The 70,257-nt window shown below is 52.6% G+C and overlaps 2 protein-coding genes across 2 annotated transcripts in view; one reads left to right on the top strand and one right to left on the bottom strand.

Annotated features, from left to right (window-relative positions):
- The window catches only part of MLLT6 (MLLT6, PHD finger containing), a gene marked incomplete at its 3' end in the record, with an annotated part of 43,311 nt that extends 18,757 nt beyond the window's left edge, over positions 1-24,554 (bottom strand). Inside the window, exons 1-8 of the mRNA XM_082010785.1 lie at positions 23,791-24,554; positions 20,286-20,365; positions 15,296-15,350; positions 13,602-13,711; positions 13,036-13,139; positions 12,230-12,323; positions 10,875-10,982; positions 1,607-1,705 (exon numbers count right to left, since the gene is read on the bottom strand). Of these exons, the coding sequence (XP_081866911.1) occupies positions 1,607-1,705; positions 10,875-10,982; positions 12,230-12,323; positions 13,036-13,139; positions 13,602-13,711; positions 15,296-15,350; positions 20,286-20,365; positions 23,791-23,899 (759 nt within the window). The 5' untranslated portion in view covers positions 23,900-24,554. The remainder of the gene's footprint in view (positions 1-1,606; positions 1,706-10,874; positions 10,983-12,229; positions 12,324-13,035; positions 13,140-13,601; positions 13,712-15,295; positions 15,351-20,285; positions 20,366-23,790) is intronic.
- Positions 24,555-41,575: 17,021 nt separating this feature from the next.
- On the top strand, positions 41,576-46,567 carry EPOP (elongin BC and polycomb repressive complex 2 associated protein; the record flags this gene model as incomplete). Its single annotated transcript, XM_082010758.1, has 1 exon — positions 41,576-46,567. Exon 1 carries the CDS (start codon positions 44,384-44,386, stop codon positions 46,565-46,567), a length of 2,184 nt encoding a protein of 727 aa, XP_081866884.1. The 5' UTR covers positions 41,576-44,383.
- Between the last annotated feature and the right edge of the window lie 23,690 nt (positions 46,568-70,257).

The raw sequence follows: 70,257 nt of genomic DNA, 5'->3' as shown, positions 1-70,257 counted from the left end.
CAGCTCTTAGATTTGATCCAAAGTGGGTACCTTTGGCAACAGAGAGTTTGAACAATGCTTTAGGATCGATACACAAAAAAGCACGGGAAACACACTCTCTGTTATGAGGATTAATAATAAGTCCCTAGGGAAACACTAAAACCCTGTCACTCAAACACAGCTACAGTAATTAGGATTTCCTGAATTTTAGCTTACAAAGAGTTGAAAGCTGCCTGTAAAACTGAATTGCACCCTTCCCTCCTTATTTATAAAGGTCTGGCAGGGCTTTGGAGGAGACAGTGGGTAATTGTCTAACAACCACTCTAGCTGGCCAAGAGTCAGGTTTTGGATTTCAGTTCAGCTTGAAAATAATCTTCTTAGGCCATCAGTTCCTGACAGCTCTGTTAACTGGGTGAATCTGCTGTTCCCAAAAGGCAGAGTTGGGCTGCCCTAACATGAGTACATGTAAATCAAGAGTGATTGCAGCTCAGAGGCTGTTCCTCCACTCTGTCCCACTGTAACTTTCTGCTTCTCCCAGCCTGAGACCCATGAGACCAGCTTTGCCATTTTAGCTCTGACCTACATCTCCTCCTTGCTTCCAGGCTTTGCCTCACACAGAACACACAAAATCCTCTTCAGTCCTAACCCAAAGCAACACTGTGCTGACTGGCAGGAGCTTTCGCTCTTCCAGACTGCCCCTGCAGTTCTTCTCACATATGCACACACTGCTAGCCTGTGAATTTTCATTTTCACGAGGCAGTCCTGCCACGTAAAGGACACCCAAGCCTTTCCAAGTAGCATTTCTGTACACAAAAGGACATTCCTGGGACATGTTGTTTATTTGTTCTAGCAGGAGCTTGGCCCTAGTCCTACTCTCACACCAGAACAGCGCTGCTACGGAGCTGCATTAATTTACATTCCCACTACAGAGAGGAGAGTACAACTCCAAAGGTCCAGGTGCTGGAGTAACCTCACTTGTTCCCTGACCCTGAACAACTGCAAACTTGGCCTTCACCTTGTTGCATGCAAGCTCAAGGCAAGTTCCAGTGCACTTATTCCGCACTACTGGAGTTTGGGGCTGGCACGAATTACAGAAAGCTCAGTTACCCCGATTTACAGCCAGGTGCAAGAGCCCATATCAGCAGCATGAATTCAGCAGTGAGTAGCAGAAATCAGCTATATCAGTTTGTCTAATAAAGGCTAACACCTCCTCCCACAAGCCTTGCCTTGCTTATCCACCTGCCTGAGGTGTTTACAATGCGGCAACAGAAAAGGCCAAAGCATGGATATTTATCTACGCTGCGAAGAGCTTCAACTCTGAACATCTGCTGCAAAACAGGCTGGCACTTACAGCTCAATCACTTGGGAGTTTAGCTCCATGATTGTGTCGTCAGTGCTGACAGAAATCAAGACAGCTGCCGTGTTAAATTCCCAAGGTGGGTGTCGAGGTGGGGAGTAAGGCAGAGAGCACAAGAATGTGACAAATCAAGAATCAAAATAAATGGACAAAAGCCCTTTCTCTGCTCTTCTGCCCTGCCCTCCGCGCTTCCTAGAAAAGCCAGTGTCAGTGGCTTCCCCCTCCCTCCCCACCTTGCATTCACACGCTTGCGTCTGGTGGATTTGGTACCTTCTCTGCAGCGACGGGCACCGAGGATGGGGTAAGGCTGGTGGGAGACTCCGGACGTTTTTTGTGCTTCTGTTTAGGTCTTTCCTTGTCCTTCCGACTCTGCAAAAGAAATCAGAGAGTACTGGAAGGCTAGCTTTTCCTCTGCTGAGAATAGCAGTTGTAAGGGAAAAGAAAGGAGGGTGTGTAGGGGTGGATTTACAACCATACATTCATATTCCTCTTTCCTTCTCCACCCATCCACACGAGCCCAGTATCCCTTCCCCCATCTCCCAGCTTCTGGCTGGGAGTGTCCCACTATCTCTACCCCAGCTGCAGCCAACATCTGGAGTGCAGAATATCAACAGAAGCCCCCAAATCAGTTTACAGTAAGATGATAGGGAAGGCCTTAACAAGCCCTTACTGATTTCAAGAAACCTGAGCCCTCCTCCTGCTATTTCCCCAAGGGGACTCTGTGCCCCCTGACGCTTGCTCTCTACCTACTTCTAGGGTTTCTCAGATCCACCTTGTACAGCCAGTGGGAGAATCTTGATTTCAGTACATGTCACACGTGCACAGAGAAAGAGATCAGTCAATGGAGATCTCAGAACCTAGGCTTGAACCTAGCCTAGAGATCCCCCGCATCTCCCCTCCCAACAGAGACAGCTGGTCTGGGTCCATCTCTGCTAACAGGAGACAGACTATTCAGTCTGATTTCTTCATCCTGTTTTTTCCCCGCAATAAAACCCCAGAAAAATGGGATTCTTCAAACTGCAAAGCAAGGAAGAATCATGGCCTGAGAAACAGAGTCCTGCCCACCCTGATTGTGTATTCTCTTGAGGAATGGACCACAACTGAGGCGGCTATTCTTATATAGTGCTATCTGGATGTATATGCTAAAACTGAGAGGTTTTCAGTGAAAGGCCTGAAAACGTAGGCCTGCGTGACCTCAAGTCAGTGGGGCTTGAGGATGTCCAGGCCGGCTGGCATACAGGATGGACAGATAGAAGAGCATGCTCCATCACACACTCCTGCTTCCTCCCTGTCTTAGCTGCACGCTCCCATGGGGACACACTCAGCTGACTACAGGAGCTTTTCCATGCTACCAATGTCAGCTGAAGATGTGGCCTTCTTCACTGAAGCTGCAGAAACTTTTGTGCTCAGTTCCGAACTTCACAGTGTGGTCACTGGAGTGTGGGCCAAGAGACCTGCTGTCAGATAAACACCTGCATGAGAAGCAGGGCTTAGAAAAATCCATCCTCTTGTCTCCGAGACCTTTTTGCGGAAAAGGATGCCTGTTCTGGTACAACTCCCTCACATGGGCGTTTTATTCTAGAAGGTGAAGTCCTCAGTCTGGAATGAAGGTGCATCCAGAACAGAAGAGTGACATCAAAAATCATTGACTGCCCAGAAAGATGCTGATTGCTCCCTCATGCAGGCAAAGCCCTGGGGCTACAGCTGCCAGCACGTGCCAAAGATGGGATGCTGTCAGGGGAAGATGCAGTTGCAGCAAATACATGAGCTCCACTGTGTGTTTTTGGGAGAGAGAAAAGAGAGTGGAATAATTAGCTTAGGAATCAATACACTAAAATGGGGGGGAAAACAGGGGCTGGAGGAGGGAGAGGGCAGGAGGAAAAGGCTGGAGAAGGCAGGCGTGAAGTGAAGCAGAGGTGAAGCAAAAGTGCTACAGAGATCAGCACCTTCTGGTGTGGGTTTGGCTGAATTGTCAATGCACTTGAAAAGGAGGCCCATGCTGCAGCCACCAGTGATCCTGCCATGACGCCACGGGAGCTTTCACTGGGATGAGCTGGTGAAAAAAGGAGGCAAACCTCGCCTAGAGCTTCACTGCACTTGCTCAGCGCCCAGCCAACACTGCCAATATCCATAATTTTATCACAAGACTCCTGGCGTTTGGCATATCTGTCACAGCCTCTGTTCCTAGAGCTACAGTATTTTAAAAGAATCTCTGTTTTCTTTTTTTCCCTTTCTCTAATATACAGCTCTAGCTTTGGCAGTGAACAAGGAAAGCTTGAAAATGTGATCTCTACAGACTAAGTGCCAAAAGACAAATTAAAATTAAATCTTTACTATATCTCAATGTTTTAAACACTTGGGAGCTTCTCGTGCTATAAGCTCTGTGTAAGTCTCATGGGTCTTCTAGGACAGGAAGATGGAGAAACTGTGGCCCAATTAGTTAAGCAGTTTGTCACAGACCATGTGTACATCAGTGTTCATTATTCCAGTAGTAGTAACAATTTGCACTCAATAGCATGCAGCAGAGAGTTTCAACGAGCTGAAGAGAAGTTTTTAATATCTACATCTCATTTTACAAATGGGGAAACCATTGTAAGATGAGAGAACTTGCTAAGATTTCTCTGAAAGTCACTCAAAAATTCAGAAAGAAAAGTCAGGGACCCCCACTCCACCTGGACACAGGCTCGCCTACTTGCAGATGCTGCCAGTGCCACTCACAGAAGCCACAAATGGAAAACAGGAGCCAGACACCTCATTGCAATACATTTCACCAAATAACTGCACAGACCCTGATCCTTAAACTTTCTGAATACCACAAAGCTTATTCTCTCATTTTCAGACCCCGAATCCCAAACGCATTTCAATCATGAAGTTGCAACAGGAGGGAATAAGACGCAACGCTGCAAGCGCCAATGAGACAGCACTGTAATGATTTAGTTTCACGTATCACGGTCAAGATGAGACCAGGCAGAACCAAGCCATTTTGGTTAATGACAATGAACTACACACCTACATACACACACAATCACACGTGCATATGCGTGGGAAAAAGCAGAAATGTCCGGACTGTCACCACAGTGAACCATAAAACCTCCCACAGTTTCATTGTGATGGCAACCACCAAACTCACATCCTCCAGCTTCAAAATCCTGGCTGTCTCCTGTCTGAAAAATCTCTCTTTGCTGCCGGCAGCGCAGAGTCCACAACAGCTAGCTGAGCAGTCCCCTGGTTATATGTAGGAGTGTGTACATATGTACATATTCAGCAAGAATCCAGCCTGCACAATAGGGACCAGATTTCTGGAATGCCTCAGCTCCTATTTAGATGCTTGAATAAATGGTCAGGTTTTCCAAAAAGCTAAACGCGGGGTATTGAGCTCTTTTGAAGATCTGGCCCTGACTACATGTGCTGAGCAACTGCACTCAAACTATTTAGAAAATCTGTCCCACAGAGACCAGACTTCGTGCTCCACTCAAAGGACTGCATGGAAACAAGAACCACCACAGCCTGCTGAGGAGCTCAACGCAGCCCTTCTCCTGGGCGTCCCTGCACGCAGCCCCAGGCCATGCCCACAGGCACACCTTGCTCCTCCCGTGCTCACCAAGCACTTCTCCCTCTCCCACACCACCTCCTCTCCAGGCTCCCTGCGTCACTCCTGCTCAGGCAGAGCAGAAACACACAGGAGCAGGTACCCAGGAGCTCTCTGGGCCGCAGCCAGCAGCCCTAAAGCTTTGCAGAGTTGGGCTTTGCACTGCCTTTGCACACCCAGTAGCACCCATCTGCCACCCTCCAGTTACTCTCCGATACTTTTGGTACTCAGAAGGGCAACCGGATCTGATACCTTCTTCAATATTACTGGAGAAATGCAGTGCCCTGTGTTAAATGGGCAGGACAATGAGCTCTGTTACCCCATGGACATTCTGCAGACGGGCCGGGCTGCCCCCAGACCAAGGCACTGGTGGGAAGGTGACTTCGGGGGCCCGCAGAGACCACGGCACTGAGACGGTCAGGGCGCTCCATCACTCCTGGCTATCTTGCCTGTGTTGGCAGGCCCTCAGGCAACCCGGGGTGTTCCCCAGCTTGCACCAGAGACTTTTAAACGTGTGGGTTCTCTCCAGGAACCGGAAGGCTCCAAATGCTTCCTGCAAGAGCCGCAGGGCGCAAAGGGAAGGGAGGGCAAGGGGACGGGGGGAAGCAGCACTCTCTCCTGCCCCTCAAGTGCCCTCTCCCCACCTGGCTTTTCTCTGTCCAGCACCTCACCTCCCTGGCACGCAGGCACTCTCCTCTGCAAACCCTGCTTCCAGGAAAGTTCACAGACAATGCCGCCACTGCCAACAGCCCAGCCTGCCCACAGAGACCTGCCTGGCTCTGCTGTGAAGCAAGAGTCGGGAAGGAGAAGGAGGAGGAGGAGGAGGAGGAGGAGGAGAAGGGAGGATGGATGCACTGTGAGAGCAGGAAACCATTCAACACCCCCATCCCATCTTTGCAAGCAAAAGCCGAGCCCTACCTCGCAGCCGCTCGGCGCTCCCTGCAGCAGGCTGGCTGGCTGGGCGAGCTGCAGTCTGCAGGGAACGTGAACCTGCCCCCAGCAACAAACTTCATGGAAAAAAAACTCTCCCCATGCAGGGCTGAGCAGCTGGGGCTTGGCATGTGGGCACAGAGCAGGCCAGGCCTGCGGCGGGGGGAGCGCGGCTGCATCGGGGGGCGTGCCGGCGACACAATCTCCCTTCGAGCTCCCCAGAGCAGGAGGAACGAAACAGGATCTCTCGCTGCCAAAAAGGGTTGTGCAGAGCTCCTCTTGCTCCCCCCACCGCCGTCTCCCCTTCCCCGAGCCCCCTCTTCTAATCTGCTGGACACCAGCAATTGGATCATTAAAAGTAGATTGGGCAGGGGAAGGAGGGAGGGAAGAGCTGGGAAGAGCCAAGCGGGCTCCGCCGCTCCCTCTCTCTTTCCCAGGCTCCCTGAACTCCCTCACCCGGAGGAGGAGGCCTGGCTCTGGGCTGCAGCCATGGCAGCTGCAGCCAGGAGCAAAGCAGCACCAGGCAGACGGACACTAAGCCCCGGCCTGCAGCCTGGCTTGCACCAGGGCCGTGCTGGGGTTTTCACAGGTTTGCCTTGAGACACGCTCTGAGTGCACGAGTTTTTTTACACAAGGACTCACGGCCAGCCCTCGCTGGGCTTTGTGTGCTCTCAGGGAATTGCTGCACCCCTGCTAATGGAAGGATTTGCTGGGGGCGGTTAAACACCCACGTAACAAGAGGTCACAGAAAGCTAGTCAAGGATGCTGTAAAACAAGGCTTCTATAGCTAGATCAGAGTAGATTTAGATTCAATACTCCTTCCCAAAAAACCTGTGCTGGTCTTGCAAGCAGCCACCTGCATCCCACTTGAAAAAAAATGTCCACTTTGCCCCTTGGTACCTGTGTGGACACAAAACTCCACAAGGCAGACCTCCGTCACCAACTCAAACGCAAACACAAAGCCTCTCACAGACCCGCTGAATTTAGATTTCAGCCCAGTACAACTTCTCCAGTGTGCTAAATCTGCCAGGCCAAGCCTTGGCTCGTTTCTTCCACTGGCATCAGGTCTAGACAGACAGGCAACGGGAGCGGGAAGGCAGGCTCTGCCGTGCATCTGCTCAGACGCCGTGGGACCGGGGGACTCATGCACTGCTCTGGCTGGTGCTAAAGGGATAAGGGGAACAGGACAAAGACAGTCCCTGTACCCCCATAAAGTGCCCTCCGCTGTGGCTAGGGAAGGAGTTCAGAAGGTAAAAGGTGTGTTATCATCGTGGAGAACTGGCTCTGTACCCAGACCTGAGGAACAACTGCAGGTAGGCTTATTTACTCCGAGAGCCTGCCTCTCTTTCCTATGTCACTGGGCAGGGACCGATCCCCTCATAACAATATCCCGTACCCAAATTAAAAGTCCCCTGATTTTGCTTACGGGTTCCAGGTGTTCGCTAAGAATAACACGGGACGAGTGCCTCCCTCCATGGGTATATGCCTAAAAATGTTGTACCCTATGTGCTCCCGTCTGCTCCTGGAGTGACAAATTTCATTCCGTGGAGCATGGTAATTTTTGTCTGTGCGTTTCATGCAGACAATATAGGTGACAGAACATCTGTACTTCATTCAACCCCTGTGCGTCATCCAGCATTTTCTTGGTATTTAGCTATTGTTTTCTTTCTTCTTTCTTTTTTTAAACAAACCAACCCTGCAAAGGCTCCCACAGGGTACAGCACACACAATACCAACCCCAAAGAAATAAGCGGGGCTGGTTTTGCTAAGGCCTGGTATGTTCTGAGGAAAACCCAAAGCCTGGAGCTTTCCCATTTTCAGGACAGCACAGAAGGAAATGCTTGGGCTGGTATCATTTGCGCCTGCAAGAGGCGGAGGGATGCCGACGCTGGCTTGCAGTCCCACGTCACAATTGTGCCTTGTTCCGCAGAGAACAAGACTCTTCACAAATGCTGAACTGTTCTACAGCACGGCTTAGGAGTCCAAATCCCAAGTCTTTGCTGTCTTACTGAAGGCACTGGGTTAAATCCTGTGCCCCTCACTTAGTCATTGACTCAGCCCGAGTTTTCTTCCATAAAGCCTAAGCAAACAGCTACAGCCCAGCACTGGAAGGGAGCTCTCTGGCACCAAGCTCCTTCTGGAGCAGAGAGCCATGAGCAACCTGCAGCCCAGGCACTCACACAGCCGCTCCGGTCTGCTGCCGAGTGATCAGCTCCCCGGCGACGCCTCCAGCTCCGGGAGGAAGGGACCAGCCGGCGGCACAGCTGGACAGGCTCAAGAAAAAGCTGTTCTACTTCAGGCCAAGCAGCACGCCCAGTTCCCCTGAAACATGTGCAATTAGATCACGCACTGCTAGTCACGTACTCCAAAACCATGTGGGAACTAATGATTCAACCCCCTCTTCGGGTACCCCTTTGAAAGGTCTCTGTTCCCACACCACCTCACACCCAAGTCTTTCCTCCCTGCACTTCACAACCACTCCCAGACCTATAAACTACCAAACATGCCTGGAAGCAGAGAGTGCCTTCCTTACCCTGCCCATCTCAGCTGCTTCGCACACCTCGTCCCCCTTTCCGTGCTGACTCCCCCTCTCCAAGCAGGAGTTGATTTTGCACTTGCGCTGCGGCCGTGCCAAGCAATCCCGGCCCTGGAAGGGGCCTCCATGGGATCTGCTGCTCCCAGACCCAACGAGGAGGGGAAGGGTGGCGAGGCAGCAGCGAGACGGAGTCTCCGCACGTTTGTGAGGAACCCAGAGGCTAACAATAGTGGCAAGCGCCACTGAGAAGCCTATAAATAAATCCGTATTCCTCCTGTTTTCGCTCTCCCCCTGGCGCTGACCCGCTTTCCAAGCAAAGCCGGGAAGCAGCACCTCCCCTGCTCCTACCTGCCAGGCACGTGAGCGCGCTCCCGCCCCCAGAAGCTGTGCAAACACAGAAACCCTCGGCTGCTGCCCAGCCTCGGCCGCGCACGCTCTGTCAGTTATAATTACAGCCGAGCTCTCCAAAGCTGCCGTCAATCACCCCGATCCTGCCCTCTCCTCCACCCCCTCCGCCTTCTTGCTGGCTAAAAATAGCACGTTCCAGTACAGCCCTTCACCTTGTGCCAAGCGCTCGCTCCCCGGCCGTGCCACAGATGCTCCTTCTCCCTCCCGCCTCCTCCTCGCCCCGCAGCAGCTGAACACACAAGAGGAGTAAATACTCCCCATACGCTTTAGCCTTGGCGGCGGGAGGAAATGTACTGTCTCGGTGTCGGCCGCGGGGTAAGCGCCGCTCTGTACGCGGGGCTTGCCTTGTTTGCCCACCTCTCGGGTACGGTTTGGGCAAGCTTCCCAAACACGTAATGGACACGGTGGGCAGCGCTTCAAACTGGATATTGTGGGATAACCTCTGTAAATAAAGGAGGAGATGGCTTTCCTGCCCACACAGTTTATGGACTCTCAGACGGACATGCCAGGAGGGTGTCAGTCAGTATTAACCGATGGCCATACTGCTTTTGAAAGCCTGGATGCCCTTGTGCCCCGGAGACTGGGCTGAGATCCATCAGACCTGGGCCACATAACCCACTGGAGGGTCATCGGGTTGTTTCTGGATGTGGGTCACTATCATTACCATTCAAAATCATTTACGCATGGTGAGGATGCCTACTGCAACAAGACAAAAACAAACAAAAAAAAGAGGTAAACAGCCAGACACCCATGGCAAGACTTAAAAAGATTCACGCTGCAATTTGCAGGGGTATCATCAATTGTGTTTATACAACAAGGTAAATTTGGCTTTTGACGATAGTGGAAAATAGCCAGAGGTTGCTTGGTAGAGTAATTCTGGATTTCTGCTAACAAAACCCAGGATATGACCCATAAAGTATTAAAAACTATCTGACCATGCTGACAGTATCCCTGTGTAAGTTATTTCTGCTTCAGATCCTACCCCACTGCTTTGGGTAGATGGGGTGCAAAGGAGGGTGGCAAGTACTAAATTGCAGATTCTTGATTTGCAAAAGCTGTATCAAGGGGTAGGGAACATTTCTTATTCTGTTGCCTCTTCCCTTGGAACCTGAATCCTCCAAAAACGCATGTTCTGCCTCTTCGGGCTATTTACTGTTATAAATAACAAACACCTCACAAGCCTCTGGCCTCCTCATTTCGTTTGGTACAGACGCTTCCACACTGGAACCTGCATCCCTGTCAGAACCCAGGAGTCTGCTGGGATTCTGCCTTACACATTCGCTGCTGCTTCTCCTTGAAATATGAGCATTTGTCACGTGAGTCGGTCGGTTAATTATGAACCTTGGTGCGCTGTTAACATGTGCTGTAACACCACAGCAGTTTTGATGAGTATGTCTTAACCATCAGAGTTGGATAAATAACTATCATACCAGTCAGATCTGGCATAAATAATTGTTTAACGAAGATAATCTATTTTCACAGGTAGACTTGAAGCAGGTAGAATCCCTGTGGCTGGTATATCTGACTAACAAAGTACTACCTAGTTTATACTAATTATTGTTCTTGCCTACAATTAACCTGCCGGCCACAATGCAAATTACTAATCAGTATCTTTTTGTCCTTTAAAACTTGGACTCTGGGATCTGAGGACAACAACCTCCAGTTTATGTTCTCAAGCTGCTGCATTTAAAACCACAGGCCAAACTACTTCCACACAGATCAACTCAGTAGCTGTAAATCATAGCACAACATCATCCTCAAAGTGGACCTGCCACAAGATAGAAAGGGGAAATCTGTGTATCTCATAGGCATGTTCTCCCAGGACCCCTCTGGCATACTCTGAACATGCAAACTTGGCCTCACGTTCCCCATGGCTGCGCTGCTCTATTTGCATACACATTTCTAGAGGCCTCTTTAAAAACACAGCCACTATTCAGATCTCTGACTCTGAAACTCTTTACGGAGTCAGGGCTCAACTGAGAAGCCATCGGTGCTCTCTGCACACTCCTCCCCTTCTCACCTCCATCCCACGTGACTCTGCCTCTCTGAATTGACAAACTCTGTGCAGATCTTACCTTCTTTGGCCTTTCATGGTGGGATACATGTTTCTCTTGAGCAGGGGACGTGGATCGACTCCTTCTTCCAGCAATGAAGGAGCTACCTCCAGAGTGACGTGAGGTCTTCTGAGGTAAGTGGGGTAGGGGAGAGGAGGTGGAGAACAGGAGCAAAGAGAGAGAGAGGGGAAACAGTGTTATAGAGTCCAGCTTTCACTGTTACAGTGAGCAATATTACAGCAAATGGCTTGTCTACCACATGCAGGACCAAATTCTAATTGTACCAGATGCCCAAGTCTAGTTCCTAACACAGGGGCAACAGTGGATACCTAACTAGTGGTTTTACAAACAGCATGTAGATCTAACTCCCCAGATCTTTGGTTCCTGGTGGCCCATGCACACTGACACTTGTAAGAAGAGAGGCACAGCTCCTAAGAGACCATTTAACGGCAGGATAAATGGTAGCAGCAATGCTGCTTAGACAAGCCAGTCCTCCTGAAAAGCAGTGTCCAGCTTTCAGCCTTGAGTGGGGCGTGGGGGTGTGTGTGGAAGGATCCCCTGTTCTCAGACTCCAGGCACTAGCAGAAGTCCTGCTATCTATCTCAGCATCAGTAAACTTGGTACAGGGCTAGACTTGTGTCAGATACTGAGGGTACCTGAAAGACAGGGAAGGTGTCCTCCAGTTTGACTTTGAGGGGAAGCTCAAGACGTCAGTCACTGTATGTGACAGCACTGATAAGCAGGAAGGAAAGTGGGAAAGGCCAGCAACAAAGGAGCCACTGAGAGATAAAGCTGTAGTGAGAGGATCAAGTTTCCTTTTTGCTGCAGGGGGGAGAGCAGGTGTCTACTAATTATGCAGAACAGGAAAAGGGTTTCTCTCTTTCCTCTCTGTACTGTAATTAATAGGGGGGAGGTCCTTTGCCCCAGATACCCCTCAAACAGTGAATGACTCCATGGCTCTTCTGGGCTGTCTCTGTCCTCAGGCAGAAGTTTTGACTGTTCTGTGTTACAGCCTCCTGCTCAGGGTACTTGAGCTATACCCCTAACGCCCTGGAGCCTCAAACAGCTGCTCTCCTTTCTTGGGACTTACCTTTCAGCTTTACAGAGTGGGTAAGCGAAGCCAAAATAGATGGGAAGAATTCAATCCCTAGTTTTGAAAATGGGTTTAAAGAGGCTATAGAAATGCAAAACATAAATTAATCTTTATTCCTAAGTGACTCTGAATGGCTGAAAAGGGAATCAGCCTGCAGACTTTGTTTATGTGTTCTTGGCATTTCTTACTGCTCTGAGCACAGATACAACCTAGGATGAAGACAATGAAGACAATGCCTTATACGTGACAAAAAAACCTCCACTGCAAGGATGAAGAAACTCACCATTTTATTGAAGTGGTACTTGCAGTAGCCACAATATTTGACATTGTCGACTTCTAGGACTTCCTCTTCGCATAAGAGGCCAGCCATCTGGGCACTGAAATACACACAGTTAGGAGGAGGGTAAAGCAAATTGTACGACCAGATCACATATCCCATCAAAGGGCAAAGAACAGTTCAAGATACCCAGGCAGGGTCTTGAAGTTTCCTGTTCTGCTTGGCAAATGGTATGCAAGGAGGAGGAAAAAAGTTCAGGTGATTTTTAATTCATGTTAAGATCTTCAAAATTGTCAGTACTTTGCTACCAGATTGTCTTGTAATTTTTGTTTTTCTTAAGGGAGGCCTGGGAACCAGTAACAATTCCAACAAAAGACATAAAATGAGCAAGGAATCCACGTAAAGCTGGGAATCTCCCTGTTCTGCTGATAGGCAATGTTGTTTTCAGTCTGGGAGGGTACATGAGGATATCAGCCCTTAAAATCGCATCATCTAGATGATACTCTTGCATATGCTTTGCTGGAGAAGGAACATTCCTGGGTTGTGACTCATCTCTTCTCCTCTCGGATTCCACACAGTCTTAGGGAAATCCCCAGCCTTCGTTCTCAGCAGGGAAGGCTCACTGGTGAAACCTCAGCCTTCTTGGGGAAGTTCCCCTCACAAACTGAGCAAGGCTGAGATACCCCTTGCACAAAATAAACCCAGGGTGATTAACCCAACTCCCCACACCACCCATTTGGTGCAGCCTCTAAGCCACAGCAGCAAAACCAATAGCTGGGGCTATTCTTGGGGTGATGCTGTGGGGAACTCACCAGGTGACATGGAAAGCTTGCCGGCAGCCGTGTCGGTTACAGGCCATGCATGCTCCAGAGGCTGCTTTGCTCTCCCTGCCCTGCTCTTCACAGATGTAGCAGGTCTGCCAAAGAAAAGGAAAAGTGCTCACTCAAAGAGGCAGACGAAGTGTCTACTTCGCTCTCACTGTTCACCAGAAGCCAAAGCCTGCAAGAACTTGTAACTCTGTGTCCAGCCATCTCACTCCTATGACAACAGCTCTGTCTTATTTCTCAGTGGCATGCACTAAACTCATGCATCTTCTTTTTCTCCCCAAATAACAACCGTGTCAGATCAAAACGTGGAGTAACTAACATGCAACTCCAAAGTGGAGATTGCTCAAGTTGCAGGGAGTTGGGGAAGAGAGGAATGGAGGACCAGAAAGTTATTTGCAGGAACGGAGATTTACTTTGTTAGTTATTTGAAAGGAATCTGAGTACCTGGAAATGAAAATAAATTGGACAGGAGATGTGGTAGAATAACATGACCCCAACAATCCAAGGCGGGCAAGTACACTTGGGGCAGCAGGAGAAAAAGATGGCCTTACCTTGTTGAAGCGGTCGTGGGGTACATACTGCAGGACAATTGGCTCCATGGTGAGCACGTTGGCAAACTGCACCTCTGGGATGTACAAAGCACAGACGACGTGGGCCCATCCTGGGGAAGCAAACAAGACAGAGAACAGAGACTCACATGGGGCAACCCAGAAGAGTCTTAAACTCAGACACGGCTGCAGACAAGCATGGGAGGGAGAGAAGGAAGAGAGTGTAGGAAGGCAGCCAACTTAAGTTAGATGTTAGATTTGAAATACTGCTTGTTGTAACTTGGTTAGGAATCAAATTTGTGGATGAAAGACAGACGGATACCACCTCCAGATTAAATAAGAAAGCAGAGATTTCTTTGGGAAAAGAAAGGTACAACACTCATCGTTCTCAAAAGCACCCCCTCAGGACTTGAAACCCAGACTTGAAGACCTAACCAAACCCAGGAAAAGCATCCAAGCAGTAAATGATGCTGATGGGACAGGTTTGATGTGTAGTCCCATGCTACTGCAAACAAAGCTCCCTTTATTGGCTGTTATCAATGGCTAGAGAAGGCTCTTTTTCAGCAAGCCAAGACAGATTAAAATCTAAATCCACCAAGACACTTCCCAAATCAGATGTGTAAGTTGAAATTACATCTGGTCAGGACAGAACTGAGAAAGTTTGAAGGTTAGTAGCCTTTGGGGTCTGATCCATACTGGCATGGCTACTGCACTGGAAGGATTTAGCTAGAATTAGGATGGATTCGCCTGGGCAGGCGGAACCAAACTCCATGCTTACAGAATCACGCAGCACAGTAAGTACTTGGACTATATAATTCTGTACAGTGACATGGTTGTAACACTGCTTGTGCCTGTCTACACAGACCTGACCAAACCATGTAATAACATGTTTGGAAGAAGACGCTATGTTATTATAAAACAATCCCCCAACATGATACTTGTGCTGTTGCAGTAAAGCTCTTGGCGCTTATGACCAGCTCTGGCAGATGCTTCTACAAAATATCCTGGACTTAGCGCTTCTTCTTTAAATATGGGATCTATCAGAATAAAGACCTCCTTGCCTAATTTAACTCTTTGTATGTTAAGGTAAGTGGCAGGTAGGTACAGAAGCCTTTCTGAAAAATAAGATTTTGAGAAAATTAAGTTTGATCTGTACAGATCAATAGCTGCAAGTTCTGACAACTGAAATCAGACTCCACAGTTCTTCACAGCACCAGAGGCTGAGAATCATCAATGATGAGCAGGTAAATCCTGCAGAGAAAAACATCTTTACTGCGTCCTGGTCCCTGCTCTCAGATGGGGACTCAAGGCTGAGGCTCTGTTAACCTGAGGATCGCACTGCTGCTGTGCAAGCGTGCGGCAAATAACTCGGCAACTTCCACATTTCTGTAAACAATGCCAGATTGTGCACCGACTCCTGTGAGGTTGAACTCAAGAAACTGCACATTTCAGGGGCTGTGCTTCAATGCCAGACAGAGGTAAGGCAGGTTCCCCCCCAGGGAAAGGTGTTCTCGCCATGGAGGCTTCAGAAAGTGAAGTTTTGTAAGAAAAAGGCAGAGTGTTTTCATTCCTCTGGAGCCTCCAGCCTTCCCTTTCTGGTCACATAGGCTCAGAAATTAATTGTTTTGCGCCCAGGACAGCTGCCGGGTCCCCGGAGGCTCTGCACGACGCACCCGGCTCTGCGCAGAGGTACTCACCCCCATTGTCGGTCCGTTTCAGGGCTCCATCTTTGTGAGGACACAGTTCACATCTCTTGAAATTAAGCAGAAACAACAAGTTTAATCTAACTCCCAGGGGCACAGGGCCAGAAAAGAGATGATTCATTTACAACATCGTTATGAAAGAGGGGGCTGCTTTCAAAGAGAGGAAGTGGAAGAAGGGCAGAGAACAGTTTGGGTGCAAAAAGATACTCTGACACAGCTTGATATCGTCCTGTCTGACAGGGACGTATTTAAAGCCTCAGCCCAAGAGCCACAGGGCTACAAGCGAACCTTGACTTTCACGGGGCGTTTTAAAAAAAGAGTTTTAGTCTTTGCGGTTGGGGAGTAAAATTGAAAACCATGACTCAGAGAGCAGAAGGCAAATAAAAAGAAACCATTATCTATCTTTGCCTCTTTCCTTCCTTCCTTCTCTCTTTCTCTTGCGATATTTTTTCCAGTCTCATGAGAGGCGGGTGAGGCTGTCGTGACATTTTTGCTGGAGGGGTGTGGGGGTCCATGGCGAGCCTGGCGGGTGGGCACCCTGCTTCCCCCCACATCCAGCCCCGGGGGTGGCTGAGGTGGGACGGCGAGCATGTGAGGGGAGCATCGGCATCAGAGAGTCCCTGCCACCCGTGAGGGTGGAGGAAGCTCCCTCAGCGCCGCCATGCCGGGTGGGAGCCTGCAGGCCCAGCGCCATGATGGGCCGTGAGGATGGGAACGGCTCTGCGCCCAGCTCCGTGCCCAGTCACTAATGGCTGCTTTCAGGGAAGGCTGTGAGGGAGGGGAGACACGCTGCCTCCTCCACTGGGGGCCAGCAGCCATGGAGCGGTCGGAGATGAGCCCACTCCGCTCAGGGGGTGCCGCCTCACACCAGGCCCCGGGGGCAGGGAGGCCTCCAAGGCCAGCAGCAGCCCCCAACCCACCGAAGGGTTTCCCTCACGGCCAGGGTGAGGACAGGCCTCACCCCCCCACCACGCACACCCGGCGAGGGGGAGGCGAGGAGATGGGGATGGTCCAGCCAGGCAGGATGGCTAGAGCCAGGGAACCCCAGCGCCATGGCCCTGGGTGCCATTCCTCGCCTCACAGCGGATGCCGAGGCCCTACACCTGTTCCTCCTCCCTCACCGATTTCAGCCCGGCCGCCACCGGCCTCCACATTGGCTGATCGTTACATGAGGGCTCTCCCCCGGCCGGCCATAACGCCCTTCCGAAGCATCGGTGGGAGATGGGGCGATTTCAGGGCACGTTGCCATGCATGGGGGAACACGCTCCCAGCCCTGAGCGCTCCTCCCAGGCTGAGCCGCCTGAAAATGGTCGTTGTTTTTGTTTTGTTTGACTTTAAAAAAGGCCTGAGAACCTGCAAGGTGCAACCCTTTTCCTTCCTTAGTGGAAACTTCTGATTTGTTAAAAAAACAAAACAAAAGAAAAAAAACAAACCTGCTTTTCTGTGAAAAAATGTGCTTCATCAGAAAGTTCCGAAATGAGGTGTCAAAGCGAGACGTCGGGCTGTGCCGCTGTGCGTGTGCGGGACCCGGCGCTCTCGCCTGCCTGCGCTTCGCTGCGCTCGCTCGGCTCTGGCCAGCGTAACGGGGCAGATGCTCCACGCCCCGAAAAACACCAACGTACTGCGCAAGAATCGTCCGCAAGCAAAAGCCTCTGCCTCGAGTGGTCCCTGAGGGCCTTTCAAAAAGGTGGGTTTCCTCAAGCAAGCTCAAGATTTCATCTGCTGAAGTTTTACCTCCCGGACAGATGGGCGCAATAAATAGGATTGCGGTGCTATGGGAGGCTCAGCCCGACCCTCTCGCGCTTTCGTGGGAGTCGAGCGTGCGGGGCTGTTGAGCAGGCACCTTTGGCAAGCACGAAATCCCTGTGATTATGTATAAATAAGAGACGAGAGGACAAAGACCAGCGCCCGTCGTCGGCAACCCGTCTCGCTTTCCCTGCAACTTCGCCTGAAACATGGACGGGCGACCGCAGGAAGCATTTCTCACTGCTGCTGGTCAGGTCCGGGCTGCCGGAGGGCTGGAGAGCTGCTCTCACAATTACTATGGAAAGCCCAGCAGAGCCGAGACAGAAAAAGAACTGGGTTAAACTGAGACACTGTAATAAGAAATTTGCACTTGAAAAGGCCCCTCCGCTCTCCCCTCCACCCCTCAGATCAAAGCGGCTCTCCCACCACGCGATTAGCAAAGCTCTGATTGTAACAAGAGGGGTTAACAGCTCCATCGGCCCCACACAAGACTTTTAATAGCCCTGCCTCTAAATGACAGCTAAAGCCTTCACATGATCCTCACATGAGTGCCCTCCGGCCATTGCACTCACCGGGCTTCCTAGACAATTCGATTACAAAGTGGATGGGCTTTCAGTTGCTTACTGTAAGCACAATAGCACGCCCAGCATCCCTCAGGGACCCGAGGGGATGAGGAGGGCTACGAGCAGGGATTAGCGGTACCTCTTCCATTTATTCAACCTGCATAGGCCAAGGCAGACTCCGGGGTTTTTATTCCAACTCTGGGAAAAGAGCAGAGTTTGGCTGATTTAAACCAGGTTGTGATGGGTAAGGTTAGAGCTCCTGATCCCCTTGGGGCTTCTAGCTGCGGGATCTACCACCAAGCGACTACGCCCGCCGACTGTGAAGTTAGGGCTCCGGAGCTCTCTTTCCAAAGCTGAAGAGGGGACGGAGTCCATCTCTCCGAAGGAGAGAGACAGAAATCAGGAGACCTATGTTTTAGAAAACTCACTAAGGAGTGCAATATTCTCCATGCCTCCGAATCTCATTTTCAAAGCAAAACTATCAATATTTAGCCAATAAATATGTTTGTTATGGACAAAGCCTGTAAACTGCTTTAAGATTCTTCTATGAAGGCAGATGTGGGAAGAAAAATGTTGTTTTTCAAAGGAGTTTGCCACACAGTCATTATGAAAGAAATACAAGTATCAATTCACCCTGCTGCTGTCGTCAGTGTATTTAGCGCCCAGATAGCATCACCTCTCCTTCAAGACCCTCAAGGCAGCGTCCGCAGGCTGATAATGCCCCTTCGCCAGCTGGAGAAAGCCAGGCACAGAGAGGTGCAGCGAAACCATCACACCCTCCAGCCTCACTGGACCACGGAGCACAAATTCAAAGTGTTTTAGTAACAGAGCCACGCACAGATCTCGTAAGACCTGACTCATTTCCCTTACTCTGATCATGCTGTTCTCTACATCAAAGAACCAGATTCTTTTAAAGTATTTACCCATCTGTGTGTCTGTTGCTATGACTGCTGGTGTTTAACTGAAAAGGTGAGGGATTTAGATAGGAAATCATCCCCAGCTCTGCTTAGGAAGGAAGATTATCACTGGACAGTTATTATAGTAGCAGGGCTGAATGCCACAGGACTGAAGGGCATGACAGAAGCGCACCACGCATTGTCTAACAGATTTCACCGAGGGCGACTTAAATAAGGAGCCACCTGCGGGGGTATTGTTTTCTTGATACCTTGGAGGCAGTTTGAAGCTTATAATGTGCAAGTGAAAAGTTACAGTCCTGGCAATGAGCACAGGTGAGGAGGACTTGTGTGCACATGTATTACTACAGCTTACGTTCAATTGTAGCTAACGCTGAAGCGCTTCTCTGCCTGCACGGCTGGGAGAGCAGGGGGAAGGAGGCCCATGAAATCCAAATTCCTTTCTTTGCTGTGAAACTATCTGCAGGATGTAAACCCACTCAAAGATACATTTGATCTTCTTTACTGCAGTGCACATAAAAGCAGCATCTTACAATGGGAAAAGAGCTCAGGTCCGAAAGTCTGGTCTTGTTTACACTCCCACTTCCAATGAGGAATGAGTTAATGCAATGTAGAAAGCATGGTACAGATACCCAATTCCCCCATTCACTCATCTTTGCCAAGTTCTTTGCCCATCTGTGAAACAGATTAAACTTCTGTACTGCAGCAAGCAAAGAGCCCAGCAGAGATGGAGCACAGCTCCGCAGATTCAGAGGTCACCTACCTCGGCTTCGCTAGGTGTGTGCTTTAGAAAAGATTTAGCTAAACCCGTTCAGAAGCTGGTGCAGGCATTAATAAATGTTGTTTGTGCTGAGTAAGGCCTCTGTATTTAAGAAAAGCCAAAGCTTAGCGAAGTGGGGAAGCTATCTTGGATTTACTGTGTGGCAAAAACAGCATTCGTGGCATAACTAGCATGTTAAAGATCTACACCCCGGCGCCTCGGCAGTTGGTTGGTGCAGCCGTATCTGATAAGGGCTCACGTGGGAAGTTACTGCAGAGTAGCTGGCGTGCTATAAACTCACAGCCTAGTTTACTGCACAAATAACTTTGCCACATAGACAGACCTACGAGGCAGTTCTGGCCTGATTGTTTCCACTTTCCTGCCTCACCGGGAAATGCCAGAATTAATTAAGAACATTTGTAAAGTGCTCTATCCTGCAAAATTGCTACTTAGACAGAAACTAAACCCTGACCCAGCTTCCTGTCATTTTCTCTGCTGTTTTACAAACTCAGAAGACTTTATGCAGAAGACTGTTGCCGCGAGATATGAATGCCAACCCATCCTGCCAGTCCGTATGGTAACTCTGACAGTATAGCAGCATCGCAGGTGATGCCAACTTCCCTCCACTCCAAAACTTCCTGAGGAGTTGAATAGAAAAAAAAAAGAGCAGGGAAACCACCTTTTAGAAGAATGCCATTATTTTTTTAGAAGATTGAGGTCTCTAGACTCAAAAATTTTCTCATTGATAACTTGCTTAAAAGCACCTCTGGCAGTATCTTCATCAAAACGGCTAATGGCATTGTATAAAATTATTTGATACAATTATTCCTATTGTATGAACAAGATAAGCAGGTTACAGGCAGAGCTGGGACAACAATCACAGCAGTGCTGAAATGCCAGGCTCTATCACTTTTGCCAGGAGACCACACTGCTTCCAGCACAGACACAAAGGGCATCGAACAAACCTACTTAGCGTAAGTACAAGTGTGCTCCGTACTCACCACCCTGGCGGCTCTCTCCTGAGATTCACATTTCCGACAGAACCATGGTCCAGTAGGGACCTGGACAATTCCATAGCAAGCTGGGAAAAAAAGCAAAGAGAGTTCATTAGACCATCTTTAAATCAACTGTTTAATTTCTCAGGTGCATATAAAAGTTTGCCAGAGCTGTCACCAGTCAGAGCTGGATGACAAAACCAAAAGTTACATCTACCCAGCATTGTATTCCCCCTTCCAGTTTGCATATCCAGCAACAGCAAACAGCCTTTTGCAGGAAGTCCAGTGTTACACTTTTATTCAAGTTTTCAAACAAGCTCATGCCCAGTATGAAAAATTCCTATGAAAATCTGTCCTAAGTGGGAATCGAGTGCTTTGTAAACTGTGTCTACTTCTGGTCTAACAAACACAAACGGAGCAACTTCTTATCCCTTAATTTTTCAAGTGTCACTAGTGATCTAAATATAAAATTGTGAAACAGATGGCTATGAAGCACCTTAACCATAATTAGGACTAAGATAAAATCTCAGCATCGTGAAGGAAATCTTCTCAGTGATAATTCAGACAGACACCAAGCGAAACTCCCATTCATCCTGCACACCCTCAAGTCTGTAAGTCACATCCAGCGGCAGCCTTTCACTGCATGCTTCCAAGATCACTGAATTCAGGCTTTTTAGGACTACTCCCAGGAACAGGTTCTGCGTTAATACAAGTCTCCAGCTGATAAGCCAACAAAACTGCTGCTTTTTTCCAGCCATACCACACGTTGCTTTTGCTTTCTACATCACTACTGATGCTCTCAGGGTCTCCCTCTGCAAGCTGCAGCTCCCACTTCTTTCAAATTAGCTCCCTTCTCTGATGGGCCAATGTTGCTTGAAGACTGTTCACCTTCTTTGGCGATCTTCTCCCTCTAACCATCCAAAGATGGTCTTTCTGATTCCCAAAGGAAGCGTTTCTGACCCTGAAAGGGCTCTTAGCCACTGCGCAGGTGGGTTTAAAGCAACAGAGGCTGGTAAAGATAGCGATAAGAAGGAAGGCTCTGCATCTCAGATGAGGGTATAAGAGTCTCCTAGGAAAGAACAAATTATATCTTCCTTATTCCACCTTCAAATGCGAGCTGGCAGTTAGAATGGAATTCCAGTCACCTGAGACATTTGAAACTAGGTTGGACAAAGCATCTGAAAATATCCTGCTGGAAGCAATCCTGCGATGTTCCCCGGGGGATGGACCAGACGGGACCCGCAATAGGTTCTCTCCATCTCTTTAATGTCTATTATTCCACATCAGCCAGGAAAACAAACGCAATTGTAGAGTTAAACCAAAAGAGCTGATTGCAAGATGAGCCAAGGCATACGCATAAGAAAATAGAAACTACATGAAAGCAATGACAGAAGAGTCTGCCTTAGGTCCATCTTTAGCAGTGGGCTTAGGGCCAAAAGCAAGCACTCAGCTGGAGCCAGTGCGAACTCCTGTGCCCACTGCTTCAGAAAGGAAGAAAACAAGGAACAATGCAGAACATGAGTAAGGCAGAGTTGAAAATATGATTTGTAAATGTTCTTAACCATCTTATTAGAGTCTTCATTTCCAATCAGATGTTTTTGTTAACTTTTTTATTTTTTTTACTGGAAAGATAAGCTTTCTAACCATTGTCACAGAAAGGGTACTGATATTTTTAAGAATCAGCGCTAATGTGTAGCTATAATGTAATTTTAAAAAAAATACAGGGTTCTTTATTTAACTGTACAATCATTTCAAAAGGTAACTTTGGTTTTGCGGATATGCAAGCAGTACAAAGAGATACCAAACCCACTGTGCGATTGCACGGAATGAGACTGGATGACCCAGATGATCCCCTACAGTGGTTTGTTTCTACTTAAGAAATAAAAGCCTACCAAAACACCACGCTACTGCTAGGTTTATGAGCAGGCTTTACAAAGAGGGTTGAAGAACATCCACTACACACTGCCACGCTCCTTATGAATTTTTATATCCTGAAGGACTCTTACAAGACCTAAACAGACAGTTGTGTTTTCTGTGCCCTCTCTGAGACTTTTCTAACATCTTCCAGCTCTACCAAGCTGACGCTACGCACCCGCTCCCCTGCTGCCACAGCAAACAGCAAAGACATCCCGTCTCTGTACCTGTGCGGACCTAGAAACAGGCACCCTGAAAAAATAAAAGCATCGCACATTTGAAACTGTTCTCGCACATTTGAAACTGTTCTTGCCAGCAAACAAAAGTGTTTATATCAATCTTGGGAGCAAGTATAAGGATGCCGATGCCCTTTATCTTCCTCCAAAAAAGAGCGCAATGAGCAAACCTATTCTGTAGCATGTGGTTTCATAAATAATGGGAAGAATGGAAGACTTACAGCAGCAAAATTAAAAGAGAAAGAAGTGTCTGTCCAGAGAGACCCTTGTCCTGCCGGCTCACTCGGAGGCACCCTGGAGAGGCTGCCTGATGCCAGGAGACACCCAAGCATCACCTCCGAATGATGAGAAATCCCCTGCGAGCTTCGCTTCCTCATTTTAACTCCCCTTTAGTCCTCTGGTTGTAAGCAACTTCTTACTAAAGCCGTGAGCACAAATACACCAAACGTACGAAAAGCAAAACCAAGCCCAACCTACAGACCCAGAGACCTGTGCCTGACAGGCGGGCAGAGCAGGACGCGTTCGCAGCTGGAGACGGGAGCGTGCACCAAGACACCGAGGGAGAGATTATACAGCAAGAGGCTGGAGATGTGCTGGTAGATGGATAGGATAATAATAGATGGAAAAACAGACGTGCCAGATGTGACCAGAAACCTTCGTGTTATTCAAAACAAACCAACCAGGATAATCACCATGCCTTTCTGCTGGATTTGAACCAAAGCAAATACTTTTTTTTTTTTTTTTTTTCCTCCTTCGGAGACCTGAGGACAAACTTTCCGGTCCGACACCGTGTGTAAGGGGCGTGCTCCAAGTCATTTAAAATGCAAATAGCCCCTATCTCTAGGAGGAGGCGGGCTGTCTCCCCCCCTGCCCTTGGAGGAGGCAGTCCCGGGCCCCGCGGCCGCCCCCGGGGGGTTACCCGGGGCCATGTGCAGCAGCGGGCCGAGGGGGGGGCACCGGAGCCCCGGGGGCGGCTGCGGCGCTGCCCCCCGCCCGGCCCAGGGCTCGGCAGCCCGCCCTTCCCGGGCCACCGGCGCGGGGGGCCGCGGCTCCGCCGCCCCGGGCGACCCCCCCACCCCCACGGAAGGAAGCGGCCGCCGGCTCCCGGTAACGAGCAACCCCCGAGCCCCGGGAGGTGCGTGCCGCCCCCCGCCCCGGGGCGCAGCTGGTGGCCAACTCCGCTCCCCCCCTCCCCCGCCGCCTCCGCCGAGCCAGGCCAGCGGCGACACCGCTATTTTGAACAATAGGGATAAAACAAAGCCCCCCCGCCCCCGCACCCCCCCGGCCTCCCCGGGGCGCCCGGCGGGGGAGGCGGCGGCGGCGCGGCCCCGCGCTGCCCGGTGCGGGCGGCCGGCGCTTACCTTGGTGCACCGCCACATTGCAGCCGTGCCCGTCGCAGTACACCAGCGGGTTCTCCGCCCAGCCCCGCTCATCAGAACAGACACAGCAGCCTCCCACCATCTCCTTCATACTTCCATGAGGGTTTCCTTCCCCCCCGCCTCCCTCTACGCGCACACTCCTCCTCCTCCTCCTCCTCCTCCTCCTCCTCCTCCCTCCTCCTCCTCCTCCGCCGCGCTCCCCCCTCCCCGCTCGCCGCCTGCCTTTCACACGGTCGCCCCGCGAGGGGCGCGGGGTGCCCGACCCCCCGTGGCGGCGGCGCGGAGCCGGGGGGCGACCCGGGGGCGGCGCGCCCCCGCGCCCCACGCCCACACACACACACACACACACACACGCACACCCCGCCTATACAATCATGGCTGCGCCGCCCGCATGCTCGTGTAAAATTTGCGGTTCAGGGACTGCAGGCTAGCTGCTGGGTCGGGCGCATTTCTTTGCGTGCCTCTGCGCGTGTCGGATTAATTTTATTTTAATTTTTTTTTAACCCCACCCTCCGGCCGCTTTATGCCGCTTCTTTCTTTACGTTTTTTTTGTTCGCCGCGCCCCCCCCGCCTCACACCCCCCCCGAGCAAACCGAGCAGGAATCCGAGTGTGCACCCGTGTGTGCAAACCGCTGGATGCGTGCCCGAGCCAGCCAACATGGATCGCTCCGGAGGGATGAGCTGGGACCGTTCCGCAAATCCCATTATCTCTGCAATTCCCCTCTGACAGATCGGGGCTCCGCGAGCGCCACCGCCTGTCCTGCTCGCGGAGGTTTTAACCCCTTGGCACCTGTTTCGTTATCTTTGCCTGGAAGGGGAAAAATGCCCCCTTGGAGGTTTTTGTCCAGCAGGACAAGCGTCATAAATCAGCTGGAAACCAGGAAAAAGAAATAATCCTAAAGTATTGTGAGTAATGCTGTATGGGATTGCACCTGCAGGTCCCATAAATCCACAGCGTATCATGAGATCCCTGGTATATCGTGAGAAACAGCCCCTGCCTTGGACACGTCACCCAGAACGGACAAGGAGAAATGAGGAAAACGCAAGCACAGGGCACAAAAATAGTTAAATCTTAGAAAAGAGGCCTAGAATTCATTCAAAAGAACATGAAGAATTCATGTAATGTGTTCCTTCGGCTCCAGCTCTACCTGAAATCATCTGCCTAAGGACACAGAGTAGCTCCGAGGGAACAGAGCCCAGGTCTCATGCTCTCGTGTAGGTCCTCATCCAGCAACCACGCTGTCCTCATGAAAAAAAGGAAGTGCCTGGTGCCAGACTGGGCGAAGAAACAATAGAAAATGTAAAAGTGAACAATTTTTTGCCTGCATTCATAAAGAAAAAGATGTCCTCTTAAGCTGCTATACTGTATAGTTCTGTTCTAGCACGGCTTTTTGTAGGGCTGATGGAGGAACGGTATGCAGGAACTTCATAAATAAAACCTTCACCAATAAAAAGGTGCATATAAAGGTGCCTGATTTTTATTACTACTTTTTAATTCTGTTCCTGTAAACCCCTGGTATTTTAAAAAAGAAGTGTTGTAAATGAGATCAAAAGGAGAGTATTGTATCTTGCTTAGGAAATGTATGGCGTTCACGGAATCACTGAGCTACCTGAAATCTTTTTTCCCTATTCTTCATGGGTTGTGAGCGCTGAAGAGAGATGGCCGTGGTAGTGAAGGAAACATCAAGAAAAGAAATCAAGAGCTGCTTTCTCTGCTTCCAGGAGTAGGCACTTAAAATTATTTTCAGATGCTGGCATGTATGTGAGTAGCCGGGAGCTCGTACCTTTACTCGAAAGTCAGTCTTCAAAGCCCTCTGTTTCTGCAGAATGATGCCCTCCCTGGAACACCCCCTCAGCACCCTCTCCTGCCTGCAAGCGCATCGCTGCGGTGACTCCACGCGAACTACTCCTGATTTACAGCAGCTTAAATAAGACCAGAAACAGTGTCAATGTCTCTTAGACTGGTGACCCTCTTCTTGCTCAAAGCATTTCCCTTGCGACAGGTAGTCTTCGAAAGGTCGGCGTAGCCCATCACATAGTTTCTTTAAAAAAAAACCCTTCTCATCAGAGAGCAGAGAGGAAACCCATTCCAACAGCCCCAATAATCACCAGTTTAGCATCCTTTATATTGCACCTGTTCAAGCGTTACATCAAGGGGCTGGAAGGCAGACGGCTCCCCAAGAAGCTGCCTGCTGGGTTGCTGTCTTCCTTTTATTACATTCCTTTGAGAGTCGCAGGGGCAGACAATACGTTCACCACATTGCTGGAAATTCACCCAGCCTTAGCTCACTTTTCTGGGAGGGTTTCCCCTCCTCTCCCCCTCTTTTTTTTCTTTTATCTATTGTGTTATGAACTTGTTTAAAAGAAAAGGGGGAAAAATCTGGCTGGTCGCCTTTGTAACCTGAAGGAGATCCTTGCGGTTTAAGATTGTCTTAGACTACAGGACAAAACGCTAAACATCCGCCATCCCCTGGTCTTGGTTCCAGTTGGCCATGCTAGCAGGCACTTGGACTTGAACTGCAAATTTGCCTTTAGGGGATTAAGTTCCAATTTACATAACTAATCCCTGTGGTGAGGAAAGGCTAGGCCAGAGAGGAAAGGGCACGGCGGTTTCTTGAGAAAAATTTGGGGGAAAGTTACAACTGTGAAAACTGAGACAAGGAGCGATTTAGTTTATATTGTTCATTTGTTATTTTATCAGTCAGTGTTTTTAAAATGTGGCCATATGTAGGAAGCAGGCAAAATTGAAGCGACATGTACTGACTCATGGGAACCACTCTCCTTGTGTATCTCAGTCGTAACTGCAGACTTCGGTTACAGAAGTTGTTACTAAACTTAGTTGTTTACTACTATATCTAGAAAACTGTGGATACGGAAACTGGCTTCTCCACAGGCTCGTACATCACGAACAGAGCTGTTAGCCTTATCTCTGTCTGCAGAGTCTTTGTTACAGGTGATCTTCCATTTTCAGGGGGATCCATCGCATTTACTTGATTAATACTTAAAAAGAACATAAAGTTATCATCTAAGTGCCTGACATGGAAATTCTTGAGATATAATAAATAAAATACTCTTACTACATTATAAGGCCACATGATTGCATTTTCCAGATTATTCATACTTCAGCTATTTTAGCTATAAAATACATACATCCTACACTAAAGAAAAGGATAGAAAAAAGGCAAGAAAATCTTTCTTATGACAACTCCACGTGCTCTTAGGAAATTTAAAGATCGATCTATATTAGAGGAGCGCTTATGGCCTAGCTTAAACAAAGGGCCGATGCAAGGAAACACTAAGATGTACACACTTAATGGCTTGCCGTGATAGATTGCCTCTCTGCGCAGTATCCCAGCGTTTTCCAGCAGTTTCTCCTGGGAATGAAGACTCTTCCTTCCCTCATTTATGGGGAAACTGTCACCGGAGATTATCAGGAGTAAGGACACTATAATTTGTCTGGGTCCAAGTAGGGCTAAAACTTGCCAGTTTGTTGACAGGCAAATCTGTGCCCCTGTTTAACAAACCTGTTTATCAGAGTTTATCTTATTCCTCTTGGGCAAGTTGGAGGAAGAGGGAATTGTGCAGATAAGAGCAGTAATCCCCACCAGGCAGCCAAATTCCTTCGAGTCGCTAGGAAAAACTGCTAGTTTAAAGTACAAATCTCTCCATTGGAACTGCGGGATCAGTTCCACACATAGCAGCAGCAGCAAAGTCTCATTCTCTCTTAGCAGCAGCCACCAGGGACAACATGACATAATCAGAGAAGTCTCCAAATCGTCTCTTTTAGAAAGTTGTTTTCTCATTTTAGACCAAACTTTTCCTCCTCACCGATGCATATACGGTGAGCTCCTTCATCTCTCTATAAACGCTTACTAGCACAACAAGACAACTACACACATTATTTATATACATTATTTAAACAAAATAATTTCGTTCGCCTTTCTTTACAGCTTTGCTTGTGATGTTTTTGTCTGTATCCTTTGTTTTGGATACCTCAGTGTCTCAAAACATGGGGAAAGATCATGCTAGCTGCCAAATCGCAATGAAAACAAGCGTCCCTCCTTGAAGAGGCAAATAATCTATGGCAGAGAATTCTTCTGCAAATCTGGAAAGATGGGCTCCAGCTCTGCCACTGACCTGTTGCAAGACTTTAGGTAAATTATCTTGCTTTTCCCTTCTTCTCCGTTTGGATTATTAGACCTTCGAGGAGGGAACGCCATCTTATCACATCTTCTGCACTATTCCAGCATCAGTAGGGTCCTGATGGTACTCAGAGTCTCCACGTGTTCCACCATCATAATTAACAGTCATTGTAATAGGAACAAAAATGAGAATGCTGGTAATGATAGCGACAAGTCAGCAAATGTGAGTCAGTGGTATACGCAAAACTTTCCCCAAATTTATTTTTTGCCTCTCCCACTGGATCTGGATAGTTCTGGAGTTTTGCTACCTTTGTGGTGGGTTTATAAAGGACATAAACTTTTTCCCTTTCTCTACACCAAATACTGATCTTATTATCTAGCAACAAAAGGTCCATATTCACAGGCTGGTAGGAACAAGGGATCAATATCTCGATACTTCTCTACACCGTAGATGGGGAAATCTCAGTTGCAATCAGCGCATTTTCTTCCAGTTTATGGGGCCTCTTAACAATCTTTTCCCTTCATCGGACAAGGAGAAATCCCACTGAGGTCTGCGGAGGCTTCCCGTAGCCTGCAGGACTGAAAGCTGGGAGTCGGGACTGCGACCTGCCAAGGCAAAGTCTCTGTTTAAACAGGAGCTCCGGCTGCCTCCGCAGCGGGTCGTTCCCGGGGGAGAGAACGGGAGACCTTTGGCCCTGCTCTTCATTAGCCACGTCCACCAAAACCCCCGCGCCCTTCGTCTCTTTTCTGCCCCGCTCGTACCCTCACGAAACGCGTTTCATCGAGGTACCTTTTCTCAAGAAACCCCTCTGTTTAGTGAAGATGTTTGTGAAAGAAAAAGAAAGCAACCAGCTTTCAGAACAGATTGTTGAATCGGCGCTTCCAGTTTATTAAATGGGTCACTTTGTGCTTGCTCCATTGTGGGCTAAAGGCTGCATTTCTAATACACGCACACCCACAGAAAGCTTCAGAGAGTCAAGAAAGCCAAGAGCCAAGCACACGCACTCCCAGCTTTGCTTCGTCAGTAACTTTCTGGCCTTGGACAAGTCACTTCCTCCCTTTGTGCCTCATTTTCCCTCTTTGTCTGACCAATTCCCTACTGCAGAGCACTTTGGGGTTGTTTGTCTGAAAAAGCACTATATAAGTGCAAGTTATTATTCATTAAACAATGTAATTAAGGACTTCGAAAGGAAACAATGATGTCATTAACAACTTTGAAAGGAAATAGTGCCATTAATGACTTATAAAGGAAAAAAGTAGCAATTGAAATATCTTCTATGCCTGTCTTTTTTTTTCCTCTAGCAGCTTAAATAAAACAGGACAGTGGATCGTATTTGTCTTCATGGTTTTGATGCGTTCAAAACAGTAAAATTGATTAATACAGTAGGTCATTGTACAGGAAGATGACAAATTTGCTTTTGGTACTAAATTACTCTTTTATGAGTGGAAATATTTTGAAGGGATTGTTAGAATCGCTCTGTCTTTTCACCCTAAAAGCCAAAACTCCCACGCTTTTGTGACATACCCTTATTTATGACCACTTTCCAGCCCACTTACCTTACTGTCCTCTCCCACTGGCGTAACAGGGATTCCTATGAGTCATGTATTTAAAGCAGTTTATCTGTTTATTCACTTCTTCCTGCAAAAGAGAGAATGTGCTACAGACCATGTAGTTGAGGAACATCTCTAAAACAAGTCCGGTTTAACAAACCCAATGGGATAGTCATTAAATCACATAAACATTGCTTTGGAAGGAACTTCAAGAGACCAATTAGGCTAATTCCCTATGGGGAGGCAGAACCAAGGACTTATTAGGGTTATATTATTTTTATTATTACTATTATTATTTACCTTAGGCAGTGAAAGTACACAGCAATTACCAGAGAAGCAAGTGATGTGGTCTATGTCCAGAAACCAAGAGTATTTTTAAGGAGCCTGTGCTTAGGCTTTCAAGTTCGTTTTTAGGAACCTAAACAGATGCCCTGGCTTTAAAACCAAAGCAAGCTGTGGAGCTGCTCCCATCTCTCGGAGTGCCCAAACCTCTGCTGGTGCGCACGGAGCAGGACCAAGGCGTTTGAGAGCATTTAAACTCTCTGGGGGTGCTTTGGCATGGCAGAGTATTAGGTACTTCATAGATTCAGGCCCCCACTCTTCAGCCTAGATCCCGATGTGAAAGGGGGGATTAATAATCGCAAACAGATTTTTTTTAATGGGAGTTAGGCACCTGTTTCCCTTTGTGCCTTGGGACTTTTTCCTCACATTCCTCCATTTTTAGTGCCTTTAAAAAATACTTGGCAGTAATTAAAGCTTCACCTATACCCACTAGTTGCTCTCATTTAATTGGTTTACAAACCAGTTTAATTAAATGCTCTGTTCTGACATCCTTGCATTGGTTTAGAGCATTGCATCAGCTCAGCTTGCAATTGCAATTGTATGTTCAGTTCTTGGCTGCACTGTCGGAAACTGCCTTTGAGACAGGAAACCCGAGGTAAGAGCCTGAAGGTAACAGCCCTGCAGTGACTGCACGAAACCGAGTCGTCATTCCAGGCCAAAGCCATCTTCCCAGGGCTGAAAATATCCCGAGCCGGGCAGGCTCCGTGGCACGGCGAGGTGTGGGGCAGCCAGTGGGTGCAGGCTGTCACCCTTCACCACCCCGCTGCCGAGCTGACAACGGCCCAGGGTGCTAAACCTGCGCGGGGCCAGGCTTTCTTCCCCCTTCCTCCCAAATCACCTATATATACACTTTTATATACATGTATATAATGACTTCTCAAGCTGGTTTCCAGTATGGAAAGGAATCTGTTGCAGAGCTCTGCAGAAAAAGTCACGCACGGAGCTGCACAAGCTGCGCAAACTCTACACTCACCGTAGAGCACCAGGGCTGGGGAGGGGTGTCAGTTCTCACCCCAATCTCCCTAAGATTTCTGGAAAAAAACATCTTTACTGACAGCCCAGAGGGTGTGCTGGGTGCTGCAGACTCAGGGCTGCCGGGACCCTGCCCGGGTCTGCGGCGCTGGGACCCGCCGGGGCTGAGAAAGCCCCATGAATGTTGACAGGAAACGATCGGTGGCTTTTTTGGTCGCGAGCTGCAGCGCTGAGGTTCAGGCAACGGCACCCCACGCAGGAAGCCGGGGCCACAGGGGGGTGAGAGCAGACTGCGACCGGGCATCTCTGAGCACGGGCGTCCCTGTGCCGCCCCTCGCCCACCCTACAGACAGCAGAGGCGATGCACCTCTCTGGAGCACGTCTGTCCCTCCATCCATCCCTGCATCCCTCCCTCCATCCCTGCATACCTCCCTTCATCCCTCCCTCCGCATCTATCCATCATCTACCCATCAAGAGCAGCCCTGCCCAGAAGGACTTGGGGGTCCTGGGGGGTGAAAAGCTGGACAGGAGCCGGCAATGTGCGCTCGCAGCCCAGAAGCCAACCGTGTCCCGGGCTGCCCCCAAAGCCGCATGGCCAGTAGGGCGAGGGAGGGGATTCTGCCCCTCTGCCCCGCTCTGGGGAGACCCCCCTGCAGGGCTGCGTCCAGCTCTGGAGCCCTCGGCACGGGAGAGACACGGACCTGCTGGAGCGGGGCCAGAGGCGGCCCCAGCAACGCTCCGAGGGCTGGAACAGCTCTGCTGGGAGGACAGACTGGGAGAGCTGGGGGGGCTCAGCCTGGAGCAGAGAAGGCTCCGGGGAGACCTTCCTGCAGCTGCCGGGGCTGAGAGGGGCTGAGGAGAAAGAGAAGGGCTTTTTAACAAGGCCTGTAGTGACAAGACAAGGGGCAACGGTTTTAAACTGAAAGCAGGTAGGTTTGGATTGGACTTAAGACTTTTTTTTACAATGAGGGTGGTGAACCCCTGGCCCAGGTTGCCCAGAGAGGTGGTCGATGCCCCATCCCTGGAAACATCCCAGGTCAGGATGGACAGGGCTCCGAGCAGCCTGCTCTGGTTGAAGATGTCCGGGCTCAAGGCAGGGGGTTGGATTAGATGGCCTTGAGAGGTCCCTTCCCACCCAAACTATTCTATGATTCTATAATCTCTCCACGCTCAAAGCTACAAAACCTACAACGCCCTTTCAGCCCGCAGCAAAAGCCCCATGGGGCCGGTGGGGTTGGGAACAGGGAGTGCCCGGTGTGGCACAGGGTGGCTGCGAGCCCATGGGGCTGGGGCAGCTGCAGGCTGCACTTCACACGTTTACCCACCAGTGAGTGGCTGTGGTTCTTAGTAAGAGCTGCAGGGACGGAAAAGAAAACATCATCAAACCTTTAGCCCTTCGTTACTGCTCGGGAGATTTGCATGGACTGTTCCGAGATGCCTGTTTACTATAAATGTCCTAATTATTTGTCAGAGGAGGCAACTGTTTCCTTTACTGATAATTTCAGTGATTTATCATGGACTCTGCCAATCTGCCTTGCTGTTAGGATCATCCTTTTAATCATGTGTCTCTTTAGTGACTTACAGAATGGGTTAGATGATCCGACTTACAGAATGGGTCAGATGATCTTGCACACCCTATTACTCATCAGAAATTTTGAGGCTATAACCTGTTACTTAGTCACTGGTGAGTCATAGCTTGTCCCTTGGGAAAGAAGACATGGCCAAATTCTGACATCCTTGAGGCTTACCCCGAAAATAGTCTGTAAAGTCATCGGCACCACTTCTGTGCAATGCTTCCTAGTAAGACCTAGGGGATCAAAATTAGGCTGATGGTTTCAGCCTAATTCATGAATAATATTTGGAATAAATCAGTTTAGCCGTGAATCATATCTATCTATCTTGATGCTCAAATATTTTTGCACTCGACTTGAGAGACCCGGGAAGGGGAATAATTTCTAAAACGGTCAAAAATCGGTACATAAAGCTCTCTGAGGGCAAGGCCATCACAGGGGGCTTTAGAGCAAGTCTGTAGATGGATGGTGTTGTGCTGACTGGACTATGCTGAGGAATTTCACAGGTGCAAAACCTATTCAGGTGCACTAGGTCAGCTTTAATTAAGACTTAGATTAATTTAATTCAATCTGTTTAATTGCTAAATGAACATAACCTGTCATAAGCACAGTATAAAGTAGTAGTGGGTCTACATGAGAGGTTTGCACAAACACAGTGGTGTATTTAGAGTGACTTCCTAATATAGACAAACCCACTCTGTTCTCTTTCTTTCTTTCTCTCTGTTTTGGCTCATTGACAGTGGGATTACAAAAATAGTGAGAAGACCTGAAATTGAAAATGTGACTCGGTTTACAGAACTGTGCCACTTGGGAGGCAGAAAGAGTTGGGCTGATGTGATTTTCCAAATGGCAGCTCTGACACGGCAGGTTTTAGCGGTGTTTTCCCTACAGGCCCCTTTCTGCAGGGGAATTGTGGTGCTGGGGTGGGCGGATGCCCCGGGGGTCGCGAGGGGAATTACGGCGTTGCCGGGTGGGTGCGGGCAGCGGCACCGGGCCGCTGCTGGTGGGAAGGCAGCCGGGGACCTCTGCTGGACGAAACCGAAAAATGCCCTTTTTTCCCCAAACGCGGAGGGGGGCTGGCGGTGGGAGGCCTCCGGGGGGCGCCAGCATCTCGCCTGTCCCCGCCGGGCCGGGCCCCCCAACCTGCCCCGGGCGGGGGGGGAGCTGAGCCCGGCGCCGGGCGATCCCCGGGCCCCCAAAGCCGCACCCGACGGCGACTAGTCCCGGGCAGGCGAGGAGCTGGGGGCTCACGGCTGGGGCCGGCCGCAGGGGAAGTGTCGGCTCCTCCGGGGGTGTGAAACCTTCCAGAAACGGGAATGGCCCAAGAGACTGAAGTCTTCCCCCGCCGCCAGCCCGTCCGTCCGTCCTCTGCTCGGGTCCCGTCTCCCGAGCCAGCCCCCGCGCTCCCGGCCCCATCCCGGTCTCTCTCCATCGCGGCAGCAGAAGCCGAGCCGAGCTTCCCCCGGAGTGTCCAGCTTAGCAGAGAAAAACTGCGCCGGGATCTCGCTCTTCCTCAGGAGGATCCTCGGGGGTGCGAGCCCAGATCCCCGGGAAGGGGGCCCAGGAGGTGCGGGAGAACAAACCAACCCACCTCCCACCCCAAAGCAAAGCGGGCCCCGACCCCCCCCGGGGAAGGGGCAGGCGAGGGGCTCCTCGGATTTCTTTCTTTCTTTTTTTTTTCTTTTTGGCGAAAGCTGCCGGCGAGGCTGAGCTCGGGAGCCGGGGCCGAGGGGTGCGGGGGCGAGGAGGGGCTGGGGCAGGGGGGTGGTTCCCGGGGGGTGGCAGCAGGGGCGCTGGGATGAAGGGATGGAGCCGGGGCACGGGGCCCGCCGCTGTCACCGCTTTGCCGTGCCCGGCTGCGGCAACGGCGGGGGCTGCGGCACCCAGAGCCCCGCGGCCGGCACCCTCCTGCCAGGGTGTTTAGAGCAACCCGCGGGGGGGTGTGTGTGTTTTTATGGGTCCCCTCTGACAAGCACTGAAGGGAAAGTTCAGTGGAAGGAGGCGGAATAGCCGGGGCAGAGCCGGATCCCGGGACGCCCCGGATAGAGCAGCACCCCCGGCCGCCGGGCACCCCCAGTCTGAGGCCGGGCAGCCCCCCTCCGCCTTGCTCCCACCCTCCCGCTCCCGCTCCCAGCTCCCCGCGGCACCCACCGACCCCGCCGCCCCGCTCCCCACGCGCAGCTCGGGGGCCGTCGCCGCTCACCGCCGTCCCGGTGCCCGTGTCCCCCCCGCCCCGGGGCTCCGCTCCCTCGGGGAACCTCGATCCTTCGATGATCACTCGCGAGTGGCCCCGCAGCCGCTGCCCAAAGGCGTCTCTTTCATCTCTATTTGGGGACGAGAGGACCCCCCGCCGCCCCCCAGGCAAAGGCGGCTGCCGGGGAGGGCCGGACACACAACCACAAATTCTCCCGTTCCTCCCCGCCCCGGAGCGGGACATTTCTGCCAGGCGCTTCCTAGAAAGCGGAGCTGAAGTTGAAATGTCCATTTTGGAGTGAAACGCAAATATTTTTCTATTTTAGTGTTTGCCAGCTCGGTGCCTTCCTCTCCCTTTAGGTCTGAGCGTCTCCGAAACCGAGAACCATTTGGCAGCTGGGAGATAACATCGGCGTTAAAGAAAAAGGAATAATAAAATCGAATAAAGACAAGCAGATGCAACCTCCTCCCCTACACACGGAGTAAGGCGCGGAAAGTACGCGAGAACAATTCTCAGCCCTTCAATAACTTTTTTTCATCCCAAATTCCAGGGTTTAACCCCAGCTCGGTAGCAGGTAGAGCAGCGGGGTCGTGCTGGGCATGGAGACCCCACGGGCGTGTCCGTGTGTCCGTGCGTGCACAGACCCGTCCCTGCCACGCACCAGGGCGTGCAAGGACACGCAGCCACTTGGGTCCAGGGCTCCTTGTGCCCCACGAGCCTTTGACGTGACTCTGTGCTCCTGTATCCCAGGTTTTGTGCAAATCTCCCCCATAACCCACGATTTAACTCAAAATACAGGCTATTAAACACCCACACAGAGTATATCCCCCCCGATCTGCTGCTTCTCGCCTTTAGCTACGTGGGCAACGCGATTACCGATTGCAAGAGCTTTTTCTCTTTGGGTCCGCGGAGCTGCGGTGCGTTATCCCTTGCACCCACGGCCGGGGAGTTGTTTGGGGTGTGCACACACATCCTCATTTTCCGCCGTGCAGCGGGACAAACATCTCGGCCGGGTCCAGCCGAAACCCTGGGAAACCCTGGAGATCCGCCTGTTCGGCGAGAGATTTTATTATTGTTGTCGCTGTTGCCAGAAACCAGCAAACTTTACAATCCAGATGTTTTGAGAGTGTCAGAACAACTTGCTGCTGCGGCTGCTGCTGTTGTTTTTATGGTGAAATCAAAAGCAATCGCGGTGGTTTATAATCTGAGAGCATCCAGCCTCGCAAAGAATGCAGGTTGCTCTTTGCTTTATACCTATCTAACCCAGATGCTCCGGGTATCTCCCACTGTTGACAGCCGTTTTCTTCAAAGGCTTGTCTTCGGCGATCCATCAATTAGGATAAAAAATGAGCTCTCGTTCTCCTGCATTTGTTTTGGGAAGAGGGAAATTATTTAAACAACTGCATCTCCATTAAACGAGGGAGTGAGAGTGGGGAGCATATCCCCTTACTTTCCGAAACGGAGCGCAATGCTGTTTCACAAAACATACGCTTTCTGGGCCACATACCAGCTCTCACCTCTCACAAATAATTATTAGCTCGCCCACAAACCCTGTGCGGAAACGGAGAGGGGAGCTGCATTTCAGGGGCAGGAGGAGATGTCTTTCCCCTTCATTTCCTCACTTAGTGGGCAAAAAGACAAAGGGTGACTATTAATGCTGATACCCACTCCAGCCTTTTCGGTTTCGTTCATCCCTGCTGATGGCGTTTTGAAAGGCCTTGCCTCCTCCCCTGGTACGAGACCAGACCTCGGCAGAAAACCAGGGTACGGCTCCCCATTCCAGCGGCGCGCAGCCGCCCGCACCCAGGGATGCTCGGAGGGAGGGAAGGGGACGCAGCTGAGGTGCGAGCGGGCCTTTCCACGGGGCTGCTCGGTTTTCCTCCCTAAAGGAAGGTGCCTTTTCAAACCGCGGCAAATTCGGTAACTTTTCCAAGTCGAGCGATACTTACGGAATATCACCCAGGCAGCGAGGAGCCTCAGCAGAGCGCGGGCCAGCCCTTCTCCTTTTACTGTCGCCAATTAGGCGTCTGCTGGTATAAAAAGGGCTCCAAGGCTTCCAGCATTCCCCATCCAGAAGGTAGTTGCGATCCTTTAGGACATGTCCCTTTAAACACCCCCTTTGCCTTTTTTATTTACAATAAACACATTTTTGTTAATGAAACCCTCGCCCACTTCGCAATCTCCCCCTCCCCAAACCCCATAAAGCTCCAACTTTGCATATCTGAGCCCTGTTCTGTTGGGCTGGGTCCTTCGGGGGTCCCAGGGTCAGGCTGGGGGCAGCAGGGTCATTGTATAGCCATCATGGGTCAATAAGCAACTGGTCAGGCTCTCAATCCACATCAGGCCTTGAAGAGGACTGGGAAATGGGAGAATCCATTCATAATAATAATAAACTTGTCAATCAATAACAGGCAGGAGAAATACTTTGTAAAAGGTAAAAAAAAAAAAAAAAGAGTTTTTTTTCCTTTTAAAGTTTGACAACATGAAACTTTACACAGTTTAAAAATGCTCCGAGGGTATTTGTCTGTCGCGGTGGAATTTTAAATCATAATTGCTTTAAAATATAACACTTAAAAGTAAAGGAATAAGTGTTATAGGTATGAGTGCAATTTAAATAAGAATTGATAAATGTTTCCCAAAGCATATAAAATGCTCTTTGAGGGGCAAGGCAATATCCAAGACCATTCTCTGCCTTATGAAAAGACTGAAAGTTCGTGGCTTTCTTGCATCGCCTTTAATTTCTACTGATACCAGTGCTTATTGAATGGCAAGGAAGAGTTTTGTTTTAAGCTTATCTTAGCAACAAAAATATTTTCCAGCATTCTTTTAATTCTAAACTGAACTAGCGACCAAAATCCTGTGTTAGTAGTAAATCAATGGGTTAGACATAATAAGAGACTTTTCCTGGTTTAGCTGTGCTAGATTTAAAGAGGGAAAAAAACCCCCACGAATTAAGATTTCTTTGGATTAAATTTGGTAAAGAGAAAATGTTCTGGGCTTTTTCTAATTTGCAAATCTAATCTGCAAATTTTTTTATTAGTAGTTGTTCCCGTATAAAAGGAGTAAGAGTCTGGATTAAGCAAGAAGAGAGAAAACAACCAAATCACAATGTAATATGCGAACCATCAAAAGGCGACAGAAGAATAATACAAATTCTCTGTTGGCTTTAAGATTGAGGCATGAAATCTTCCATCTACAACCTCGTTTTTCCTTTTTCTTAGAAGTCTGGCATTTTTTGGTTTTTGTTTTAAAGACGTACGCTTCTCCCTATCGCCACAAAAATAACCTTTTAAATAATCGGGGAAAAAACAGGCTCGTTGAAGACCTCAGGAAAATGGAGGTTCTCCCCTTCCAGCCTCCCATCGCATCCCTCGAAGTTGCCGGTTCCACCAGGACCCTCCGCCAAGCCTCTTCGCAGGGATTCCTCCAGGAGAAGAAACCCTCTTGGAAGTATTTAGCTGTATTTGCTTAGGAAAACAAACAAACATTTTTTTTTTTTCCCCCCAATCGGCAGTGTTTATTACTGTATAATTTCCTTCAGCTGCTCTCTAGAAAATGTGGTTTCTTTGTTAGAGGATGCTGAAAGGCTGTTTATTGAGAAAGATAGAAATAAGGCAGAAACTTTGAACGAGCGACCTTGGGCTGTTTGAAGTCGGGGGAAGGATGGGCGCGTTTCTCATTCCCGAACCGGGACCCTCCTCCCACGCCGGTAAAACCACGCAAAGCAGCTCCGGAGCAAACACAACTCAGCTGATGGAAGAACTAACGACTCGTTTCTCCATCCTTGCGGGATCTGCTCCCTGGGACCTGCCCCGGCTTTGCCTTAAAGCTCTCGGGTTTACTCTAAGCAAGGCTCAAAATCTTTTAAATGTGGTCTGAGCGGCACCATTTGGTCTGATGCAATCTACTGCTCTTCCTAGGCCTCTCCCGTGTTTAAACCCTGCAGTTTTCATCAGATTGCACATTCCCGATTTTTTTGTTTCTTTGTTTGGGGGGGTTTTTTGGTGCTTTTTTTTCCCCAAAACCCGTGTTGTTTGACGGGGAGGAAAAGGGAACAAGAGCAGCAGCAGGGCTGGCCCCAGCCTGCAGCCCCGCAAGCCGAGCCTGTTTTCAAACTAACCCCACTTTTCTGCCTTTGTATTTTGAAACAAAAGAAAGGGGAGCGGCATTTGCATCTTTATAAATTGTCACTAAAATACTGCTTTTGTTTGCAACCGGGATAGTACCTAAAGAAAAAAAAAATCCCTCCGAAAAGAACCAAACATCTACTAATAACAGCCCGTGCATCGCAGCAGAGATTCACGGCAAATTATCCCACCCCGGTGCATACAGCTGCACGCTCTGCTGTTCTCCTCAGCCACTGGCCTCAGAAGCCTCTTATAAATATGAAAATTAATAAACAGATAAATGCAAACGGTGTTTTAGAAATAGTAGGATTTATTAAAATATTATTAATTAGTGATGCAATGTGCTGGAAGTTTAGACTGAGAATGGAGAAAGGCGTTTTGGTGGTTTCATTAAATAATGTTCACACACTGCTCATGGGGAAGAAAGGAGAGAAACCCTGAAACATAAGAGGGAAATCCTGAAAAATCAGCCTATCCCATGTGAACAAGAGGGAATATCTCTGTTGCTGAGTGCATCTAAGAGCATTTTAGCAAACTCTGGCTGCTGCCATCATAAAGGTGGGTCCTGGAGGGGGGAGAGCAGTTACAAAGCCACCCACCACCCCAAAGTGAAGGAGGCATTTTATTCCTTTGGGCTGGCCCTGGCCTGTCCGTCCGTCTGTCCTGCAGGCCGGGCCGCTGGGGTTTGGGTCTGCTTCTCCAGCTCCCTCCTGTAGCCTGTAAAATGTACCAGAGGCATTTAAAAAGCCAGTGCACCAAGTGATTTGTAGAAATATTTTCATCCCGGACAGCTTAAGTGCCTGTCAGGAGTAACTGCCTCTGATCAAAATATTAGGGGTTTTAACCAGTGCCTGGTGCGGGGCTGCGTTTAGCTCCCCCGGGCGTGGTGGGCTGCCTGCGGGTCTTTTATAAACTGCTTGCAATTAAAAAAACCCCCAAACATCCCCCCCCAAATTTCAATATTTTCCTTGAAAACACCCCTCATATCTGAGCCAGAGGGCTTTTCCATCCCCCCCAGAGGGTCCGAGTCTCCCGGGGGAGCACCAGGCCCATCCTGCCCCAGCGAGCAGCGGGAAGGTGGGAAACTGCAGCCTCCCCACGCAGGTTTCTGGGTGGGAACAGCCGTGGGAGCATTTCCCGAGGGGTATCTGCTCTCTCCAGGGGCACGGCCAGGCGTGCAGCCCCTCTGCATGGAGGGGTCTTGGCATCGCTTGGGCCACCTCGCTTTCCGGGGTTTGTTTCTCGCAAGAAAATAAAGCCAGTAAAACTATTCCTTGCAGTTGAAATAAGTCAGTTGGGGCAATATTAATTTCTAATAGCTTTTTTTCGTGTTAAATCTGACGTATCCTCACTAAGTGCCGGAATTCTGTGACTTCCAGCTCCCACGGGCAACATCTCTCCTGTTTTCCTGCTGGCACCTGCTTTTTTTGCATGTATCTTCCCCCCTCGCCTGCTCTCGGTGAGGGATGTTGAACTTGGGACAGCCACAAGCGAGATTTGAGCTGTCGGACCAAAACCACCCCCCACCCCCCCGCGCTGAGAGACCTCATACACCGTGCACGACACGCCGCAGAGCCCCAGCCCCTAAAAAGTCTACCCAAACGGCGCAACCCAAACCTCTTTGGGGTTTTCAGGGTGGTTTTTTTCTTTCTTTGCACCAGGTCAAACAGAAAACGAGGCACCGAGAAATCAACGTGGAAAGTCCACGGGAAACCCCGGCCTGCGGGATCCGCGCTGCTGCGCGGCCGCAGTTCGCAGCGGCTCCTGCTCTATCTCTGCCCGAGAGCCCCGGCAGCCCCGGGAGGGGGGTGTGGAGCCGACCCCGGCCCACGGAAGCCGCAGACACGCGTGGATTCCCCGCCTCCTCCCGCGCAGCGCCTCATCTGCACCCGTGGGCGCCCGGCCATGTGCGTGCGCGCTTCCGTGTCAGGCAAAACCGCACCTTTACCACCTAAACCCGAGCCCACTCGTGGAGGTGCGTGGGGATGAGTTTACCGGAGTAGCTAACCTGAGGACCCCCCCCCGCTTTATTCCGCTCCCAACTACCCCCCCCTTCCTCCGCCCCCCAGTGGGAGGGGGGTCCCATGCCTCCGGGATCCCCTGGAAGGGGGGGCAGCCCCATAGCCCGGCCACTTGCCTTGCTTCCTGCGGAAACAGCAGCGCCGGGGGAGAAAATCTCCCGGGGGTGCCTCACGGGTGAAGATCACCGTGGGGACCCCTGGGTTACCGTCCTCTCCTCCCGGGGGGGCTGGACCCCCCCCCCCCACCCTCGGGAGCAGTTGCTGGGCTGAGATGCAAATATACGAATCTACAGATACACAAATATCCAAATAATATGCAGATACACAGATATACAAACACATGGATCACATACAGATACACGAATATACAGACATACAAAGAACATGCAGACATACAAATACACACAGACACACGTCCACAGGCTGCCGGGTCTCCTGGCTGCCCCGTTTTCCACAGCAGCATCTCTGGGGGTCGGTGCAGCCCCACTCCCCCCCCAGCCCTTGAGTGGGACCCACGGAGCAGCTCCTTCCGTGGCCACTTCCACATCAGGCCTGCAGCCACCCTAACAATAAGCATAGAGAAGTATAAAGCCACCATTCGCCTGTAACGCCCAGCTCGTCCATACATTTACAAATGGGGGTGAAGGTGCTATAAGGAGGGACACGCTGCGTGCCGTGGGGGCCCCATGCGGTAGCAGCGAGGATGCCTATAGCAGAAACACCGGGTGCTTATGGTGCGCCTAAAATGCACTCGCTTCCCAACCACCACTCTGGCCCGAGCTCCCTGCCCGCCACTATATATGTGTATACGTATGGATTTGTGACGTGTCTGTATGGCCCACGTCAAGCTGTCTGCATCCGTATAGAGACGTCAAGGCACAAACACGCATATTCTATATTGAACTTTATCCATAGCCAAAAAATTGCCTATTTGCCTTCCAATTGACAGAGATTTACTGGGAAACGGCGTGTCCATACATTCCCCTGGGCGCAGCTCCGGAGCCCTGACCCTCCTGGCTGGCGACCGGGGGGCTCTGGGGCTGCTCGGAACCCCACAAGCGATGGGGGACAGTTTATTGCGCTGCTCGAACTTGTATATTTTTTACCAGCCCCCCTGCAAACAGGGACATTCTCTGCCAGCCCCTCCATCCCACGCTCCCTCCTCCAGTCCGGCTCTGAGTAAAGCTCAGCCTATAGGTAAAATGGCTCTGGCTTTATGTGGAAAGAGAAAAGAAAAAAAAAAAACAACCAGGATCTCCCTCATATTTGCGAAGGGGAACTCCGGGCAGGACTTTTTGTGGACCCTCACAGCGAGCCGCTGCAGGATCCCCTGCCCGGGCGCCTTCCGCCCCGCGCGATGCAGACTCTTCCTCCTCCCCTCTGCCCAAACAAAGAGGAATTTGGTGTTTGTGTTGGCCGGCAGACCTTTACTCACAGGAAACTCTTTGCCTGTGGAAAACGAGGGTGAAATGTGGTGGTTTAATGAAGCCAGAGCTGGAAAACGGGGGGGGGGGGATTTTCTTTCCGCAGCAAGGCCAAGACTTTGCGGGGGGTGGGTGTGCGCCCATGGGCGCTGGGGAGGGGGAAAACCCCGACAGCGATTCCTTCCCCCGGCAAAATCGATACTGGCATCGGGAGGCTCCCCTCCCGCCAGCCGGCGAGAAGGTAAATGCAAATCAGGTGATCTCCGCTCCCAAATTAAGGGCGATGTTGGAGTTATTTTAAATTTTTTTACACGCATACTCAGGAATGTGCTTCCTCCTCCTCCTCCTCTGGGATTGTTTCTAAATCGGGATCATTTGTGGTTGATTGTACATATAGTTTAACAAATTATTATTATCAAATTACTCAGATTTTGCCATTTGAACCACAAAAAAAAAAAAAAAAAGGCAGAGGAAGACTAAAAGCAACTTTTCATGTGGGAGACAGACGAAGCTTGAAAGGGAACAGCATGCGCTGCAGAGCTGCAGCTTCCCTTCCCCCAGAAAGGTTTCCGAGGTAACTGTTTCCCCAAAATTAGCCTCCTGAGCAGAGAGTTAAAATCCCTCGGTCCAGCCTCCGCGGCTCCACTCACTTCGCTCAAGTAGCTTCAGGTTTATAAAGAAATAGAGGGGACGGGACAATGGAGCTCCCGGCTGGGTAAGGGCTTGGGGCTTTTTAAAAAAATTTTTTTTTTCCCCTTGGAGACAGAAATCTGCAGCCCTGCTTTTGGGAAAACATCGCCTGGTTTGTAAAGCAGGAGCGACCTACCAAATGCCGAAGAAATCTTGGGACTTAAAGTTTGAAATAAAGTTAAGCAGCGCAAAGACATGCAAAAGAATTTGCTTTTTAATTTTTTTTTTTGTTTTTTTCTTTAAAGAAAGAGTTTGGAAGAAAAAGATGCCAAGTGAATAAAGAACGTGTGTGAGTAAAAAGGACTATAAATATCTTTGCATTGCTTTTATTTGCACATATTGCCGATGTTATTGTTGATACCGCGCTCCAGCCCGTGCTCATTCCACGGAATAAATACAGTAATTGGCAATTAATAAGCATTCCACTCCGGGTTGAAGGATGAATTGTTGCGGAGTCAATCGTTTTGAACAACTCGCTTAGCGTAATATCTTTCACGCTTTATTAAATATAGACGTACACACACCCATCCCAGAGGAATCCGGGCAGATTTGGGAAGGCGCAGCGACCTCTCTTAAAACCACCCTAGGTGGAAAAAAAAAAAAAAAAAGCGGAAACAAAGCGGAGGCACCCGCGCTACCACCTCGAAAATACAGCGTAATTTGTAATATTTATTTTACTTTTTTTTTTTAAAGGAAAACCCCCCGAGGAACGAGCCCAAAGCCCGGGGCTGCCGCTATTGTGCGCGCTCGGCGCTCGGGCGGTGAAGCCGCGGGCACGCCCGGGAGCTGCGCGGCGCTGCGCGGAGCTGCGCGGCCCGCCCAGGGGTTTATGAGGTTTTGCGCGGGGGTGTGCGCGTGTGAAATGTTGGGGTTTTATGACATCACAGGGCTGGAGTGCCCAATCAGCTGGCGGGTGGCGGGGACGGCTCCGTGGGGTGTTCCCTAGAATATACCGTACGCGGCGGCGGGGCCGCGAGTGCGGAGCCCGGGGAAGGTGGGAGCCGCACGGAGCCGCGGGGCTCCCCCGCCTCCCGGCCCCCCTCCGCCCCCATTTTTCTGTGTGTTGCCCCCCCCCCCGTCGGTAGCTTTGTTTGCTTAAGCACCCCAGCACAGCAAAGAGGGGGGCTGCGCTTTTAGATCCCCCCTCCCCCCCGCGAGATTCTTTTTGAAGTGGGAGGTGGGGTGCGCGGCCGCGGGGTGGGAGCTGCCGGGGGGGGGCCCGGAGGATGCAAGATGTTTGACTTCTTTATTTTTCTTTCTTTTTTTTTTGCTGGGGAGAGGGAAGACGAGGAGTCAAGCCCCGGTACAGGCGGAGGAACCGGGTGTTTGGAAGATGTTGCAAACCATTGACTGGAGCGTTTGAAAGGGAGATCGACTGCTTTGCCTTTCCCCCCCCCCCTTTTTTTTTCTTCTTTTCCCTCCCCTCCGCCCTCCCCCCCCTCCGGAGGGGTAGGGGTGTGTGTGATCAGGGAGTGGAAACAAATATGTCCTTATTTTCAATACCCCCTTTGAAAGAGACAAAGTAAAACGCTCCTTGCAAAATGTTCCTGACCTGCGAAGGGACCTTCGGAATTGTTCCAGCCACCATGGATTACAATGGGGAAGCCAGGCCGGGGGATTTTCATGCTGGCTATCAAGAAATCGAAGGGATAAACTTGGGATACTTACAGATCAATGGCACCCAGATGTTTGCTTTGGCCCAGGTCCTCAGCGACCTGTTTAAGGATATCCCCAGGACCACCATCAGCAAGAAGATGGAAACCTTAAAGATCAAGAGCCGACGCTGCGATCTCAAAGAGCTCCGGACCCTCAAAGCTATCAACTCGGTGCCCACCCGCGCGGTGAAATGCTCACTCATCTCCAAGGCGGACCTGGAGGCTCTCTGCACCTCCTGCAAGAGCCTCAGCCCCCGCAGGAGGAAGAGGAAGAGGAAGAGCAAGCGGAGGGAGCAGCTGCTGCTGCCGGGCCCGGGAGGGCTCTTCCCCTGCCCCCGGCCCCAGCTGCTGCCGCCCTGCAGAGCGGGGGGCTGCTGCGCTCCCGCCGCCCCCGGCCGCCCCCGGCCGCCCCCCGCCTGCCCCCAGCCGCGCTCGGCGCCGGCCGCGCTGCCGCCGCAGCCTTTCCACAGGGCCCTCCCCGCTTTCCAGCGGCCCCCCCGGGGCCGGAGGGGCTGCGGGCTGCTGGGGCGCGGCGAGGGGCTTTTCGCCGGCGTCCTGACGGGGTACCCCCGCGACCTGGCGCTGCTGCACCCCGCGGCCGCGCACCCCGCCGCGCAGGCGGCCGTGCTCGCCCCGCCGGGCCGGCGCAGGCGGGGTCCCTGCTGCGCCAAGGGGCTCTTCCCGGCCGAGAAGGGGCCGGCGGCCGCCGGGAAAGGCCGCTCCTCCGCCTTCCCCGGCTCCGAGCGGCACGGCACCTCCGCCGGCTACTCCAGCGACTCGGACTCCAGCCTGGACTTCGGCGGGTCCAGCCCCGCCAGCTCCAGCGACTCGTCGGAGGAGGAGGACGAGGAGGAGGAGGAAGGGGACACTTCGTGCAGCAGCGAGGAAGGCAGCTCCTCGGAGTCGGAGAGCAGCTCGCTGTGCAGCGGGGACTCGGTGCAGAGCACCCGGTACAGGCAGGCGGCTCTGCCCCGCTTCCAGCCGCAGGCCCCCCGGGAGCCCCTCGGCGAGGAGCGCCCCGCCGAGCCCCCTCCGAGCGTGGGCAAAGCCCTGCGCCCCGACCCCGACCTCCTCTTCCTCTCGCAGCAGCTCTGGGCCAGGACTTTGCGAGCGTCAACTTTGGAAAGTTTGAGCCCGGCTCCAGCCCTGGGCTCAGGGGCCCAGCCGCTGCCGGAGCTGTACGCAAAGCAGGCGGCCTCCCCTTCCTCCTCCTCCTCCTTCTCCTCCTCCTCCCCCCCTCCCTCCCCGAGCAGCACCCCTGGGGGGGATCCGCAACAAAAGGAGGGAGGCTTTGGGGACGCGGAGCCCTGCGCCAAGGGGGAGGATTTGCACAAAGATGCCTCGAACAATAGAGCCTCGTTAGGCCCCAGCGAGCGGGCAGAGAGGCAAAGCGGGGCTTTAGCCGGGCGAGCGCCTTCCCAAGAGCCGGCCCCGGGCTCGGCCCCGCAGCCCCCGGCGCAGGAGCCGGAGGGGGGCCTCGGCGCGGCCCCCCCGGGGGAGCCCCGGCGGGAGCACTTTGACCGGCTGATCCGGCAGTCCAAGCTATGGTGTTACGCCAAAGGCTTCAACCTGGACGGGAAAAGTTTGCGGCACGGAGGGAGGACGGAGCCCGGTAAAGCCGCAGAGCTCCGGTCCGCCGGCCCCAGAAGCGCGGGGGGCGCCGGCCCCTTGGCGAACAAAGCTCTGCGGGGCAGCGGCGCGGAGGGCAGCGCCAAGCGCAGGCGCCTCGCCGGGGGCGCCGGGGCAGAGCGGCGGCGGGGCTCCGCCAAGGGGAGGCCGCAGAAGCCGGCGGGGAGCAGCGCCAGGAAGGGCAGCGCTCACTGCCGGCGCCTGGGCAGCGCCGGGCCCGCCCCGCCTCGGAACTCCTTCAGCCTCATGGGCAGCTTCCCCTGCGTTCCCTCGCTGGTGGTGGGGGAAGATGGGGACCTGTGTCCTGCCTCCTCCCTGGGGGTCAAAAACTCCTGGGCCCTCTCCAAAACCCACCCGCTGTGGAGCTGGCACCTGGGGGGCAACGCCATCCCCGTGCCCCCCAGCCTCAAATTCCGGGGCTATAGCCTGGAGGATCTCTGAGGACAGCGGACGGCCCGCAGGAAAGGTTTACAGGCAACAGATGAGAACTGGGGGGGGGCCGGGGGGGTGAGCGGGGCCCTCCGTCCCGCCGAGCCCCGGGGGTGCCCGGAGGAGCTGTGCGGAGTCGGGGGGGGGGCGCGGGAGCGTTTGGGGGGTGTCTGTGTGTGGGGGGGTGCGAGTAAGTGTGTGCTGCGGCTGGGGGGGAGGACGGGGGGGGTCCCCCGCTCCGGCCGGGCTCGGAGGGGTGTCTGTGGATGTGCCAGGGTCGGAATTGGTTTCGCGATGAGTTTAAGAGACGAAAGTAAAAAAATCCGTGATCAAACCGGGGTGGGGGGGCGGCCGGACGCCTCCCCCCGCCCGCCCGGGGTGGGTCAGCAAAGGGGTCTGGAGCTGAACCGCGGAGGGGAGGGAGGGAGCTCCGCCGCCGAGCAGGGCTCGCCCGGCCCCCGCCGCCCCCCCCCCAAAAAAAACCCGAGGGAAGAATAGATCTAATTTCTCCCTTTTCCTCCATAAATGCATCGGATTAAACTAATAACAATGACACGCAGAGAGAAATAATGATGTCATGCAGCACAAACACTCCTTTTCGGGCCGAGTCAATCCCGGCGAAATTGGGAGCAGCTATTCCAAATAACTATATTTAATAGCAATGTAATGTTTTCTGTCTACTTAAGAGACAGGAAGAAAACACCAACTTTGAAAAGACCAGGAAATTCTGTTTGCTAAAAGAAAACAGGAGGCTTTGAGAGGAAGTTATTTGAAACTGCTGCATGTATATTAAAAAAAAAAAAAAAGAAAAAAGTGAGTTGTTTGCTGGATAATAACCCTAACTCCGATAGCCTAAAGGTAGCAGGCCTGTAAAAGCTTTACGGGCACAAGAAATAGGATCCAGGAGCATTAGCAATAGAGTACAGATGGACAATTTGATCTCTCCCGAGCTCCGGAGTGGAATGCGGGGAAGAATGCGGAGGGAATGTCTCTCTCCTCTGCAGAGGAAATCATATCCCAGTTTAACTTTTCTTGCAAACCAGTGGCTTTGTAACTGGCTCTTTTGACTATTTCTGATGTGATTTCCACCCCGCTTTGGCATCAAAGCCCGACGGGTTCTCTGAAGTCCGCTCTGTTTTGGAAACGTTGGCAAATCAAAGCTGATGTGTTTTGGTTTTAGTGTTGTTGGTCTTTTTTTTTTTTTGGGGGGGGGGTGGGTGCGTGTTTCTTTTTCTCCCCCTTCTTTGCAACAGAAAATACTCGCAGCCCACGGCCGGGGATCACGCAGTGCCCGCTCGGGGATTTCTATTTTTTTTCCTCCACAGTCCTTAAAAAATCGCCTCCTCTCAAAAAATCCCTTCACAGTGTACTTTGCTTCCCGTGGAAAGGGAAGGGAAAGGGGAGGGAAAGGAGAATCATCGCAGAATTCAAAAGAAAATACTCAGATCTGGCACGGCCCGTTTGGATTTTTTTTGGTTTAATTCCATCAGTGGGGGGGTAAAAAAAGGACATTTTTAAGGTCAAGCGTATTTTGTATCTATTAAGCGCTGTTTTTCTTGGAGGTGGTGAATTGTTGCTAAAAGCAATGTTTGTTTTACTTGGGTTTTTAGCGGGTTTTTTGGTTAACTGCGTTTTTTTGTTTACTTCACCCCACCTCCCGTTCCTCCCATGCTGAGCAAAAGAGGGGGATTTCTTCTGTCTCCGAAATATTCAGGTTTTAGATCCGTAGCCGTGGACGGTTACCGAAAAAAAAAAAAACCAACCCAAACAACCAAACCCCAAACCCTGCGAGTGTGTAGGAGCGAGAAAAGCCGATTTTGGGGAGTTTGCCTCCGCATCGCTGCCGCGGGGTGCGCACACAGGAATCACCCAAATGTTCGGTTTTTTTCTGCCCGCAACCCCCCTGCTCCCCTCGGCCTGGCCACCCGGGGGGGGACCCGCAGGGCAGAGCCGGGGAGAGGGAAGGGGACACGCGTGGGGTGAGGAAACGTGCCCGTTTTCCGTGTAGTTGTCGAGCCCGGAGCACGATCGCTCGCTCGCTCTCCTCCCCCGACTCCCCCAAATCCAGATCGGGTTAAAAATGTATTTTCTAAGAAAAATAAAATTTAAGATGAACAGCGGGCGGGTCGGTGGGACGGAGCGGTGCCGCGGGAGGCAGCCCCGGCCGCACAAAGCGGGCGGCCGCGCTCTGCGCCCGCGGAGACCGGGCAGAAAAAACCCCGAGATCCGCGCTGGGAATGAATGCTTAAAAAAAAAAAAATATATATATATATATATTAAAAAAATGCAGCAAACCCCAGAGCCCGCAGCTTCGTCTGCCGCGGGCAGCAACAGCCAAATAACTCAGGAATATTTTCTAAGGGATATAATCACCTCGGAAAGTGGGTGCGTGGGGTGGGCGGGCAGGTGGGCACCTACGCGTGTGCAGGTCCACGGATATTTATCTCTGTGTATATATGCATATAGACATGCGGGCCTATGGAAGACACAGCTATTAATACACGGCATGTGTGCACGCATGCAGACATTATACGCCCGCGCGTATTGATCTGCTCGCGCACATAGTATGTGCGTGTGGAGGTGTAGATATCTGTATATAATGCAAGGGGCTTGTAGCAGGGTTGTGAATACGATACAAAATACCTCAAAACTTTCCACACAAACACGCCTTGAATGGCTCCTCAAGCAGCAGAACCATCCCGTTCACAGCAAAAAATCATCATCGTAATAATCCCCCCATTTGTTTTTAAACATGTTGCAAGGAAATTCAGCGATCCAAAAAAAAAAGAGAAAGTAATCTTCCTAGCGATCCCCCAGAAAGAGCCTGCAGAGGGGGGTGGCGATGCATCGAAAGTAAATCGGGAAAAAAAATTAAAAAAAAAAAAAGGAAAACCCAAACGGTTATCTGAAATAGCCTGTTTTGAACTTAAAAAATGAACAAACGCAAGCGGTAGCTGGTTGGAAGAAGCAATACCTCTGCGGGACACAATGAGCCGAGAGGAGGGAGCGGTTCGAGTGACACAAACTAGTTCTGGTTTTGAGCAAAAGACCAACTCGCATCGCCAGGACAGCATAAAGGATATAAAGGCACCTTTATAATGACATTAGTGACATTGCTTTATTTCCAAACGGGTGCAAAAGAAGCAAAAACTGATTTTTTTTTCCCCTCCCCTTAAAAATGTTTGTCTAGGTAGGAGAAAACCGAAAGTATCTTGTAAAAAAAAAAAAAAAGAAAATAAAACTTTTATGAAAGGGTGCTGCTTTAAAAAATGCAGCCTGCTTTAGACTCAGGAAAAATCTCAGCTTGGATACAGTGTGGTGCTTTGTAATCACGGTTTGTAAGGGTTTATTTTGGGGCTGGGGGTTTCAGGGACCTTTGCTCTCTCTCTGCGTTGCTGGATTAAAAATTCCCATCCCTCTGTCCCCATCCAGTTTTAAAATGTCAGTCACTTCATAGGTGCTTCTCTGCTGGACCCCCGGATCCGGGGACGCTTCTGCCCGGGGATAATTTATTTTTGGGGGGTGCTGTGGATGGGGAGGGGAGTTATTTCCCTGGGCTGGGTGCTTCCAGCAATGGATGCTGCCTTTCCCCCACACCCCGGCCTAAAACACGCATTTAAAAATAACCACCCAGGGGAGGAAAGAGCCTTTTCCAGCCATGTATTGGGTTTTCTGTTTAGATTTACTGTATCTTTATTTATTTGAAGTTGTTGTAAGTATATGACGATGAAAGTGTTAATTCCTGCGTGCAATATGGAATCTAGGCTGAGAAATAAATACATTTTTTTTTACAGAACTGGCTGATATGCGGCCCTTTTTGTGGGCGCGTGCTGGCGGGGGGGGAACAGGTTGGCTGGCATGCGCCTATGTGTGTGGGAGGTGTGGGTGCTCTCGGGGGTGCTCGCTTTGGGGGGGGTGTATGCATTTGTACACCCAGGGTGTGCGTGTGTGCACCCACGGAGGCTGTGGGTGCGCCTGCGTGCCGTGGAATGAGCGTGTATCAGCCTGTGCCGCCGGTCTTCGTACAGCTGTGGCCGTGCGGCCGTGCACATCTGGCTGCGTGTTTATTTACGTGGTTAGGAAAGCACGCTCCTCCGCTCGCACCCACCGCGGGCCTGGCACCCTCCTGTGCCTCGGACCCGCATGGGACGCGTGCGCCTGCTCCGTGCTCGCTCGCTGGCGTGTTTGCGTGCGCGAGCGTGTCCCCGCGCGTTTGTGGCCGCGTCCTCGGCGCCGCGTGGCTACAACCCTCCGTGCCGTACAGCTGTGTGAAGCGACACGTGTGTGTCCGTCCCATGCGTGCGCGTGTGACTGGGTGCGCACGGCTGCTTTGGGGGGTGTCGTGTGAGTGTTTCTGTGGACAAATTTTGCCCAAATGAAACCTTTTTCCTCAATATTTAATCGGAAATCAATAGCTCCTTCCCTCTAATTTGTAGGCCAGAGACTGTTCCCCAAACATGTGTTTCTATTTTGAGGGCCTCAGGAGTTAGTGCCCCTCATGCAAGGAGCGCTTCGGATATGTTTTTAAATCTCTACCGAAGGAAAACAGCCGAAAACTGGAAGATCCCGTTGGAGCAGCATCGATAGAGCCAGATCCAAACACAAAACCCAACATAGATCGGAACAAACGACCCAAAGACTAGAAGTGGGTTTTTTATCTGTGCAATTGTGTCGAAAGGGGCCTAAAGTTTGTTATTTTGGATATGAGTTGGGAAGGTTGAAATTCTGACCTGGGAAGCATTTACCCGGCTCTTTCACAGCCAGAAAGATTATCTCTCCAAACCGAGAAAAATGGAAAGAGAAACGAAACGCACCCCCAGTCAGGACCTCATTAGTTGTGATTAATAACTATGTATTATTCGATTGCTACAAAATCTTCTGGTGACCTCGTTTCTGCAGGAGGCCAGGTAAAAAAAAAAAAACCCACCACCTTAAAACGCCCTTAAAAATCACCGAAACCCAAATTACACAAGAGTATCGATCTGTAAACCACGAACGCGGCGCTTGGAGAAAAAAAAAAAAAAAAACGCAACTATTTGCAGCTTTTTCCCCCCCTCCTCCTTTCTGGCAGGGAGGAAAGGAATCCGACTCAAAATTATTCCCATTTAAAAACATTTAAAATTTCGAGAGGCAAAGCCTGGGAGCAGCCCGAGCAGGAGGCAGCGACCCCGGGTCTAATCGCAGCCAAATGACCCTGCTATTATTATTATTATCTTTTAAAGAAGGTAATTTAATAATGACGTTAATTATCTACAGGGACCAGCACGGGACCTGCCGGGGAGGGGCTCCGAGGGCCCCCAAGCGCGGAGGTTTGAGGCTGGTTTATACCTAAAAGCTCCTTGGCGGGGGGGGGGCGGAATCTGCAGCCCCCGAGCAAGGTGTGGGGGGAGCCGGGGGAAGCCGCTGCATTTATTTAGTTTAGTGTCAGGGTGTTAATGATAAATTAGATAGCAGAGGAGGGGCTCGGTAAAACAGCAAGCTGTGAAGGGAAAAAAAAAAGCAGCGTAACCCCCTCCCAGGGCAGGCTGGGCTGGGGGCAGGGAGGGAGCGGGGGGGCGAGGGGGTGAGGGATTAAGTGTCACTAAAGGCCTTTCATTTACCATGTTTACATGTAGTCAATAGAAGAGAATGGACAAGGGTTTATTGTGAGTTATGAGGCTCTTTCTAACTCCCATGTTATCAATATCGCCCTCTTAAAAAAAAAAAAAAATCGCGGGGGGGGAGGCAAAAAAATGAATTTGTGGTTTTGTGTTTTGGTTTTTTTTAAAGAATTTCTCCACCAACCTTTCTGGAAGGTGGGAGCCAGCCCTCCCAGCCAGCCCACAAAGCGCTTTGGAGGATCCTTCAGCTGTTCCATATAAATCTATGGGCTCAATAGGTGGAGTTTATGCTTTTAGCAATTGAAAGAAATTACCCTAAATGAGGCCATATGGGAAACTGTGCTCATCCTCCCCCCGCCTCCCCAAAACCGGGGGAGGATTTTGGCTGTTCTTTGTCAGAAAAAGGAGGTTCTGGGGCTGGTGTGTGGCTCCCGGTCCCCTTCCTGAACCGGGGTGGGGGGGAAGAAAAATGCCATTAAATCCTGGCTTCGGCACGGCTCGCACTGCCCTGCCCAGATCCAGGCTGGCTTTTTGGGAAGGGGGGACCAGGGGGTCCCCAAAGTGCTGCGGTGACCCCCGGGTTCCTCTTCCCCTCGGGGGCTGCTTCCCCAGGAGGGGTTTGGGGGTCCCAGAAAGTGTGTTTGTGTATGTGTGTGTGAGGGGTCAGGGCAGTGCTGGCCCTCTGACCCATTTCTCCCCCGTTTCACCCCAGTTGCCCCTCAGCCTCCCTGCAGCACGCCCGGATCCGCTCCCTCTCCGCGGGAGGACCCGGCCCCTCTCCACGCTGGGGCCCTGCACGCTCAGGGTGTTTACCTTAAATTACATTTTTTCCTAGAGTTTTACACACTGGGCTCATCCAGCCTTTTAATCAGCTGGAAATACCAGCAACCGCCCGGGCGACTGCTTGTAATTAACCATTCGTTACAGTGGTTAACCCCCCCCCCCCGATAACTGAAGACGTTGTGTAGGAAACTTGGGAACCTGCATGCAAGCGGCACGTCATAAAAAAAAGAAGTGACCCATCGGGATGTGCTCTGAAATCAATCCTCCCCGAGCAGCGAGCTGGGTCCGACGCGTCGAGGCTCTCGTTTTGCTCTCTGTGGCTCCTAACGCGACGAAGAGCCCTCCTCGACTCGCAGTACAGATCTCAGTGGAGGATTATTTTCGAACGGTTCTTTAACTTCTCATCGGAGGTGACTTTAGGGGATAAAAAGAAGGAAAACAGCAAAGGCGCGGCTGCTGGATTTATAATTTTATGTTCTTAGCTCTAACTAGTTTTCTATATTCGTAGCATCTCTCTCGCAGATGCTGGGGTTACTTTTCCCAGTGCTGCGTAAGAGGAAACGTCGGTAACGAGGGAGAAAGGCGACCCCGAAGCTGCTGAGGTCTGGATTTTGGGAGCAGGAAACGCTGACGAAGCCTGTGTGGGACCAGCTCGTCCCCTGAAAGCCGGCGGGAGCGCGGGGAGGCCGGCAGGTCCCGGGGAGGCCAGGGATGCGGCGTGCTGCCATCTCCCCTTCCCAGCCCTTCACCAGCTCCTTCCAGGCTGGAAAACCCTGAGCCAAAGCGGTTTTTCTGGGAAACAGGGTTATTGCGAGTTGTGGGTGCCGGGGGTTCGTCCCCTCTGCTGCCGTTCTCCCTCCTGGGCCAGCGCTCAGACACTCCCCGTTGGTCCCCAAGAGCAGAAATACATAAATACACGTGGAAGTGAATAACCTCCGACGGGGCGGGGCGGGCCTGGGGGGAGTGGGCAGGTTTTGGGGACGTGGGCGTGTGATGGGGCTGCTTCTGCCCCGCTCCGTGTCCCTCGGGGTGCCTGCAGGACCAGAGGTGCCCTGCAGAAACGGAGCCTCCCTTCCCTCCCTTCCACCCTGCAAATAACTCCCATTCCTTACTTGCATATTTATATTTTTTTTCCCGCTGATTCCCATTTTTGCCTCCATTTATCCAGGTGGGATTCCCTGCCCTGAAAGGTTCCCCGAGGGAAATAATTCGTTGACGAAGGCTTGTGCACCCAAATTGACCCAGGGACGCCACGTGTCACTTGAGGGTGGCTGGTGGGCACCCGTCATGCGTCCTGAGTGGGTACAGGGCCCGGCAGAGCTGTGGGGTGAGGGGGCAGGGTGACGCCTCGACACCCCCATTTCCTTCCTTATTTCCTTTTTTCTTTAGGACTGAGAAGAGGAAACGGCACCAAGGGAGCTGGGGAAGGAGGAGGCGACCCGGGAGCGCTGGCTGGTGAGCAGCATCCTGGGGGGAGCAGGACGCGGCCCTGGGCCGGCTGGAAGGGGGGTGTCACCTGGCCGCCCCCCTGCCCCTCTCTGTGGGGGTCCCTAAGAGGGTGGTGGGGGCTGCAGGGCCGGCTGTTGGCCCGGCCGGGGGGGCTCCCCGGGTGTCAGCTTTCCCTATCTCGCCCTAAAATCTCGGCAGCCTGAACTCTGTGAACCCGGGGCAGGACCAGCTGTGCTCCCCCCAGCTGTGCTCCCCCCAGCTGTGCTCCCCCCAGCTGTGGCCCGTCCAGCTGTGCCGCCCCAGGGGAGAAGCCCCTTTCGGTTGGTTATGGGCTGCCCAGGAATGTCCCCCCCAGCCCGACCCGCCTGTGGTGCGGGATGGGGGGCACGGTGGGGTGCGGGGTGGGGTGAGGCATAGGGGGTACACGGCTGCATGTGACCCCCCAGGGTGCAGGTTGGGGTGTGAGCACGTGGGATGAGGGTCCCTGGGGTGCAGGACCCTGGGGTGCAGGTCAGGGTGCGTGGCTGGGGTGTGAGCTCATGGGGTGCGGGTCGGGATGAGGGTCCCTGGGGTGCAGGACCCTGGGGTACAGGTCAGGCCCCCAAAGGGGTGGTTTCAGTGCATCGCCACGATTTGCAATATCGTACGTTTGGTTTTTAATCACGCGATTACGGGGGCAGTTCGTGACTGTTGTGTGCTCTGCTTCCCATTATTTTCATTATTAATCCTTACTGCTCCCACAATTATAATGATAATTTCAGTACTTACTCTTTCAGGAAAAACGCTGGTTCCGAGTCTTTCTAAAATACTTCCGTGGAGGAGAAAAAAAAAATCTGTTAATAGCAGTTTGTGACAGAAAATCGTTTGGGCTATGCTGTCGGCATGCCTACTAATACCTGAATAATTAATGTCATACTTTCCCCCCCCAACCCCTTCAAATATTAACATGTTTCGAGTGTCCTTGTCAAAATTGAACACCTCTCCTTGAAATTAATTGCCAGTAAAGATAAGGAGAGGTACGAGGTTTTCAAAATAGATTTTGGGGGGGGGTGGGAAATGTGAGAAGAATCTAGACAGGAAAAAGGTACCGGGGAGTCTGGTGTGTTTTCTGTATTACAAACTTTTTCTAGGCAGTTATGTGTGCAGCTGCATTCACCTACTAATTTTTATGGGTGTTCATGTATGCACATATGTACTCAGCTACTCGCATGGCGCACGTATGTCCAAGTGTGCGTATATGTAATTCAACGTGCTGTCACAGAGACCCGTGATCTCTTTTGTGACGAGAGAGGGGTACCGGGGCCGTGGGGGGAGCAGCTCCCCCGGGCAGGAGGCAGCAGGACCCTCCCGGTGTCCCCCCCCGGAGCAAGGGGGTTGCAAACCCCCCCGGTGCTGATCCGCCCCTGCTGATGGCTTTTCTTCTTCAGGAGCCTCTCGGAATAATTCAATAACATGGCAACTGGAGGGGAGGAGAGGCTTTTACGGGGAGGGGGGCTGCTTCTGGGAAACCCCCGTGCAGCTGGAGGCAAACCCTGGCTTGTGCTCCGGAGACTGGGGGAGAAACGCGGGGTCGGCCGGATTGGAGCTGCCGTCCAGGAAAATCGAATGACGCCACCCCCACTATCCTCCCAGTATATATATTTATAACATCCCAAGGGTGTAGCTCTGTCTCTCTTGGTTTAAAACAAAACCAGACAGAGTCTTGAGGGTCAAAAGGGAGGTGGGGGAGGGCTTTTCTCTACCTACCCCCAGACAAAGATCCCTTTGAATCTAATCAAGCAGAAAAGAAACCCCTTTCCTGTGTGTTTTTGTACGAGGGGAGAGGGGTTAGGGCTGCCCTGGAAGGTAAAAGGAAAGGAGATCCCATTTTTCCTTTCAACAATGAGATCTTTATAAATGTTCTCAAAAAAAGAAAAAACCACCAACCCCCAACCCCAGCAGTGGAAGGACGTTGCTGTGTTTTCCCAGTGGACAAGGCGAAGGTGGGGGTCGGGGCGATGCCCCGGCCAGGGGGGATGCGCCGGGGGACGGCAGGCGGAAGGGTGAGGTGGGGATGCAATCCGGTGGTTCATTTTCTGCGGGATGGAGGGTTTCCAGCGCTCCCACCCTGCTCCACTGCCCTCGGAAGGTGCCCGGCAAGGCACGGACCCGCCAGCGAAGAGCGGTGACCTCCGGTTGCAGCCCTTGAACATCACTCTAACGACCCGATTTCCTACAGGAGACCCCTCCTGCGGCGGGTCTGATCCCATCTCCATCCAGACCAACCCCAAAACCTCATCAGGGCCCTATTTCCTACGTCCGTCGCGTGCCGAAGCCCAGCTGAGGCCCCCGAAGACCCCGCGTGTGCTGGAGGGTTTCTCCTTCCGCGTAAGGTGGTCTCTGGGCAGAGGGTCGGGCCGGGGGTCCCTCAGGGACGTGGCCGCAGTCCCGGGGCACCGTGCTCGTGCTTCTGCTTTGCGATGGCTTTTCTTGGTGACCTTGGGCACACCTGGACAGATGCCACGTCCCCGTCCCCTGCCATGGGGCGACTGGGTAGACCTGTGCACCGCAGGACGAGGATCCGGCCGGGATGCGCTGCGGGACTTGCCGGCATCACCTGCAGGACCTTCCCAGCACGGGGGGTCGTTGCTGTGCCGGAGCTCCTGGGTTCTCCGTACGGGAGCGCTGGGGTCCCAGCATGGGCGCGTTGGCAGCGCTGCGCTCTGTGTGCTTTTTATCAATGTCATGACAAACCCATCCCTGTCCGCCTGCAAAAAACCCCGATTTATCACTCTGTGTGCACCTACCCCCGGGTCCCCGAGGGCGCAGCGGTGGCAGGAGCCCTGTCGCTTCCTTCCTCCCCGACGAGCCCCTCTCTGCAGCGCAGACAAGGCCTCAGACGCTGCTTTTTACATCCTTTTAACTAATACCACATGACAGTGATTTAAGCTAATCAGTACAACCTCCCCGTGTCAATGCAAGAATCCTCATAACCTCGGTGTTTACATTAAGTACAGCAGTGTTTCAGCTATAAAAGCACTTTCAAACTGACATTAACTGCAGCGTAACGACGTTAGATTGACTGGCGTTGGGTCAAACGCCTACCAAAAGCCTGCTAGAAGAGAAGCTGCCGGCGAATTTATCGCGAAAGCGTTAGCGTGGAGTTGCCCTTGCGAGGCTGGACTTCTCCTGGGCTCGCAGAAGCTGTTTGGCGTTTACGCGTCGGCGTTTCGCGCCCGTCCCCTCGCCGATTCGCAGCAGCCCCGCGGCGCTTTGCCGGGCTGTGGGGAAGCTCGCGGCAGACCCCTTTTACCGCTTTCGGCTGCGAACCCGGTTGCCCGCGAGGTGCCGCAGGCGGTGGGAATGGCTTCGCTCCTCTTCCCTGCCCCGGTGCCGCCGCTCTGCCGGCCGAAGGGGCCGTGCGGGAGGAAAGCACGGGACTGGGGCGCAAACCCCCAGGTTTCCCTCTGCCGCAGCCCTGCGGGCGAGCGGGAGCCGCAGCGCAGGGGAGAAACCCCCCGGGCCCGGGCGGCCGCCGCCGGGTTTCTCCTACCGAGAGACTTTCAGCCGCGGGGAAGCGCGATAAACCGCAGCGCTTTGGTTTCCGCCTGCGCATGTCCACGCCGGTGTCTGCATCGCTTCAGCTGTTTTGGTGGAAAATTTATTGTTGAAATAATTAAACCGACACAAAAAGCGAGGCTTATAAAACACTTTGGGTGCACGAGATTTGGTTTTTTTCGGAGGGTGGCGCAGCGCTGAAGACGCAGATACCCCAATATTGGCTGGTTTTGTAGCACCCTCTCGGCAGCTCTTGGACACAGCCAGCTCCCCAGACCACTGCCAGGGACAGCTTCCCCGGACGTTTGCTTCGGGTACAACCTCCCTCTGAGGGAGGGAGCCCCATCCTGCTTCTCCACCTCATCCCGAGGTCCCTGGCTCCCGTTCCCTCTCCGTCTTACCCCATCCCTTTTCCTCCTCTGCATTTGCTTCTCCTCAGGGGACGGGCAGTGCCCTGCTCCCACCCCAATCACGTTTCAGTGCGGTTGTGTTTAAAAATAAACCAAACAAGCTATTAAATGAAAAAGCTATAAAAACAAATAAATAAGCTATTATGACCACGTCCCGATCCCCCAAAGCGCTGCTCCTGCAGTCGTATCCCCTGAAGGTTTTCCGGCAACCACCAAGGCGGACAAAGTCGGAGCACGAAGTCCCTTCCCAGACCCATGTGCAACCTGGGGGCTTTAGCAGGGACCGTGTACCCGAGCACACACACGCGTACGCACAGCTTTATACGTGCGTATGTGTGTATATATATATATATCTCTTGCAACTCTGCTTAATCTATCTGCTCATGTAGCAGCAGCTTTTTATTTGACGGCTATTTATACTTTCCCATAGGCTTTAAAGCCAGGAGGGGCCACGGCCGTCATTCCCCGTGGCCGCCCTCATCACACGGCGACTAGCCGACTGCCTTGCAGTTTTCCGTGTTTCTTGGCTAGCAACTTCTCCCTGGGAGAGGGAAGAGGGGTCCCCCAGCACCCCTCCTTTCTGGATGGGTCCACCCCACACAGCGACATCAGAGATGAAGGAGTCTGAGCGTGAGCTCCCCAGCGCCCAGGCTGATTTGCGCTCCTCGCTTTGCCGGGTTTCTGCCCCAAAGACATCCGCCCCATTCCCTGGGTGCTACCCTACCAGCACACCACGAGCGCCCAGACCCACAGGGCGTTCTCAGCAGGCCAGCCAGTCTTTTATTGTATGCAGAAGTATTCCCTGCTGTGTCTCACCGCTTTCCCACGCACACACACGGGTACTCGTGGGGTCCCCATGGGCGCAGGTGAAACAGCAGCTCCAGCAAGTGGAGGTGAGAGCGGTCGCTCCGGGGTCTCTTGGAGAGGCAGAGCTGCCCCTCCAGGCCTTCTGTGTGACCTTGAGCACGTCTTTATTTTCCGCTTTACCCTTTGTCCCCCGTGCTCTCAGGTGTTTTCAGCCTGGCCGCTCCCCTCCCCACCCATGAACTGTTTCACCAGGGGAGCCGAGGACCCCACGCAATGCAATTAAACCAGCCGGTAATGAACTCGTTTCCTCGGTCACCCTTAGGAGCAGCCACCAACCCGCGGGGTACACAAACCGCCGGGTGACGCTGCCCGTGCTGCATCGGCTCCTGCTTCTCCGCGCAGCACCCGCGCTGCTCCCAGCGGAGCCTGCACAGCAGCAGCCTCCCCGGCGGGGCTCATCCCAGTGGGGGCCAATTTTTTAGCACGGGAGGAAGCCAATTAAGAGTTTTCAGCATTTCCCCTGAGCTGCTGCAGCTGGTGCTAGCGAGCCCTGCCCACACGGTGGCAATATCTGCCCGGCAAGTGCAGGCAGGGCTGTGCTGCCGGTGGTGCTGCTGCTCCTCCTCCTGGGGCCTGCCCGCACAGGTAGAGGGGTTGTTACCCAGAAATGGTGTGTTTTGGGGTTTCCCCCCCCCCCACTTTCTCCCTTGGGCTGGGCGGCGTTGGTGTCGCATTGCTGAAACGAGATGGGCTGGGCAGGATCCTGCTTTTTCCCCACGTAGGGCAGTGCATGGGGTCATGGAGCTGGGGAGGAGGGAATTGGGGATTTTGGGGGCTCAGGGGAGGTGGTGGCTGTGCTCCCTGGCAGCAAGGGCCACACTCAGGGCTGCCGCAGAGGGAAAGTCTCCCTCCTGCCCCATTCCCTGTCCTGGAGCTGGGTGGAGGGCTGGGAAGCTGCTGCCTCCGCTCCTGCTGCCCGACCCTGCTCTGTGGCACAGATCAGCCTCGAGGCTGGGGTCCGGCAGGGACCTGCCCTGGCTGGTCATTGCCCGGGCACTTCCTGGAGGTGTGCGGCTTTTTTGCTATGAGGACGGAGATTTCTAAGTGTTTTCCTGTTCTCCGTTGGGATGAAAAGTTTTTTTTAAGCCAGTGGAAAATCCACAGAGCTATCTGTGTACTGAAGTATTTTTTTTTCCTACCACTTCAAAAAATTGACTTGATGTCACTTAACGTTCTTTCCCTGTAAATTAAATTGTGAAATAGAAGGTATTATAGCTTAAAGGAAGCAAAATTCCAACACATTTCCCTCCAGTCCTTTTCCTTTAACTGGAAAACTGCTCTACCCTAATTATTTCAGGCAAATGAGTCCAATCTCAACCAGCTGGAATTTTCTATGAAAAATATTTAATCAAAACATTCCCAAACAGCCCTACTGTCAGCAACTAACAGATGCGCTTGCGTTCATTAGCCCGAATGCTCACGAGGAGCTGAGTGGCAGCCTTGGGCTGAGTGTGCTTCTCTGCTCCAAGTCGCAGTGGCTGTGGCTCGGCGTGCATGGATTTTGGCAGGTCCCGCTCCCGCGGGCGAGCGCTGGGGAGGGGCAGCTCCGATACACGATGCTGGTGTGGGAAATACCGTTGTAAAGGCGAAGGGGATGGTCTGTGCCACTACCACCTGGCTGTGCCGGCTCTGCATCTCCCAGCCCCTTCCTTGCTCCCATCCTGGGGCTGTGTCTGGGAAAGGGAGGATTTCTGGAACGGGAGGGCACGGGGTTGCAGTCGCTGCGTTCTTCCGATGCACGTGGTGTATCACGGCTGGACTCGGTGTGTTGTGCCGGGTCCTTGGGGGTGGGTGCTGGGGGTGAGCGCTGCATCTGCACAGCCGGAGGTGGGTCTGCCCTGCCTGGAGGGATGCGATGGGCAAAAGGAGAGTGGTGGCATCCAGCTCACAGGAGGCGAGTTGGGGTCCTGGGGTGTTTCCCAAGGTCAGGGAGTGAGCGATGGTGCTGGCACCCATCTCCAGCCTGTCACCTCTAAAGGAGGAGACCACCCTGCGATTCGTGGGCAGCATCTCCATGTCCCTTAGCTCGGGAGCCCTTGGTGAGCCCAGCAAAGCTGCTCCGCCAGGATGGCTGAGCTGGGGGTGCGGAGGGGTCCGGGTCCCGCTTTCCCCTCTGCAGCCCCTCCAGATCTGCTGAAATTCTCCTTCCTCCTCCCCCCCCGAGGCTTCTGAGACAAAAGCCACATCAGCCACTTCTTTCAAAACGCAAAATAAAATTAACTAGGGGGAAAGGGGGGAGCGAGCTCTTCTAAAGAGCACCAAATTGCGTTGCTATGGAAACGGGAGGAGAAGCCCAGTAGCTGATGCTCTCCTGGGGCTCGGAGGCCGGCTGTACCAGCCGAGATGTTTTCTCATCTCTCATGCTTTTTTCTTTTTTTCCCCTGTTTCCCTCACCCTTCTACCCGTTTGAAATTTGTCTCCATGACTTCGCACTGGCCAGAGCAGCCCTGGCTGCCAGCTCGGGGGACTGTGCCCTCTCTTTGCCCGCAGGGCTGCAGGCAGGGAGGCTTCCTGCACACGCTGCCAGTGCCTGTCTCCTGCCTGCCTGGAGGTCGTGGGGGCTGTTTGGTTTCCAGAGCTGAATTTGGGGAATGCAGGAGCTCGGGGAAGCACCCCCACGATCTGCTGCTGGCTCTGCCTCTTTGCAGCAACTCTGCTCTTTAGCACTCTTGCAGCTTTCGAAATCCAAATGTGCTTTCGAAAACCAAACCCCCAAACGTGTGTCGCTGTGGAGCGATGGTTCCAGGCCTTCTGCAGACTCGGGTGTGTGTCGAGCGTGTTCAGCTGGGGATTCTGCTGCTTCACTGGAGCTCCCTCAGCACTGGCTGAGGCTGGGTGACTCTGGGTGCCCGCAGGTGTAACTCCAGGACCAGACTGGTGACAGCCCTTGGCTGTCTGCAGATACGTGCACTTCTAGTATCTTTGGCAAACCCAACTTTCGGCATTTTTCAGCTAGCTGAGCATCCTCAGAGATGCAGCCTTTCCTCTGTCAGCTTCCCTTTTGTTATCTGCAAAACGTTTCGGGGCACTCGTGGCTATTGACCCTCCTGCACGCCTGCTGCTCCCGGCAGCTTGTGCTCCTGGTGCTGTAACTCCCTGGTTTTCAGAGCTGCCAGCAGCATTCGGCGTCTCGCTGGGAGCAAGGAAGAAGGCTCTCTGGGCAGCCATGTTCTCACCGAGCTTTGTTTTTCTCTGATTTCCCAAGTCTCATCCTCTCTGACAAGGGGCTGGTGTGAAGTGGAATTGCTACTGCTGCTGCGGGGTGAGTCCCATGAGGTCTCTTCTTGCTGCACGGTGTGTCTGCCCTTGGCCTTCCAGAGACCCCAAAACTGGGTCAGAGAGGCTCTGGGGAGAGGACAAAGCTGTTGCTGGATGCGTGGCTCATGGCAGGGTTAAAGCTGCAGGCGCTGCTGCTTTGTCACAGCAGCCTGCAGCACAGGGACCTGTTGTCACCCGCTGATCTGGATGGGTGAGAATCTGCCACCCATCACTCCCCGTCATCTCTCTGCTTGTATAATTCACATCCTTGAAGGCATTTCAGTCAAAGTCGAAGGAATTGACTTCAGGGAGCCATTGATTGAAATCTCTGCAAGGCCAATTTACCCACTGATCACTCCGAAATCAAACCACTTCAGCCCACGCTGGGACTTGGAAAGGGTGCGTGGATGCAGAGGTGCCCACCTGGGTGCCAGGGAGGGTCCCCCCCGCGCTGCGGCTGCTCCCATCCGCCCCAGGCAGCTGCGTTGTGCTGGGTTTGGAAGTAGCTGGCGAAGTATTTAGGGGCGGGGAAAAGTGCTATGGAAAGTAATATTTAATTAGTCCCATGAGGAGCATTAATTGGCAGTCTTAATTTGAAGTCTTGCCAGAGTCTGTTGTATTCCTACACCATTTAGCATAAAATGGGTCTAGAAGCTAATTTGTAGGTCACGGGGATTTGATCGCATGTGTAGGGCTGCAGTACCCGAGACTGGGCAGCTGAGGGGAGGGGGACAACGGGCTGGGGGTCGGGTGCCATATGCCACCTGCCCCTTGAGCTTCCCTTTCCCATCCCACGCTCCTTCCCCTCCTTTAAAATGGTGATAACGCCATCACCCTGCCCCTGGCTTTGCCCTTTCTCCGGGCTTGCTGAGCTGCTCCGGACCCCAGACTGGCCTGGACGTTTCGTGTCCTCTTGGCTATACCGTGGGTTATAACTCGGGAGGAAACACTGGGGCTGGCGAGTTGTGCACGCCTCTAACACCGCTTATTGCCCAAAGTCATGCAAGGCTCATCCCGGGTGATGCTACCACCCCCGACATACCTCCATCTTGAGCAACTATTAATGAATTTGTATTCAGAGCGACCTGGCAGGGAAAAGGCTATTTTTCTTTGCTACAGAGGTGAAGCCCCAAGGCTTGGAGAGGCTGACCAACTCACCCGGGAGCAGCAGAGCCTGCGCCGCCCCTTGTGCCTTGTCCCTGTCCCTGGGCAGGGAGAGCCGCTTCCAGGAAAGCGTGGGATTCAAAACCAGCATGGCTTGGGGGGCTGTTGCCTGGGGGACCAGGGAAGCCGATGCCGCTTGGGGAAGCAGTGTGGTGGGGATCTGCACCCCATCTTCCTCCCCTCCATCCTCCTGCAGCCGGTTTCTATAGCGACCGGGTACCTGCCTTTCCCCACGGCCCGGGCTCTCGTTCACAGCGTCACCCTCCAGAGGCAGCGGGACGGAAGCAGGAGCAGCCCCGCAACCTGGGAGCATGTGTGGGTGCCAAAGGCTTGGCAAGCCGCTTGGGGGAAGCGCTCAAGCGTGCTTGCGTGCTCCAGTTTGATGTGCACGTGCTGCTCGCTGCAGCAACCCCTGTATATATACCTGCGTATCCCCAGTCCTGCAGGTTTCTGGCATAGGCGGAAGCTGGTGAGACCCATAAAGGTCCTGGGTAGGTTCATCTTTTGCCTTGGATCTGGAATCCCACCTGGTCTGAGGTATCAATGTTTCCTTAGAGAGGCTGGAGGTGCTTGGAAAAAACCCAGCCGCTTGTGTTGGGGCAGGGACACACAGGACCCTCCATGGCCAGAAGGGAGGTTACTGCTAAATGTTGTTTTTTGTCTCCCGTCTCACACCCAGGAGGTCTGTGTGCCAGCCTGGGACAAGAGAGGTACCTGAGTTTGTGGTCTCTTCCTAGCTCTACCGGGGACTTGCTGCTGGGCTGCAGGTAAGTCACTGTCCCCATTCCCTCCCGGGCTCCCTGGGTGTCTCGTCGGGCTCCAGACTTGCCAGCAGGTCTCCCAGGAAGCCGTGCCCAACCTCTCCTGTGTCTGGCTAGCTGTCTCCAGAGAGCACCGCAGATTTATTGTATGACGGCATCAGCTAGGCGCTGAGCCCGCCGGCACAGCCGCCCCTGCCCCGTTGTCTGCAGCCTGGCCATAAACCACTCCAAAATGCCCAAACAAACAGCCAACCCGGACCCCGCGCAGATCCATCCGTGCCCCCCGGGGAGGGTCAGGCACCCTTCCCTCGGCCCTGCATGAGGTAACGCTCCCGGATGGAGTTAGGCGCCCGATGGGCAAACAGCTGACAAGCGGCTCGGTGGGGAATAAATGTTACGGGAGGTGGGAGACGGGTCTGGCTCGCTTGTTCGGTTTATGCTAAAGAGCCGACGCAAAGAAAGAGCTTGTCTCGGAAAGGAAAGGGGAAACCCTGCCGCTCTTAGCACGGTTTGACGCTCTAAACTGCAAATCGGTCCTGCTAGTTCCCAGGCAGCCTCTTCCCGCGTGTGGGTACATCTCCCGGGATAGACGGAGCTTGTCTGGAGCTCTGGGTACTCCTGGCGTGCTGGGGCAGCGCTCAGCAATGGCATTACTCAAGCCAGCGGGAATCAAACGCTCCCAAAATGTGCTAAAGACTGGTCGTGCTAAAAAAAACTTGCCTTTGGTTGTATTTTTTTCCCCCCCGTCTGAAATGCTTTGCTAATCTATAATCTACCAGTCCTTTCCTCCAGGACGGCTCCTTCGCCTCTGCGCCTTGCTGCCCGAGGGTCTTGCCTCGCCGAGGGTTTCTGCTCCCAGGCACCTTCGCAGGGAGCGGGTGCCCCATCAGGCGGGGTGACCAGTCGTCCATCGAGCGCATCTTTGCGCCTGGTTTGGTGGGTTTTCACCTCTGTGCGCCGGCCTCGTTAGCTTCGCTAATGACCGCGCTTTTCTGATGATTGACGTGCTTGTTTTCTTAGGGAGATGCTTTCTCCTTAAAGGCATACAGCCTTTGGTGACATGGTTAACAAGGAATCGCAGGAAGGGAGACCTGGAGGGGGCCTTAAAAGGTAATTTAATTTATCCCCTGCCCCAAGGCAGGATCAACTATACCTATATAATTTCTGACGGATATTTGTCTGCCTTGTTCTTAAAAGCCTCCAGTGATGGCGATCCCACGGCCTCCCTGGGCTATCTGTCGCAGGGCTCTAATAGTCCTTATTATTAGAAAGTTTTTCTTACCATCTAGTCAAAATCTCCCTTGCTGCAGTTTAAGCCCATTATTTCTTGTCCTTTCCGCAGCAGACACAAAGAACAGATTATTCCTGTCCTCTGCTGCTGCCCTTTATGTCTTTGAGGACTTTCATAACGTCTTCCTTGGTCTCCTCTCGTTCAGACTAAACAACCTGCGGTGTCATCAGCCTCCCCGCTGCCTCCCCACCTTTGGTGGGTGCCAGTGCTGCAGGTTGGGGTTTGCTCAGGCGGCTTGAGTGGGTGAAGCTGCAACAGCATCTGCTCTAAGCCAGGGAGGGGCTGCTTGCAAGCAGAGTTTGGATGTTTTGTGTGTGTGTGTGTCTTTTTTTCTTTTTTTTTTTCTGGAGGCTGTGACTGTCACCGTAACCTGCGTAGGCTTCCCGCAGGGTCGGTCTGGGAAGTTTTCGGAGGTGGTGGTGCCTTCGTGCAATAACTATGGAAACTGCAGAGCTGCTGAAGCGAGGGCTGGTCTCTGCTGCAAACAGATGTGCCACATCTGCCTGTAACCAGGCTCAGGAGTCGCTGGCAGAGGCTGATCCCGCGTGCTGAAGGACCCGCGGTGTCCTCGTGTGGGCGTGCCATGCCGCGGTGTGTTGTGGTGGCTCCTGGCACAGGACAACCCCGTGGGGAGAGCAGGGTTTGCCGGTTTGGTTGCTGCCACCCTCATCCCTCCCATCCCGGGGGACCGAGCCCCGAGACGATGCCGGCAGGGATGGACGCGTCCCACGGGGACAGACAAACACCAACTCGGCCACCAAACCTGGCGGGGTCCCCGCTGCCTCCCCGCTCCGCAGCCCCAGCCTGCTGCGGCTCCCGCCCCTCTCCCGGAAAAGCCGCACGGGAGAGTGGGTTCCGCCGAGCCGGCGCGCGCCGCCGTTGGCGTCTCGGCTGCGCGCGCGGCCTGATGTCAGCTCAGGAAACCCGAGAAAAACGGCTGCCTTGTTCCCCGCCTGCTTTATCCAGGATTTCTCCATTCCCAGCAGCTCCCCCACCCCAACGGCCCCTTTTCCCCCGTCTTCTGAGCGCCTTTCTGCCCGCTCTCGCTGCCCCGTCGCACCTCTCCGCTGCAGCGACCCGGCTCCCGCTGCCCTCCTTCCCAGCGCGGACCCCTCGGTCTGCTCTTGGCTAGGCTGCAGCTCTGACGGGCGTCTTTAATACCTGCTCTCAAGCCCACCTGACAGATCTCTTCCCTCCTGTCACCGGGTTGTAGCGTAATGACTGTTTTGTTTCCGACTGTCAGCTTTGCAGGAGGCAGTTTGCTGATAATTTGGGAGAAGGAATTTGGAGCTTTTCTACACCCATCCCTCTATTCTTCTATGTTTCTTAAATATATGTATAAAGTGTGTATTTTTCAGTCATAGTAATTATTGATATTTAAGAGAGTTGGCATCCCCACCCCTTCTCCCTGCATCCCTGCAGTGATGAGCTTGGTCTCCTGGGAGTTGGGATCTTTATACCCTCAGGCGTTTTATCAAAGCATCAGGTGGAGGGATTGGAATTCCTGGTTCTTCTGCAGTTTGGTCCATTAATGAGAAAAATCACTTGGGAAAGCACCGTGGCTGCGGAGATGCCAGGAGTCCTGGCACCAGCGGAGACGAACGCCGGCTCATTCTCCTGGGTCGCAGTTACCGTCCCGGCTTCACGCGCAGGTGGGGAAGATCCTGGTTTCGATCCATCCGAGCGTAACAGCGGTTCATACAGCTCCTCTTTGGCTCCTGTGATCCGCCGCTACTTTGTGGTCCGACATTACGGTTCACCAAGATTTTCATTAGGGAAATCAATGAGCCTTATCATCCTGGTGCTGTCTCGGTCCTTGAAAAAGCATAAATAATGCTGAAGCCTGTTGTGTCTCCAGGGCAACAGGAGCAACCGTCAAACAGGTTGTGCAGAATACCCTAAATCTGTCATCCCGGCGAGTTCCGGGCTCAATAACCACCATCCCGCAGCTTCTCCGCGGACCCTGGTTGCGCGGTTGTTGACGCCGCCCGTCGCCATCCCGGCCGGGTCTGCAAGCCCGTTCACGGCCGCTTCGCCTCCACGGGGAAATCCTCAGGCGCTGCCAGCTAAAGGCTCAGGCAGAAACTTCCGTCGCGTTGTAGCCGCTCTATATAGCGAGTGGGTTTAATTTTCCCTTCCATTGAGCCTGAGAAAATCCTTGGCAGGCTCCTCGGCGGCAGCGTGGTCCGCCATCGCCTCTGGCTCTGGACTCCCTTGCGGCAGCTCGTAGCACCTTCGACGGTGGCGAAGGCCTGATGCCGATGGGGATGAGGGTGGGTGTGGAGCCGGAGGGTGCTGCTGAGCACTGGGGTGGGCCCGGGCAGGCTTAGCCTCCAGCCCCGACCCCCTCCCCTGCCTTTGGGCACCGCTGTGGGGCCCCTCGCTCAGTACATGGTGCCCCGGCATTGCTTCTCCCTTCCTGCCTCCAGCCCCGCGTCAGCTCTTTTTTTTTATTTCTCTTCTCTTCCCAAGATTCACACAAATTGAGGGGTTTTTTTTTTTTCCCGTTACAAAATTGCCAGCAATTCCACTCGGCGTGAACTCCGTAGCGCGGCATCTCGGGATTCCTCCCCCTGCCTCCTCCCTCCTCTCCTGCCGTCTCCAGCTGCCCGCTCTCCCTCGGGAGCCGTTTCCATCCCGCTTTCTTCTCCTCTTGGCAATGTTTGCGAGAGGGAAGGCCCGTACGCGTGAGCGCAAGGACGGCTCCGGCTCCTTCCCTTCTCCTTCGCTTCTTGGCTGACGGCAGCCTTCAGCCCTGCGGAGTGACGGGTAAGGGAGAAGCCACCAGCCACCCGGGTTGCCGGCTGCGGTGCCCGTGTGGGTGAGGTGGTTGCCCAAAAACCGGGACACGGGTGTGCAAACCTCCTGCAGCGAGCCAGGCTTTCTGTGCTACCCCCGCGGCGCCCGGCGCGCAGCCCTGCGCTCGCACGGCCGGGCTCTGCCATCCCAGGAATATGATTTATTTGCTGCATCTTCTGGACTCAAGTGGTATTGAACGGGCTTATTGGAGAGCTGGTTTCTAGACAGGTTGAATTAGGGGTGAGAGCATGTAAGCACTTTTTTTTTCTTTCATCTCCTTGCTCTGAGCTTTTTAGGGACAACTTGCCAGGTCCTGGTGTCAGACACTGATGTTGTGAATGGAGCCAGACAAAACCTGCCCAAGCGTGAGGGTCTGGCAGGTCCTGCTTTCTCCCCTCCCTACCGTGGGTATCGCACGCTGCTCTGGTCCCTCGGTGTCCAGCCCTGGATGTCCCTGGTGCTCCTCAGCCCTTGTCCCCAGCAGCTTCTGCTGCTCCCGAGCAGACCGGGCTGTGGCTGCCCGAGCTCGCACGGACTGCACTGAATGGACACGACCTCGGATGATGAGGTTATTCAGTTTACTCTGCAAATTGACACCCAGCTTTTGTAAGAACACTAAAGAAAAAAAAAGTCCCACAAAGCACAACAGCTTGTGATAGCCTCCCCCCCGCCCACCTTCCCTTAGAGGCAGGCAAGTATGGATGCCCCAAAAATAGAGATGAAGAGTCCCGGAGAAAGCAGATGGCAGATGGGACTAGATCCCCGGCTATCAGGTTTTCTGTCAGTGCTTTTACTGAGTGATCATCCTCTTCCTCGGCTTTAAAGAATTGTGCTATTCCCTGTACCAAGGGGGTAGGCTCCGGCTGTTGGGTTAACGCCTCTGAGGGCTGCTTAGGACTACGAGGACTTAGCGATGGGGAAGGTAGATTAGGGAGGTTTCCCCAACATTTTAAAGCTGTGATGCCTTTTGAAGTCTCCTTAAAGCAGAAGCCATGTGAGGAGCAGGTGGGATTAGCTGGAGGAAACCAGGAGAGAGAAAGAGTCTTGCTGCACCGCAGCATCCCTGGATTGCAAACGGCACTTTAATGTTCCTGATCTGCGGTGAAGGTCTCCTCATAGAGCACTTGTTGCAACAGTCTGGGGGACTTCCTCCCATTACTTATGGGTCATAAACTGGGCCAGGCGCTGCCTGGGAGCATGGCTGGGAGATACCCCCTGTGCCACGTGGCCACCGTGGGCTCCTCGGCAGAGCCACGAGCCTTCGCGGAGGATCGGTGTGCCAGGAACACCGGGGGCTTTGCTGGTCCCCCCATCTCCTCTTTTTATTTCTTGCTTTTCCCCTGTTCATCAGCTACTGGAAGGCGTCCGACCGACGGCTTTGCTTCCTGGCCGGGGTAGGTTAAGGGCTAAGAGCTGCCGTTCCTGGCTGCCTTCTGCTAGCCCCTGTGACCTGGCCGTCAACGTGGAGTTCCTTTTGCAGCTCCGAAGCGAGTGCCTGGCGACGCAAGCGCAGCTTACTGTCTTCGTGGTGGCTTTGTGCTGCGGCTGGGCTCTAATCTCTCGAGACAGCCCTTGCTTTTGGAATCCAGTTTTTTTTTTCTGCAATGCCTTGTGCTGCATCGGTACAGCAGCAAAACATGCAACGCAAAGCTTCCCCTGAGGTCTTGCAACGGAGCTGGTGCCCGCCGGTGGCATCGTGCACCTTGCAGCCCCGGGCAGGGCTGGACGCTGAAGAAAGGCAGCGCCGCGCGCCCCGGGAATCGCGGCTGGCTCCGCACGTGGC

The sequence above is a fragment of the Phaethon aethereus genome, assembly GCF_964289735.1.
Source record: "Phaethon aethereus genome assembly, chromosome: 25".
NCBI lineage: Eukaryota > Metazoa > Chordata > Aves > Phaethontiformes > Phaethontidae > Phaethon > Phaethon aethereus.
Note: the sequence above shows the minus strand (reverse complement) of the source record. Positions and strands in the feature narration are given on the sequence as shown.